The sequence below is a fragment of the Neoarius graeffei genome, chromosome 19, assembly GCF_027579695.1.
Source record: "Neoarius graeffei isolate fNeoGra1 chromosome 19, fNeoGra1.pri, whole genome shotgun sequence".
Lineage (NCBI taxonomy): Eukaryota > Metazoa > Chordata > Actinopteri > Siluriformes > Ariidae > Neoarius > Neoarius graeffei.
Window position 1 is genome coordinate 8,904,611 of NC_083587.1, and position 72,089 is coordinate 8,976,699.

The 72,089-nt window shown below is 42.4% G+C and overlaps 1 protein-coding gene across 7 annotated transcripts; it reads right to left on the bottom strand.

Moving 5' to 3' along the window:
* Positions 1-1,354: 1,354 nt before the first annotated feature.
* On the bottom strand, positions 1,355-41,258 carry LOC132867723 (uncharacterized). Of its 7 annotated transcripts, XR_009650756.1 has the most exons (11): positions 41,119-41,258; positions 40,851-40,989; positions 16,022-16,065; positions 14,747-14,991; positions 7,803-8,002; positions 5,516-5,658; positions 4,986-5,188; positions 4,494-4,708; positions 3,475-3,634; positions 3,136-3,262; positions 1,355-2,889 (listed from the first exon to the last, which is right to left on the bottom strand). XR_009650756.1 is itself a non-coding variant. In XM_060900739.1 (10 exons), the coding sequence occupies exons 5-10, from the start codon at positions 5,836-5,838 to the stop codon at positions 2,853-2,855; spliced, it is 756 nt and encodes a 251-aa protein (XP_060756722.1). In that variant the 5' UTR covers positions 5,839-8,002; positions 14,747-14,907; positions 16,022-16,065; positions 40,851-40,989; positions 41,119-41,258; the 3' UTR covers positions 1,355-2,852. The 7 variants fall into 7 exon arrangements, 5 of the variants coding, with proteins under 5 accessions (XP_060756722.1, XP_060756719.1, XP_060756724.1 ...); XR_009650755.1 differs by having other exon boundaries at positions 5,516-8,002; XM_060900739.1 differs by lacking the exon at positions 4,494-4,708 and having other exon boundaries at positions 5,753-8,002; positions 14,747-14,907.
* Positions 41,259-72,089: the final 30,831 nt, after the last annotated feature.

Here is a 72,089-nt window from a genome sequence, read left to right on the forward strand (position 1 = left end):
GGTGAAATTAGGCTCAGGTGTTTTCAGTCAATGGGATGACAATCAGGTGTGAGTGGGCACCCTGTTTTATTAAAAGAACAGGGATCTATCAAAGTCTGATCTTCACAACACATGCTTGTGGAAATGTATCATGGCACGAACAATGGAGATTTCTGAGGACCTCAGAAAAAGCGTTGGTGATGCTCATCAGGCTGGAAAAGGTTACAAAACCATCTCTAAAGAGTTTGGACTCCACCAATCCACAGTCAGACAGATTGTGTACAAATGGAGGAAATTCAAGACCATTGTTACCCTCCCCAGGAGTGGTCGACCAACAAAGATCACTCCAACAGCAAGGCATGTAATAGTCGGCAAGGTCCCCAAGGACCCCAGGGTAACTTCTAAGCAACTGAAGGCTTCTCTCACATTGGCTAATGTTAATGTTCATGAGTCCACCATCAGAAGAACACTGAACAACAATGGTGTGCATGGCAGGGTTGCAAGGAGAAAGCCACTGCTCTCCAAAAAGAACATTGCTGCTCATCTGCAGTTTGCTAAAGATCACGTGGACAAGCCAGAAGGCTATTGGAAAAAATTTTTGGATGGATGAGACCAAAATAGAACTTTTTGGTTTAAATGAGAAGCGTTATGTTTGGAGAAAGGAAAACAATGTATTTCAGCATAAGAACCTTATCCCATCTGTGAAACATGGTGGTGGTAGTATCATGGTTTGGGCCTGTTTTGCTGCATCTGGGCCAGGACGGCTTGCCATCATTGATGGAACAATGAATTCTGAATTATACCAGCAAATTCTAAAGGAAAATGTCAGGACATCTGTCCATGAACTGAATCTCAAGAGAAGGTGGGTCATGCAGCAAGACAACGACCCTAAGCACACAAGTCGTTCTACCAAAAACGGTTAAAGAAGAATAAAGTTAATGTTTTGGAATGGCCAAGTCAAAGTCCTGACCTTAATCCAATTGAAATGTTGTGGAAGGAACTGAAGTGAGCAGTTCATGTGAGGAAACCCACCAACATCCCAGAGTTGAAGCTGTTCTGTACGGAGGAATGGGCTAAAATTCCTCCAAGTCGGTGTGCAGGACTGATCAACAGTTACCGCAAATGTTTAGTTGCAGTTATTGCTGCACAAGGGGGTCACACCAGATACTGAAAGCAAAGGTTCACATACTTTTTCCACTCACAGATATGTAATATTGGATCATTTTCCTCAATAAATAAATGACCAAGTACAATATTTTTGTCTCATTTGTTTAACTGGGTTCTCTTTATCTACTTTTAGGACTTGTGTGAAAATTTGATGATGTTTTAGGTCATATTTATGCAGAAATATAGAAAATTCTAAAGGGTTCACAAACTTTCAAGCACCACTGTAAATGGCGATGAGCACATAGACAGTGTACACACACAGGCCTCTAACTTACTGTAAATGGCCACTGACACAGACAGGACGCGCACACACACACACACACACACACACACACACACACACACACACACACACACACACACAGGCCTCTAACTAAAACGGCCATGGACGTAGACGATGTACAGACACACACAGGCCTCTAACTAAAACGGCCATGAACGTAGACAATGTGCCCACACAGGCCTCTAACTGCCACTGACACAGACAGGACACACACACACACACACACACACACACGCCTCTAACTAAAACGGCCACGGACGCAGACGGTGTACACACACAGGCCTCTAATGCCGCTTTTCCACTACCAACGCGGCTGACTTGGGCTGAGCCGTGCCGTGCTGAGTTGGGCTGAGTCGAGCTGAGCGGGGCTGTTGGAGTTGTATTTCGACTACAACCGCGCTGAACCGTGCTGGCTGGAAGTGGGTGGACACATTGGGTGGAGTTAGCGAAAGTGGGTGGACGTCACGTGATGTCCTTAGGCAGCGCAAACAGTGACATCAGTGACCTTTTAAGCGGTAGTATCACAACCCAGATAGTAAACAATAAACATGGAGGACATGGAGTCGTTAGTGTTGCTGGTCTTGGTGCTGTGGCTTGTTGTCACCGACAACGCCAACAGATACTGGCAAGAGCGTATAGATGAGGCGCGGCGCATAAGGCTTCAGAAATTCTCATAATTCGTAATTCTTCTTCTTCCGGGTTTACGGTGTTTACAGATCCCAGCGTGCTCGCGGGGCATGTGTGGGCATGTGAGGACACTCCTCCTCACCAATCAGTGCACAGGGGAGTGTCTCCCCATGCCCCTAGCCCCACTCGGCTCGGTTTGGCTCGCTTCAGCCCTACTCCAAAACCGTGCGAGTTTTGGGTGCTAAGCAGGGCTGAAGCGAGCTGAGTCATGCTGTTCTGAGGTAGTCGAAACGCGAGCCGTGTCGGGCTGAAGTGAGCTGAAAAAAGGTAGTGGAAAAGGGCCATTACTCACTGTAAATGGCCACTGACACAGACAGGACACACACACACACACACACAGGCCTCTAACTAAAACGGCCATGGACGCAGACAGTGGACACACACAGGCTTCTAACTTAAACAGCCACTCACACAGACAGTGTACACACACACACACACACACACACACAGCTCCGTAACTTAAATGGCTATGGACACAGTGTACACACACACACAGGCCTCTAACTTAAACGGCCATAGACATAGAGACAGTAAACAAACACAAACACAGGCCTCTAACTTAAACGGCCATGGACACAGAGACAGTAAACACACAGGCCTCTAACTTAAACGGCCATGGACACAGAGACAGTAAACACACAGGCCTCTAACTTAAACAGCCATGGACACAGAGACAAGAAACACACAGGCCTCTAACTTAAACAAACACTGATGTATAGAAAGCCTCTGTCCATCCTCAGTCACTGCAAGCTGGCAGCCCTCTCTCCTCTCTTCTGCAAAACAGAAAGACAAAATGCCAATAAGGAAGCAAAAACATAAGAATTCATTAAATATCTTGGCTCCACCCATCTACCATCTTTAAAATCCCCAGCCCACCCACCTCAACCAACATTTTGTATGCTCCGACCATGCCCTATATGAATTTGAATGTTAACAATGAAAATGTTGTTTCCATCATGCCCATTGAAAGCAATTCATTCATACACACTTTTGGCTTAGTAGGTAATATATCTAACTACCTAGTTGTTTGGGTCCTCCGCTGTCGACGGCAGCCATCCAACCGGTCCCCGCTCAATTGGAGCCAGTTTTTTACCTCCTTCTCCACATCCGACTTGGTGACACTGTTATTGTTTTTGCGCACTGATGCTATAAGAGACAATATGACGCAAATTACCACATTGCATAGACCACCTTATTTTGGGAAATTGTTTCTTTGTAGTCAACCCATAGTTAGGCAATAAATACATACTATCAAAATATAGAAGTAAAATGGATGAGTAAATAACAGTATTTTATCTCAGACATAAGGTCTAAATTAAAGAAATGGAACTTCCCCTTAAACACTTAGTGTGACTTACATATTAGCATTTCAGCTACAGATCTGGATTTAATACTGGTTTTATTTCCTCTCCCACACCAATTTAGTTGTGTGGCAAGTTGGTTTGAGAACACTTTTTGGCATATCCTCCAAACCATCTTTTTTACAGTGGTTCCGCCAGTGACACCCAACTTGGAGATCTGCAACGCAATTATAACAAAATCAAACTCAACCAGTTATCATTAAGTGAATATCCGAATGACAACAAAGTGACTGGTCCCAGTGTTATCCAATTGCATGCTGGGATATTTTCAAATGCAAGCTTGACACAGATAGTGTACACACACACACACACACACACACACACACACACACACACACACACACACAGGCCAACTTGGAGATCTGCAACGCAATTATAACAAAATCAAACTCAACCAGTTACCATTAAGTGAATATCTAAATGACAACACAGAGACTGGTCCCAGTATTATCCAATTACATGCTGGGATATGGGCGGCACGGTGGTGTAGTGGTTAGCGCTGTCGCCTCACAACAAGAAGGTCCGGGTTCGAGCCCCGTGGCTGGCGAGGGCCTTTCTATGCGGAGTTTGCATGTTCTCCCTGTGTCCGCGTGGGTTTCCTCCGGGTACTCCGGTTTCCCCCACAGTCCAAAGACATGCAGGTTAGGTTAACTGGTGACTCTAAATTGACCGTAGGTGTGAATGTGAGTGTGAATGGTTGTCTGTGTCTATGTGTCAGCCCTGTGATGACCTGGCGACTTGTCCAGGGTGTACCCCGCCTTTCGCCCGTAGTCAGCTGGGATAGGCTCCAGCTTGCCTGCAACCCTGTAGAACAGGATAAAGTGGCTAGAGATAATGAGATGAGATGCTGGGATATTTTCAAATGCAAGCTTGACACATAGTGTACACACACACACACAGGCCTCTAACTTAAACGGCCATTGACACAGACAGTGTATACACACGGTTGTTAAAAATCCTGCGTGTCACTACTCTATACTCTTTCTTTATGCAATGACAATAAAACATTTTTATACCATGTATTTCTTAAAATTTGAGTCACTGTCTAGTAGCTCATCGAAATCGTCAAGGTCTTGTGCTGAGGTTAAGGGAATTTTCTGGTCGTATTCTTGCCGTTGTTCTTCACCCCTCTCTACATCACGGTTTTGCAAAAGTTGTTGAAGAAGGGCCATGATGTGATCAACCTTGAGGTGCAGCTCCCCTTGGTGCTCCAAAATCAATCTTTCGACAACTAATGGGGAAGTGCAAAATACAAAAGTGCAATATACCTTTAAAGTGGCATTCCAGGGTAAAGTAACACTGACAGGGAGGAAAGAAAATATTTTACATGCCCCCGTGGGTTAGTGATTGTATTTATGCATCACGCATGAAATGGCAAAATGTTTGCAATTTTGTTGTGTGCGCTGTGAGCTGTGTCACAATGACAAAAATGGGACTTTCACTTCAATCATACAGCACTCTGTGACCTTTAACAACAATATTAAAACAGATTTGTTCTCAAAACTTACCAGTACAGGTAGCTGGTGGGTTTGAGAAAGGCGGGTTTGGGGACACCGGGGGATTTCAGTCAGGCAGGTTTGGGGACGCCGGGGGATTTCAGTCAGACAGGTTTGGGGACGCCGAGGGATTTCAGTCAGGCAGGTTTGCTGTTGATCAGTGTGGTGCAGTGGTCCTTCAGCCTCCATATCACTGAGGTAAGTTACTGTTGAGACTTGGGGATGTGAAGGGGTGGCAAATGTTAATGAACATGGTAATGTTAAAGTTTTATAGTTAGGTTTTATAGTTTGTCTGCACAGAGGCTTGACGAAGAAGTTTTTGAATCCCATCTTTTGATCGGCTGTCAAAATGATCTAACAAGTTTATGAAACAACAAATGAAGTTGCATTGGAAGCTGGCTTGTGGTCACCACAGCGTGGCTTTCTATAGGATTTTTTGGGATGGAACCAGTTGCAGGATTTCAATCATGTTTTGATGAGGCCACTGTAGAGGTCTATTTCTAAGGACAGTCTAATGCTTGGAATCTATGAAAGATACTTACGTTCAGTGTAAGTTGGCTCTTCTCTTGGTCTTGCAATTTTCAAAGGTAAAGGGGGAGGTCTTCTTAGGTGTTCAGGATCATCTTCCTCCTCAGATAGTGATGATGATGATGATGATGATGACGACTCTCTGAGCCGTCTTGGTCTATACATTTACAAAAATTAGCACTTTCTTCACATACAAGTATTTGATATACAGACAATATCTAATTTAATTTAAATCAAAGAAATGGGCTCACCTTTTATGTTCTCTAACTGGATTCTCCTGCATTTCAACATTTTTCAGCACTTTATTATCAGGGGTTGGAGCCCCAAAAATAGACATAGACTACACAGCCGTTACAAAAATGTTCAAAAAATTAGATACAAACAAAGCAGCTGGCCCAGATGGCATCTCATCTTTTCTTTTAAAAACATTTGCAGAAGAACTGACGTCAGCTTGGGCTCCTGTTTATCAAAGATCAGTGGACTCACATATGGTTCCATCTCTGTGGAAGAGGGCGACTATCATCCCTCTTCCCAAAAAAGCAGTCCCTCAGGAAAACAATGATTACAGACCAGTAGCCTTGACCTCTATTGTTGTTAAGAGTTTTGAGAAGTTTTTGGTGGGGAAGCTGAAATCAAACTTACAAGGCTGCCTAGATCCATATCAATTTGCCTATAGAGACAACCGTGGCACAGATGATGCAATTTTGACCATAACACACTCTATTCTGCAACATCTTGAAAACCCTAAGGCTTATGCCAGATTATTGTTTGTTGATTTCAGCTCTGCGTTTAACACTGTGCAGCCACACATCCTTCTGAGTAAACTCAAGCAAATGTCTGTTAACCCATATATTATCAGGTGGTACCACTCCTTTCTAACAAATAGGACACAACAAGTCAGAGTGAACCAGACAATGTCTCAGTTAAAAACAATAAGCACGGGAGTTCCTCAAGGCTGCGTGAGTTCCCCCCCATTGTTTACAGCATACACAAACGACTGCATAAGCAGCCACCCTACTGTTTCATTTGTTAAGTTTTCTGATGATACTGCCATCCTGGGTTTGTTAGAGAAGGATTCAAATACCTCTGTTTATAAACAAGAGGTACATCGGTTCGTGCAGTGGTGTGAGGACCACCACCTCACTGTAAATGCCAAAAAGACTGAAGAAATGGTCTTTGACCCGGGCCATGTGGGGGACCATACTCCACTACTCATCAGTGATACCACTATTGCTCAGGTTGATTGTTACAAATATTTGGGTGTTTATATTGACAATAATTTGTCCTGGAGTGTTCATGTTAAAAATGTGTGTGCTAGGATTGAACAGAGACTACACTTTCTATGTAGGCTAAGGGTGTTTGGTGTACAACAGAGAATATTGTTACTTTTTTATCGTGCAGTTGTTGAGAGTGTACTACGCTATGGAATTACTGTTTGGTTTGGGAATTTAACTGTAGAACTAAAGTCCCAAATTAATAGACTGACTCGCTCAGCACTCAAGGTGGTGGGGGTGAGGGAGCACCCCACCACTCAAGAAATATATGAGGAGTCTGTACTCAAATTGGCAGGAAAAATAATTGAAGATCCCTCTCACGTATTACACTCAGAGTTTGAGCTGTTGCCCTCTGGCAGACGATACAGAGTCCCAGTTAAAAGTAGAAAAAGGTTTTTGAATAGGTACAAATTTTCTTTCATTCCAATATCGGTGAATCTTCTGAACTCAGGCCGTTAACTGGTGTTGCTGTCCTGTAATGGTGTGTGTGTGTGCATGTGTGCGTGCATGTGTGTGTGTGCATGTGTGTATGTAAGTTTGGAGAGGCACGTTGGATGCACCTTGGGTTTGCACTTTAGGTAGTGCACTTTATGTATTTTATGTATCTTTATGTGTATTGTCATCATTCGTATGAAATTGTCAATGTCGTGTTGGATGTTCTGTGGCAGCTATGTGTTTGTCCAAGACAAATTTCCTTCGGGACAAATAAATATATCTTGATCTTGAACATCTGTATTTAAGTCTGACGTGATGCATGCTTTGTCCCACATGGACTGGATAGTTTGAATGGAGTCTGTGAACTATAAGCCTATACCAGAGCAAAAAAAAAACCCTAACATTTAACAAAATTACTGTCTCTGTCATCATTTTCTCAAGCGTCACCTCTGACTAAAAGGCTTTTTACAATGACTGGATACACAATTCCACTGAGGTGCTGTTTACAGATATTTGGATATCTATAAAAATTGAACTTTATGCGGTTGAGTTTTAGCATTGAGATGTAACAGTCTTTTGGATGCTTTATTACCTGATTCATACAGTACACGAGCATGGAACTGCCTCCACCCTTTTGCTGGGTCTGGCATGACCCTCTTCTGAACTGCTCTTAGGATCTGAAATTGGTCCTTATATGGCGGCCACCATGCCAGGCCACCTGAAAACCATTCCTTGGCCACCGGGCAGGTTTGGTTGTCGTCCTCAAACACAACAATCAAGTACATGCTGCACCTACTAGGAAACAGGACAGTAAAATGGTGGTAGTCCATTCACGGACATATCGCTAGTGTGTATACACGTTGCATCATACTTTGCTAATTCTTAGGTGGCATATATTTGCCTATTGTTTCTTTTTACTGTGAGGGTTATTACACTGCAGGCCGTCTCATGCTACACTGTTTCATGGAATTACTGACAAACAGTACACACAGACACACAATCCTCTAACCTAAATGGCCATGGACACATACATAGTGTACACACTCACACAGACCTCTAACTTAAATGGCCATTCACATATACAGTGCACACACACACACAGGCCTTGAACTTGAACAGCCACTGACACAGACAGTACACGGACACACAGGCCTCTAACTTAGGCCAAGTTTACATTAGACCGTATCTGTCTCGTTTTCTTCGCGGATGCACTGTCCGTTCACATTAAAACGCCGGGAAACGCTAGGAAACGGTAATCCGCCAGAGCCCACGTATTCAACCCAGTTCGTATTTGATCCGGTGCTGTGTAAACATTGAGATACGTGGATACGCTGTGCTGAGCTCTAGCTGACGTCGTCACTGGACAACATCACTGTGACATCCACCTTCCTGATTCGCTGGTGTTGGTCATGTGACGCGACTGCTGAAAAACGGCGCGGACTTCCGCCTTGTATCACCTTTCATTAAAGAGTATAAAAGTATGAAAATACTGCAAATACTGATGCAAATACTGCCCATTGTGTAGTTATGATTGTCTTTAGGCTTGCCATCCTTCCACTTGCAAGTGGTAAGTGACGCGCATGCCCGATATGCACTGGGATCACACACACAGCGGCTCAGTCCCGAATCACTGCTCGTGCGCTTCACTCGCGCGCTCTCTGAGCTGCGCAGGGCCGGAGTGCGCACCCTCCAGAGGGCACTCGCTGTTCAGGGTGGAGTGATTTGGAGCGCAGCCGTTGAGGAGGAAGCGATGAGCCGCACTGACACATTTCAACTTAGTCATGTGATTAGCATATCCGTGTATTGGCGTTGCTGTGTGCACGTGAATCGTGTATTGGCGTTGCTGTGTGCACGCTAATCGTTTTTAAAAATGTTAATCTGATGATCCGCTGATACGGTCTAATGTAAACCCCAACTTAAACAGCCATGGACACAGAGACAGTAAACACACAGGCCTCTAACTTAAACGGCCATTGAAACATACAGTGCGCACACACACACACACACACACACACACACGCAGTGGCCTCAAACTTAAATGGCCATTGACACAGATACAGCAGAAACAAGCAGCCAATAGGTCAGTTAGTATGTAAGAGTGGAAGAGCAACAAATTGTCTGCTATGAGGCATCAGGAAAACCTTCCTTTGAACCAGTTCAACTCGGCAGTAGTGTGTTGTATCCATCAGTCCATGTACAACATATATGCCAAATGTGGAGGAAGATGTGGGGTATTGAAAGAAGGACTCCTGCTGGGCAAAGTTTGAGTAGACCAGATATACCTCTTCATTCTCAACAATTATATTCCTAATCTTTGCAACCTTTCCTTGAATGTAGGTATAACTGTTGGCTTGGTCCAATTTTAATGTAAAATGTTCAGTTCTGTATTGTAAGTACTGCTGTGCACAGCTAAAAGAGGCCGGCACAGGTCCGTCTGTGTGCTCTCTCTTAACACCTAAATGTGTCACTTTCTGTGGTCGAAGAGGTCCTCTCTCAGACAGCCTCATCACAACCTGTGAGCAGGGAAGCTCAAGCTTTCTCACTAGTTGCTTCAGGTATTGCATGAAATTTTCGAATTTGAATGCACTGAAGGAGTCCAGAGTACCATGAACTTCTGCATCTTGTGCAAGGTGTATAAGGTTATGCACATTGTATGACAGGTACATCTCCCCATACAATTCCCTGAAATGCTGGACAAAAAGCAACAAGGCATCATTTGCATACTCTCTGTAGGTATCCAACAGTTCCTCGCTAGACAGTATGAGCACTCCAAGAAACAGCAACAGGAAATGTTGATACACGGACATATGCAAAAAGTCCTTCAGAAGAACAGGACCAGTATAAAACAGGAACTGGCAAAATTCAGATGCTTTCCATCGGTCTACTTCTTTCAAGGACCTCAGCTTCCGTCAAACTCCACTGGCACACTTGCCCTGACCTTAACAAGTTTCTCAGACAGAACGTTAAATTGGGCCCCTGAGAGTCTGCAAGCCAGTGGACCCCTGAGCCACAGGTACAGCAGACGCCTCATTACACCCAGACAGACCAGATGCATGTAATCCAGGGGGAAACCACTGACCATGCCCAGAGAAGTGACTGCAAGAGGTGAAGTTCCAAGATGATGACCATCATCAACCATATCTGCAAATGATGTAATGCCCTCCTGGTTTTTTAAAGCAAACTTTGATACTATTGGTTATGATGTTCTGGCTATTATACAGTGGTGCTTGAAAGTTTGTGAACCCTTTAGAATTTTCTATATTTCTGCATAAATATGACCAAAAACCTCATCAGATTTTCACACAAGTCCTAAAAGTAGATAAAGAGAACCCAGTTAAACAAATGAGACAAAAATATTATACTTGGTTGTTTATTTATTGAGGAAAATGAGCCAATATTACATATTTGTGAGTGGCAAAAGTATGTGAACCTTTGTTTTCAGTATCTGGTGTGACCCCCTTGTGCAGCAATAACTGCAACTAAACATTTCCGGTAACTGTTGATCAGTCCTGCACACCGGCTTGGAGGAATTTTAGCCCATTCCTCCATACAGGACAGCTTCAACTCTGGGATGTTGGTGGGTTTCCTCACATGAACTGCTCGCTTCAGGTCCTTCCACAACATTTCCATTGGATTAAGGTCAGGACTTTGACTTGGCCATTCTAAAACATTAACTTTATTCTAATTTAACCATTCTCTGGTAGAACGACTTGTGTGCTTAGGGTCGTTGTCTTGCTGCATGACCCACCTTCTCTTAAGATTCAGTTCATGGACAGATGTCCTGACATTTTCCTTTAGAATTCACTGGTATAATTCAGAATTCATTGTTCCATCAATGATGGCAAGCCATCCTGGCCCAGATGCAGCAAAACAGACCCAAACCATGATACTACCACCACCATGTTTCACAGATGGGATAAGGGTCTTATGCTGGAATGCAGTGTTTTCCTTTATCCAAACATAATGCTTCTCATTTAAACCAAAAAGTTCTATTTTGGTCTCATCCGTCCACAAAATATTTTTCCAATAGCCTTCTGGCTTGTCCACGTGATCTTTAGCAAACTGCAGATGAGCAGCAATGTTCTTTTTGGAGAGCAGTGGCTTTCTCCTTGCAACCCTGCCATGCACATCATTGTTGTTCAGTGTTCTCCTGATGGTGGACTCATGAACATTAACATTAGCCAAAGTGAGAGAGGCCTTCAGTTGCTTAGAAGTTACCCTAGAGTCCTTTGTGACCTCACCGACTATTCCATGCCTTGCTCTTGGCATGATTTTTGTTGGTCGACCACTCCTGGGGAGGGTAACAATGGTCTTGAATTTCCTCCATTTGTACACAATCTGTCTGACTGTGGATTGGTGGAGTCCAAACTCTTTAGAGATGGTTTTGTAACCTTTTCCAGCCTGATGAGCATCAGCAACACTTTTTCTGAGGTCCTCAGAAATCTCCTTTGTTCGTGCCATGATACATTTCCACAAACATGTGTTGTGAAGATCAGACTTTGATAGATCCCTGTTCTTTAAATAAAACAGGGTGCCCACTCACACCTGATTGTCATCCCACTGATTGAAAACACTTGACTCTAATTTCACCTTCAAATTAACTGCTAATCCTAGAGGTTCACGTACTTTTGCCACTCACAAATATGTAATATTGGCTCATTTTCCTCAAAAAATAAATGACCAAGTATAATATTTTTATCTCATTTGTTTAACTGGGTTCTCTTTATCTACTTTTAGGACTTGTGTGAAAATCTGATGTTGTTTTAGATCATATTTCTGCATAAATATAGAAAATTCGAAAGGGTTCACAAACTTTCAAGCACCACTGTAAATTCTAGCCTTGTGCATGGTACAGTTCCTAACTGCTTCAAACAGGCCATAGTCCAGCCTCTTTTAAAGAAGCATAATTTGGATGTAAACAACTTAAGTAACTATAGGCCTATATCTAAACTACCATTTCTAAGTAAAGTTCTAGAAAAAGTTATCTCTGTCCAACTGACATCTTTTCTGCAGAGTAATAACATCTTTGAAACTTTTCAGTCAGGTTTCAGGGCATTCCACAGCACAGAGTCTGCTCTTGTTAAAGTTACAAATGACCTGTTAATGAATGTAGATTCTGGAAATTGTTCTATACTGGTTTTATTAGATCTGAGTGCTGCTTTTGATACAGTGGACCATGACATTCTCATTGAGCATCTAGAACATTGTGTGGGTATTAGAGGCATGGCTCTACAGTGGTTTATTTCCTACATTAAGCACAGATCTTACACAGTTAACATTGGGACCTTTTCATCCACACCAGCTACTTTGACCTCTGGAGTCCCACAAGGGTCCATTTTGGGCCCTCTTCTTTTCTCTCTTTATATGCTTCCTCTAGGTCAAATCCTGCGCAAGCACAACATTTCATTTCATTTTTATGCAGATGATCTGCAACTGTACCTTCCTCTGTCCATTGGAAGCCAGAGCTCCATGAAATTGCTCAGTGACTGCATCACAGAGGTCAAAACATGGATGACTCACAGTTTTTTGCAGTTAAATGCCAACAAAACCGAGGTAATACTATTTGGACCTCCTAACAAAACTGAGGCCCTGAAGAAAAATCTTGGCCCTCTAACTGCTTTTAGCAAACCCCTAGTCAGAAATCTTGGTGTACTATTTGACTCAGAGCTAAAATTTGATAAGCAGATAAATGCTGTTGTAAAGGGCAGCTTTTTCAGCTTAGGTCCATAGCCAAGTTAAAATCTTTTTTAACTGTACCAGATCTTGAGAAACTCACACATGCTTTTATTACCTCAAGACTGGACTATTGTAATGCACTTTACACTGGCATTTGTGAATCATCTCTTGCACGTTTACAGCTAGTCCAAAACGCAGCAGCCAGGCTACTTACTGGAGCCAGGAAAAGAGATCACATCACACCCATATTGGCGGACCTACATTGGCTCCCTGTGAAGTTTAGAATCCAGTACAAAGTAGCATTGACAGTTTTTAAAGCATTACATGGACGTGCTCCAACATATATAGTGGACATGTTAAGTCCATATGTCCCTTTATGGTCCCTGAGATCTGCATCCCAGGGACAGCTGATGGTCCCACGTGCACGGCTTTCCATGAAAGGGGACAGGGCCTTTAGTGTCTATGCCCCACGTCTCTGGAATAGTCTACCACAGGAACTGAGATCTGTATCTGAGGTGTCAGTGTTTAAAACCTCTCTCAAAACACACCTGTTTAGACTTGCCTTCAATGACCTTTGAAATTGTGGGATTCTGGGTTGGAGACCCTATTACTGTATGTATTGTTGTATTGTTGTGCTGTTGTTTCTTTCCTGTCTTGTTTGCTCTGTCTCATCTGTCAGTACTGGTACCTGTATATTCTGTATATTTTGTATTTATTTCTTTTAATTTATTTTATTTTATCTTATTTTCTTATTATTTTATTGTGAAGCACTTTGGTTTTAAATGTGCTATACAAATAAATTACTTACTTACTTACTTACTTATTTATATCTTTGAATCCCTGGTCTGTCCGCAGAGGTGCATCCATTTTGGGGAATGTCATCCAGTTGCTAGTATACTCCCCTCCTGAGTACATTTCTCACAACCTGAGTAGCCTGTGTGGCCTTTGATACACTTAAGAAAAGCTCGAGCTGGAACATCACATATCATGGAGGAGAGATGGAGCGTCATGCTGACTCCTTGGAATGTAAATCCCCTCTACAATTCCAGAACTTCTGCCACAAAATCCTCAAGATATTCATTGAGTAATGGCTTAAATCTAGGTTAAAGACCAAGCTGTTTTCAGATGCTTTCTGTTAAATAATTAATATTTTTACATTTTTTATAATCTTTACTTTCTCTGCATGTTTTAAATTTACTTTAATTTTATTCTATTTTATTCCGCTGGTTTCTTTTTCTTTTTCTCCTTTTTTCTTTTTGGCATTTTATTATTTTATTTCTACTATTGTTTAATTCTTATTATTTTCTTTTAATTCTTTTAATTAATTGTTTTAGATTAAAAATAAAATTATTTTATGTAATTTTATTTCTCTATTGTTTACTGTTTTTGTTTTTGCTTCTGTAAAGCACATTGAACTGCCATTGTGTATGAAATGTGCTATACAAATAAACTTGCCTTGCCTTGCCTTCTGACTGCCACAGAAAAGTGCAATTACAAAAGGGTCCTTATGAGGTATGTTCTTGAGGTATCCCAGAATTGGCCAGAATTGAGTGGAGGAACTTTTAAAAACTGGCAGCCCATCAACATTAGCTTGCAATTCAATGCATGCACCATTGACCTATTTGTGCTTGCATGCTTCTAAAATTGTTTTAATTGATTTCAGGATGCCAAAATAGTGATAATTCCCACAGGCTTTCTCCCTGACTACTAATGACTCTGACCGCGAGGTCCTTAACAATGTTCTTCCATCACTTGGGAGTGATGGATGATGGAGTTTAAGAATTTTTAGTAATTTAGTTAGTGCACTTTGTGTAATATACTCCTCTGTTGCCCAAGCTGCAAGACTTCCCTCTAAATCACCGTCTCCATTGTCCCAGCTACTGCCATCAGAATCAACCTCCTCTATCTCCATAGAGATGTCCTTGTCAGAGAAGCCATCCTCCAATTCACAAACATCAACGGGAATGTCAGGGACATCTTCTGCCATTTCTTCATCCTCAGCAATGCTGCTAGAAGCCAATCTACAATGAATGGACGCCAGTTGCTGATTAACGCGTGCCTTGGATTTTCGCTTCAGTGTCCAGTATGAGGGTGAACCTGCCATACTAGATAGATAAGCAAGACAAAGAAAACAAAAAAGCACAAGCTCATCAATTGTATTTTAACAGTGATGAGGAAAATACCAATAATGGATAAAGGCCTTTCATGAGCCAGTTGGATATAGAGGGGATTAGAGATGACCAATTATTATTTGGCCCCATATTTTTGCCTTTGTCTAACTAATTTCATGAATTTGCTCATAACTAAAACAAATCACTATGCACATTAGTTTACAGAAATGTTAGTAAGACTTACAGGGTCACTGGCTATACAGTGCAGATGATCAGCCAGTATGTGTTGTTTGCTCTGACTGTACCTGCCCCAAAGGCTACCATCAGACAAAATACAGGTGTATTAAGTATGAAGTAGGCCTGTGTCCTGTTCCTTACAATGAGAAGTACAATATGCTGAAAATCTAGTGCCACCTGGATATATTGTTACACTTTAGGCCTCTGCAGGCAAAAGTCTACCATTTACAAGCATTTGTCACTATATGGCACCATATTAACCATAAGGTACACTGTTGGTTTACGATGTATTGTTTTGGGATGGCGTGTGAATGTTATGAAATAAGTTTTTATCGAGTTATTTATCGAAAATACTCTGAATTTCATGAAAAAAATCCAAATTCAAGATGGACACCACCCTGTGAGATCACAATATGCAAATCTCAACATAAACTTTGGGTCATCCTCAATATTTTTCTCATTTACAGTTTACTCTATCTGTTATCACTTTCAAGGCACAGCCTTTTGAAATTTAGATGCCAACATTCAGCATTTTTTTAAAATACCTGCCACCTAAAGGGTTAAGACTCACCAAAAACCCTGTCTCAAGCCTGCAATGATTTTGGTAACCATGACCCAGCTGTAATTGCACTTAAGCCTTCAGAGTTATTGTATTCCTCACAAGCAGCCGTGGTTGAAACAGTCCCAGACAGGTGCTACATTTAGTCCTGTTACAATTGACACATCCATTATGGTAAAGAGTCCCTTCTACATTTGTCATTTTAAAAACCACATTATTTAAAATTACCTTGTTTCCCTGGACAATCAGGTCAATGCTTGTGGTACGATACACTGTTTAGGGACAAAAAAAAGGAAAGTTATGAGAATAAAGAAAACATCACTTTACATTAAACATAAACATCTTGGGAGACAATGCTGCTGTGCATACAGACAGAAGTAGTTTTATATTTAAGTTATTGCTTTTTGGAAATTGGCACAAACCTTCTGATTGAATTACGCTTTAATTGTTGTCATTACTAGCAGTATCTGAAAACTAGGCCAAATAGTAGGTAGTTTAGGGACAAAAAGGTTTAGGGACAAAAACGGCAAAGTCTAGCAGTATCTGAAAAAGTAAATATTTATTGGTGCATTTATACCATGGCACATTTCACCCTCCACAGATAACAGCATCCTGTGATATAATATTACCATTTTGCATAACATGAAACGACAATAAAATCAAACATTGTTCAATCGACCAATTTGGGCATGCGCACACACGTTTGAAAGTAGACTAAAGCCCACTGCACACTACGTCTGGTAATACGGCTGCGAGAACTAAGGGAAATCATTCATTGTCTATAGAGATCCGCAATCCATATGTGATTTGGGTCAGAACAGATAGAATGGTGTGGAAGAAATTCCGCATCCGAGGCTCTCCGAATGAGTTAAAAAAGAAATTGAACTCCTCTGAAAAATCCTGCATGGTAGAGTGGTGTTGCTATGGTGATGATAAACAAATGTCATGTTTCCCGCCGAAGGTAACAATGCAGTTAAGAAATATAACATATTTTAAATGTTATAAACTATACAACACGGCGATAATTTCCAAACGTGATCCATATTAATAATACAAACCAAAATATGTACAAAAGAAACAAACCATTACTGGTATGATGAAAACAAGTCACTACCAAACAGGGCGCTAATTTCTACACATGAGCAGGATTAATAACACACACCAATAAAGTGAAACGAAGTGTTATTAGTATGAAAATACATAAGTTTGGTAATCTACTCTGCCTGCCATGTTTCAATCTGGCCACAGACCATGGAGCAACCTGCTCTGACTAGACTTCCCGCCTTGTGGTGGATACCTTAGCTATCAACAAACTTAAGGCATGTTTACAAACATTTCCCAACAGAAAATAGCTGACTACTGCGTTAAGTTGCAGTATAAAAGTATAAAGTACTGATTTACTATCCATGTCATGTTAACCGACTGCTTATAGGAATAATTTTCCAGACGGAAATTAGCTAAATAGCTAACTGAACTAGCCATAGACTGTATTGTATACACAGTCATTGGAACTAGCCCTTTAACGAGGCCGGGCAAACATTAACATTTTAATGTATTGCACACCGACTCATAACTACCAGCATACTACTACATTTCTAAGTTTATTAATGCTACCTCCTTTCATTTAACACCAAAGTGATAAAACACCAAAGTGACTTACCTGAAAAAAAAAAATGGTTGGCTGAGTATGCTGCTCTCACTCAGTCAAATGTGCTGAAGGCTGCTGGCTACCAACCGCTTAGGGGTCATCCATAATTTTCATCATTATCATGAGTCTACAAAGAGTAGACTTTTGAGCAACCCCCCCTCCCTCCCCCCAAAAGTGTACATTAGCGGATAAAAAAAATGATGGATCTACATGGAATAGGAATTCAAAATAAAACCATGTCTTGTATTACTTTTTATTAAAATCGGATGACCGGACAATACAAAGATTCACAAGAGAAGAAAAGAAGACACAAGACGGGTTCAGAAGTTTTCATAGAAAGCAGGTGATTCATTTCTCAGTCCCCCCAGGATTCCGCGGACCTTTTTTGTGATTGTTGTGGGCTAAAATGTCTGATGTTGCGGGGGGTTTTCCAAAAAATTGCGATGAAAGTTGTGGTGTTTTTTAGATTTTTGTTGCGATTACATTGCGGGAGGAAGTGAAAGTTGCGAGAAATTGTTGCGATTTTCTCTTTTTGTGATTAAAATTGAGTGATATGTTAAATATTAAGTTATTACTGAAAAACTATTGATTAAAAAAACAAATACACTGAGAAATGGTCCTTGTGGCAGCGGGGTCGTGGTCAAGCGCCGGTCTGTGACAGGAGGGCGGAGCCAGGGAAGGTGAGTGGCAGAATCGCTACACCTGATGGTGATTAACCTGTGTTTTGTGTGTTTTCCCAGTAACCGCTCCCTATTTAAGGAGGCAGAGGGAGAGCAGAGGGAGCGCAACCTGGGACCAGAACACCGAGTGTGTGTGTTACGGCGCTTACTAGAAACCGGCGATCTAACTGAAAAGTTGCGAAATAAAAGCCTTGTCTATACCTAAAGCATTGTCCTGACGTCCTCTGTGCTCCACCCACATGCCGAAAGCGCTACAGTCCTATAAACAACTTTACCAATATAAAAGATTACCAGGACTACAAACATGCAGAAAAATAGGCTTTACTTATCCAAATGCACCTGTTGGTTCAAAAGTTAAAGTGCATAGAACCTCACAGCACAACATGAAGTTACCTTAAAATATAATATAAATGCCTCAGCTTTCATGTAAGAAAAAAAAAACTATTAATACAAGTACTGTGTGCAGGCAGTCTCTCCTGAAGACTAAATTAAACAATAATTATAAACTAATAAAATAAATGGCTCAGGCTTCATAGAAGAAAAAAAACAATTTGAACATAATCTCACAGTATGATGCTGAAGCTGCCTAAACAATGGAAAATAAAATACCATTTTGGCAAAAATGTTGGCATCCATTAATTTCTTGTATTAAGTAAAAAATAATGTAAAGTGCACACAGTCCTTCACTGTAAACACTACACACTTTCAGTAACAGAATTTAAGCCTACATAAACACTGACTTGCACATGCTGCTTCTCTTGAACGTATACACGGAAGTAAGCAGTGTTGCCAGATACTGCTGACGTTTTCCAGCCCAAAATATGTTCAAAACCCGCCAAAATGCACTTGAAATCCCCCAAATGGGCAGGAAACTGCCCAATCTGGCAACACTGGAAGTAAGGCGGAAGGTAGTTTGTCAATGTCACCTCAAGACGACGCCAACGATTGGTCAAATTTGTGGGAAAGTTTCGGTGATTGGATATAATTGCAACACCACCCTGAATTCGCAGGGATTGGTTGAATTTGTAAATCGCAACATCCTGGAGGGTCTGATTTTTGAAAATTAGGAACCATCTTTTTAAGGGGAGCTGTTGCCTTTTGGCTTTGAAACGTTTGTTTTTGATTCTTTCCAAGCAGCCTGTCTGCCCTAACTGCCTCCTGCTGCTTCTCAGATGAATGCAGGAAACAATAAATGTTTAAAAACTGCTCGTACTCATTTGAAGGAGTCTTGTGAATAGCGGTATTTCCGCTATTCACAAATTTATAAACGCGGTCAAAATCCGGGTCAGCCATTGTTGTTGTATTGAAGAAAGAAAGCATGTAGAGCTAGCTGGCAACACCGATGTGGCGCGAAATTTTTAACATGGCGGCCGCTGATTCGCACATTGACGGATCATCATTTTTAAAAAGTGTACGCCTGGTCATTAACCCCCTCCGCCCTGCATACAGTTTGTACACTCGTGATAATGATGAAAATTATGGATGACCCCTTAAGACCCGAAGAAGATCTCGCACATGCGTGCTGACACACAGAGGTAGAGAAGATGCATGGGGATGTTTAGAGTTTAGAGGATTTAGAGTTTAGAGGATGTTTAGAGGATGCGCACACGTTTAGGAATATGTTCTCTCGTTGTCGATTAGGGACCGGGAACATATGTAAATAAATAGGTTAGTCATTTGATACCCATGCAAAGATAATAACATGTTATGAGGTGTTTACGTTATATAGTGAAAGTCCCCAAGATGCGTGTGCATATTTCTGTGAATTGCGTTCCGAAGTGTCTAGAGTTCGTTTTGACGCCAGCAGCAGCGGGCAGGCAATGCACAGCACTAATAAATGGTTCAGCCATTTTGCCGCGGAAGACAGTGGGTATCTGCACAGTTATTTGAAATAAAAGTGCCCCCATTGAGATAGTTGGTATGTAAAAAATAACATCAGATGGCACATTTTTGTTAAACGGGAAATGGGAAGAATTTTTATGCCATATGACATTATACTTTAGTGTTTGGGGAACTACAATAGACAGTGCATTATTGGAAATGCCCCGGGGCCAATCAAAAACTGTTGTAGATGGGATTCAGGGATGAACACAAAAATTAAAAAAAGTATAATCTTCGCCCCATAGCCGATGTCATGATCTAATTATAGCTGATCTGAGGCCAACACTAACCTGATGAATGTGTAGGGTACTTCTCGATTTTGGGCCAATCAAAAGCCGACGTAGATGGGAGCAGGGGTGAAAAAAACTGGCTCCGCTCTCTGGCCAATCATTGTATGATCAAATTATTAAAGAGTGTTCCTATATGATCTTAAGCCAACATCGGCCCAATGCATGCGTGTTGTTGGAGCCTGAATAAAGTCGACAAGCTTTCCGCTCTGAACAACCAGCGGATTTACCAGGAGAGCAGCTTATTTATCTTTATGGAGACATGGCTAACACACTTCGTACCAGATGCTAAAGTGGACCTGCAGGGATTCACTGCTGTGAGAGCCGACAGAGACACACACATGTGGGAAAAGCAAAGGTGGGAGACTCATCATTTATGTTAACAACTGCTGGTGTAACCCAGGACATATCTCCATAAAGACAGTTTTAAGTTGCCCGGACTTGGAGCTGCTAGCCGTTAGCCTGCAGCCATATTCTCTGCCGAGGGAGTTCAATCACGTGATCACCATCTGTTTACATCCCTCCAAGGGCAGACGCAGCTGCTGCATGTGAGAGGATTTACTCTGTCACAGCAAGGCTGCAGACAAAGCACCCTTAGGCACTTATTATCATTTCTGGGGACTTTAATCATGCTACTTTGGACTCTACTTTGGCTGCTTTTTACCAGGCTGTGAATTGTCCAACAAGGAACAACAGGACAATTGACTTGCTGTATGCTAATGTGAGGGATGTATACAGAGTCACACCCCTCCCCCCATTAGGGAAATCTAACCACAACCTGGTTCTTCTACAGCCGAAGTACACCCCCCTGGTTCAAAGGCAGCCTGCAACAACTAGCTCCATCAGGAGGTGGTCCCCTGAAATGGACGATGCCCTCAGGGACTGCTATGACATCATGGACTGGGATGTGCTGCTTAGCCCACACTGTGAGGACATAGAGGGGCTGACACATTGTCTGACATATTACCTGAACTTCTGTGCAGATGTGGTCTCCCCCGCTAAGACTGTACGGTGTTACCCTAATAACAAGCCATGGGTAACACAGAAAGTCAAAGCTGTCCTCAACAGGAAGAAGGCCGCCTTCAGGAGCAGGGATAGGGAGGCAATGAAAGCAGCACAGCAGGATGTGAAACGCTGCATGAGGGAAGCTAAGGACAACTACAGGAGAAAGGTAGAGCAGATGCTGAAGGAGAACAGCATGAGGGAGGTCTGGGAAGGTGTGAAAACCATCACAGGCCACAATACAAAGACCAGAGTCATTGAGGGGACAGTGGAGAGGGCAAACGAGCTGAATCAAGTCAAGTCAACTTTATTGTCAACAGCACAGATGAAATTTCAGTCCTCTCTGACCCACGGTGCAAACAGGCAATGCAATAAATAAAAAATAGAATAATTGAAATAAACAATATAAACAGTATAAACACTCTAGATAAGAAATAGACATAGACGAAACACTCATACACACACACACACACACACATATATAAATTGGAGCAAAAGGACATAAAATAAACAGTCATGGGCACTTGAGGTATAGCAGGTAAACATGAAATAACCAGTATAAACAATAAACTAATAGCTGTTAAGGTGAGGTAGTGTGGAATAGTGCAAATGAGCACGGTAAAGTGAAATGTGCAGTCCCTGAGTTCAGTGTGCGAATGAATGTTGAGAGTATGTGTGTGTGAGTGTGTGTGTTGGGGGGGAGACTGTGAGGGTGACATGATGTCAGATGCTGAAGGGGGTGCAGGGGGGTGTGCGGGCAGAATCTGTGGCAGGGGGCAGAGGGGAGAGTAGGGGCAGAACAGGGAGGAAGTTGAGCCTCCTGACCACCTGGTGAAAGAAACTGTCCTTGAGCCAGCTGGTTTTGGCCTGGAGACTCCGCTCCGAATGACTTCTTCAACCAGCCCGCATCCCCCCCACCCTCCCCCTCACTGCAGCCATCTCTCCTTCTCTCAACACACCTCCCCCCAGTCATCGCAGCAGCCCCCTCCTCCCCCACCTCAACACAGACTCCTCCATGCATTACTGCAGATGAGGTCAGAGGTCAACTGAGGAAGCTTCACCCTAGGAAAGCAGCAGGCCCGAACAAGGTGTGTCCCCGACTACTGAAGACCTGCGCTGCTGAACTGGGTGAACCACTCCAATGCATCTTCAACCTCAGCCTGCAGCTGGGGAGAGTGCTCACCCTCTGGAAGACATCACGTATCGTTCCAGTTCCCAAAAAGAATTGGCCCAGCGAGCTGAACGACTTCAGACTGGTGGCACTCACTTCACATCTGATGAAGAAATTGGAGCGGCTCTTACTCAGCCTCCTCAGACCCCGGGTACAGCATGCCCAGGACTGTCTGCAGTTTGCGTACCGGGCAGGTGTTGGTGTGGAAGACGCTATCCTCTACCTGCTACACCGAGCCCACTCTCATCTGGATAAGGGAAATGGCACAGTGAGGATCCTCTTCTTGGACTTCTTGAGTGCCTTCAACACCATCCAGCCCCTTTTGCTTCAGGACAAACTGAACAGGATGCAAGTGGACCCCTGCCTGGTCACCTGGATCTCCAGCTACCTCACCGACAGGCTGCAGTATGTCAGGCTGAAGGACATCACATCTGACACTGTGATTAGCAGCACTGGAGCACCTCAGGGCATGGTGCTGGTGCTTCTTCTCTTCACCCTGTACACCATGGACTTCTGCTACAACTCGGAGCTGTGTCACATTGAGAAGTTCGCCGATGACACAGCCATCGTTGGATGTATCAGTGATGACAGAGAGGAGGAGTAAAGGAGCCTGGTGAGGGACTTTGCTGTGTGGTGCAACAGAAACCATCTGCAGCTCAACACCTCAAAGACCAAGGAGCTGGTCATTGACTTTGGGAGGTCCAGACCAAAGTCATAACCAGTTCTGATCGAGGGAGTCAAGGTGGAGGCTGTGGATTCCTACAAGTACCTCAGGCTGTGGCTGGACAGCAAACTGGATGGAGCTTGCAACACCAAACACTTATACAAGAAGGGACAGAGCAGGCTATACTTCCTTAGGAGGCTGCGGTCCTTTAATATCTGCAGGAAACTCCTGTGGATGTTCTATCAGTCTGTGGTGGCCAGTGTCCTGTTTTACACTGTGGTGCTGGGGGGGCAGCACGTCCAAGGAGGACACATCCAGGCTGGATAAACTGATCAGGTGGGCCGGCTTTGTGGTCGGCATGAAGCTGGACTGTCTGGTGATGGTGGCAGAGAAGAGGACTATGGACAAACTATTGAACATCATGGACGATGCCAGTCACCCTCTGCACACCATCATCAGCAACCAGAGGAGCTTGTTCAATGACAGAATGCTTTTTCCCAAGTGCAGGACGAACAGACTTAAAAACTCCTTTGTCCCTCACACCATCAGACTGTACAACTCCTCTCTGGGGGGGAGGAAGGGTAACAGGAGGACAGAGGATGGGAAGTCAAGTCAAGTCACGTTTATTTATAAAGCACTTTAAAAACAACAGCTGACCAAAGTGCTGGACAGGCAAAGTTGTACGACTTGATAGACAACAGAAAAGACAACAAAAAGTGAGCATAACAATATACACATACATACAGATAAATAATTCATGCTGTATTGAACACCAGGGCATAAAAATGGGTTTTTAGATGAGATTTTAAAACAGCCAAGGAAGGAGCCAGGTGTATGTGCAGTGGCAGCTCGTTCCAGAGCTTTGGTGCAATCACTGCAAAAGCCCAGTCACCTCTGCTTTTTAGCCTAGAATGAGGACCAAGAAGACGGAGTTAGTCAGCTGACCTACATGCCCTAGATGTTGTCTGAACCTTTTGAAGATCTGATATATAAAGTGGAGCCAGACCATGTAAAGATTTGAAAACAAATAAAAGAATTTTAAAATTTATTCTCTAAAAGAAAATAGGTCTGCACACTGCTGGATATGCTCCAAAAAAATAAACTTTATTTAATTAAAACAAGCAACGTTTCGATCACCCTGGATCTTCATCAGGCATATCATCATCAATGACATTTTTGTCTGGCACCTGCAAAGAGTTTTTGGATGTGCGCACCCTACTCAAACGATTATAAAATTTATTCTCTAACCGACAGGGAGCCAGTGATGGGCTGCAAGCACAGGTGTAATATGCTCCCACCTTCGTGTTCTCGTTAGAAGGCAGGCTGCAGCATTCTGAACTAGTTGAAGATGGAATAAGGAGGAACAGCTAATGCCCACATATAGGGCATTGCAGTAGTCTAGGCGGGAAGAGACAAAGGCATGAATAGCCATCTTAAAGTTTTTGAGGGATAAGAAGGGCTTAACCTTGGATAAAAGCCTTAACTGGAAAAACTAGATTTTACAACTGTATTTCTTTGTTTCTCCAATTTAAAATTACAGTCTAAAGTTACACCAAGGTTTTTTACAGTGTCTTTGACATATGCTTCAAGCGGGCCTAAGTCTCCATGTGTATCACAAGCAGCACTGGGACGAAAGACTAAGACCTCAGTTTTATTTTCATTAAAGTTTAAAAAATTTAGAGCAGCAGCCTAGCCTAACAATAAGCAATACCGGACAATGTGCAATATAAAGTGCAATATCTTCCTCTCTTCCCCATATCTTATTCTTTTTATATTTGTATTAGGGCTTTGACTTCGAACTTCGATATTCGAATACAATTCGAATGTTGTGAAAAAAAGAGATGTTCGAACGAATATTAGGCAGCTCTAAATATTCGAACCTGTATATGGTATCATTAGGCATAATTCTTTTATTTTTGTGAATGTGGTTGTAAACGTTTTCAGTTCAGGTGGCAGTTTTTTTTTTTTTTTTTAACGTCTGTGGAATTTATGTGAATCGCGAAGGTCATTGTCTTTTGTCTTATCTGGGCACCTGTAGACGTTAGCGTCAAGCTGACTATGCGACACTGCGCAGTAATGCTTTCATGCGCTGTTATTTTTGTCAACTTGGGATAGTTGCTAAAAAAAATATATATATATTAGCTTACTTGCGCAAGTAGCCTATAGGCCTAAATTAATTTAGCCTACACATGGTGGAATTTACATACCATGAAGTTCATAAGTTAACGAAGTGAGCACGTAAAACTAATCTGTGATCTTATAACATATCGTGTCCGTGCTTGTTTGAATTGTGAATCAGAGACGCGAGCAGGAAGCAGTGACATGACATCTGACACCGGTCTCATTCAAAACAAACATTCTCAAAAGCCAACACGAATGGGCTCGGAACGGCAGTGTTATAAACTCACAGATTAGGTGTAGGCCTAGCAGTACCTGCTCATTTTGTAAACGTTCCCCTTTGATTGTCAGTGAGGCTACAGTTTAGAGGCTTTCATCAGTACAAGCAACCAGGAAACCGAAGGAACAGCGTTTCACACAAAAAAGGCAACGGACAAACGACGAAGTTTGTGGATTATGTAACGTTAAAAGTGTCAGCCGGTATAATGCCAATTACTACGACACTGCACGTTTCATTAGTAGTGGTTGTAAAAACACACCTGAATATTTCGTATTTCCTGCACGTAATCTTATTGACATTGACTGAACACTGCCCCCTGGTGGACTGAATATCATATTTAATTTTGATGCCGAGGTGTTAGTGAGGCATTTAAGAATAATATAATTAATAAAAGTTCGAATACTATTCGAATGTCTAGATTAATTTCCAAACGAACTTCGAATATGATTTTTGGGCCAAGGTCAAAGCCTTAATTTGTATATGTAAATACTTAATTTAATTTATCTAGAAGTTTTTTCTCTATTTTCTATTCTCTGTTTATGCTGTAATGATGCTGCTGGAATCTTAATTTCACCGAGGGAACCCTCCCAAAGGTATCAGTAAAGTTCTATCTAATCTAATCTAATCTAATCTAATCTAATCTAATCTAATCTAATCTAATCTAATCTAATCTAATCTAATCTAATCTAATCTAATCTAATCTATTGGGCACTATATGCCTGTATTGATCTTCTGAAAAGCACAAGTACCAAATCCTTTGGCTCCACGGTGTCATGGTTAGCACTCTGGATGGTGAATCCAGTCATCTGACTTCAAATGTTTGTGGAATCTTGAAAAGCTTGTGCCCATATTGAATGATGGATAAACAAGACACTTTTGTTAAAGATGAAAATGGGCCTTGGCTGTCAATTTTAATTCATGCAGTTAAGCAAATGTGTGCTTTGGGTGCAGTATCATGGCTCGGGGACCATTGGGATGGAGTTCTCATGGTGGTAGTGCAGATCTTGTTCTACAGAGGTGGTAGTAGGCTAAAATTGGATTCCCTCTGCCCATCAACCAAGCTTCTGATTCTTGTCTCAGACATTCATAATTTTTTGGGCAAAGCAGCTCAGTTATGAGAGCATGGGAGCACAATATGGAAGAAATATCAGTGGAAGCTGCAAAGTCTTTCCACAAGGTTCTTAATTATTGTCAGAAGAAGGCAAATTATCTTCACATCTGTGCATTTTATGCAACTAACTTATGTGAGTGCTTCAATATATCTCTGGACACTACCCAAATTTTAACACATTTACTGTCATTTTAATGTGAGTGGTCACACGTTGGGGCAACTTTCAGGGAATTTTGACATCACCAACCTGGAGTCTGAATCTATAATCTCAGTGACTGCTTGAATTTCTAATGTAATTGTATGTTTATGAACATTTATTCAAAATGTTGCACATCTATTCAGTGCAAAACATGCTGGACCTTCTGAAAGTGATAAAACAGTACCTTGCAAATACAACAGTGAAACCGTAATTGGCTGTGCCCCTACAACCAATCCAGAGTGATAAATGCCCATCAATGTGTAAATCACCTTGTTCTTTACCATGGAGTGCTGGACCATCCATTGTAACTTCTATTGTCACATTGGATTTTGTGGGTTGGGCTGTGAATGATCTCAAGTTCTGATCAGATTCTGTGCACTTTAAATGAAAAACACCTGAGTCAGGTGCCTCAGAATAAAATAGTGGTCAACTGGTGAATTCTCAGTACAGACTTTCTAGAATAGCAGTCATGTAATGGTTATATTACTTAGTGATGAATAAGGGAGGAGAAGACACAAAGAAGAAGACCATCTATCTGTATTTTAGTCACAAATGATACCCTCATAGTGGCTCCTACTTTCCTGAATCATTTAGTAAGTGCTAGTTTTTGGAGTCATTTTGAGTGATTTAAGCAACTAAAGATGCATTTTACAGTTTATTAAATCTATGTGATGTGGAAAAAATAACCTTACTTTCAAAATGAAGCACAATTAGATTACTTCGAATAGGAGCACTGATTTTTCCTCATTTTTTTATTCATAAGTGCTTCATTCTGAGGCAATCTCATTTGTGTATTTGACTTTCCTGTCTCCTGTGAGCACTGCAATGTTTCTCTAGCTATGAGGCTAATTGTAACACATTTACTGTAGATTTAATGTAAGTGCTTGCAAGTTCTTTTCTAGAAGCTCAACACTTCTTGTACCTGACTTTTGCACTTCTCTGGATAAGAGCATCTGCTAAATGCCTGTAATGTAATGTAATCTCGAAACTAAATTTCTGCTTGCTGCACATATTTGACAAGGGACAAAGTTTGCATCCAGTTGCTGGAATAGAGCTGTGATGGTGATACAGCAGGGTTTGCTGAAATAGCTCAGTAGGCTGCATTTTAGACTGAAGGTCTAAAAGTCCCTGGTTTTTGGCACTGAGGAGCATAGCTTGTGCATGTCTTAGTCTGTAGGCAGTGTGAGGTTTGCTTTTTTGCCAGGTCGATGTCAGTATATGCCAGTAATTTGGTGCTTAAAACAATCACACTCCATGACTTTGGTTCCATGGTGTCATGGTTAGCACTCTGGATGGTGAATCCAGTCATCTGAGTTCAAATGTCGGTGGAACCTGTAAAAGCTTGTGCCCACATTGAATGAGGGATAAACAAGACACTTCTGTTTCAGTGAGGAAAATCCCACTTTTTGTGCAACGCATGATCAAAATACATGAAAAACAGAAACATCCCCCCTTTTTACTACAAAGATTAAAACATTTTTGTTTCGCCCTTCTTGCCATGTGGCTTTTCTTTTTTTCTTCCCATGTTGTCCTGAGAGAATCCAAACAGAAGCCCCCAAGAAGGGTGAAACAAAAAGCTTACAGCACCTGGCATTCTCAGGCAGTCTCCCAACCAAGGACATCATGGCAGTGTGACCAATGCTTGCAGCAGCCTCTGCTGACGTTAGTGAAAGTTTTTTTCAGTGCAAGGAGCAGTTTCATCCCTGTCTTGTAAAGTGGTGGGGCGAAAATATATTTATAATCACGCCTTTCTTCTGGATATTAGAAAGCACTGTGGGAACTGCAGACAGATTGCTAAACTGGCTTAGTAAGTTAGGACTGTTATGCTGAGACTGCACAGAGGCAACCCTGGAAATCTCTTTGTAACCATGAATTTAATTTCTTTTGTGTTTAAAGGATAATGGAGTTGAAATTCAATGAACACCTTGTATTTTGATCTTTGGAGATGATGATTCCCAAATAAGTAACCTGATCCGTCACAGAGATGTCTTGTAAAGAGGGTACAGAACAATCTTTTATGGCCATGAGATCACATTTTCTTTTTAAGTTCGAGTGGAGGCCAGAAGCATCAGAGAAACTTTTAATCAACTCTATTGCGAGAGGAATTTGAGAAGCATCCTTCAGGAAAAGCGTGGTGTCATCAGCAAGTTGACTAATTTTAATCTGTCTATCAGCAATTGACATTCCTTGTAACGCACTACTTGAGATATGATGAGCTAAGAGTTAAGAGTCAATTCAGAATATTTCGGGTGAGAGAGGGCAACCTTGTTTAATTCCATGAGAACCGTTAAATCTAGGGGATGTACCATATTTTAATTTGACCGAACTACTGCCATTCTTGTATAGGGTTCTAATACTTTTATAAAATAAATTTCCAAAGCCAATTTTGTTAAGAGCTTTCAAAATAAAGCCATGTTCAAGTGAATCAAAAGCTTTATAGAAGTCAATAAACAAAATGAAACTATTGTCTTTAGTTATGTCATTGTAATCCAATAGATCGAGTACAATATTATTAGTGTAACCCAGAGGTTACTTAGTATTTGTTTTCCTTTTTTATTTTTATTATCAGCATATTTTAGTGTTTTGACTCAATAATATTTTATTAAGTCTTACGATAAAATAGTACTACATGCCACAAAGTTCCCTAGTGTTGACTTAAATCTACATTTAGTTTAAAATTTTAAGATGTAGACATCACACCAACTTATGTTTTATTTATTTTCTAGCTAACCGCTGGATCATTGGTTTAATAGTGAAGTTGCTGACAATGAGTACCTTTGATGCAGGGGGGAAGTGGGGAATGAGAGAGGAAGGAATTGGGCAGTTCTAGAGAGAGAGGGAGAAGGCCATATGGCGAGAGGGAGATTGAATGTTGGGTCAACGAGTAGGCCAACAATTCATACAGCGCTGTAGCTTAAGTCATGTTTTAGTTAATTATAGAAGAAGGAAAACTCCGGACGAGTAGTCTGTAGTAAGTGGGAGAACACCGCTGTTTTGTTTAACCTACGATTAGGTGGGCTATTCATAAAGTTATCCGCGTACGGAGTGGGTAGCCGACTCTAGTTTTAATGTTATAGTCTATCTCCGGACTGCAATACTGCTGGTATTAAGCAGTTGTTTACTGGACGGTCTTCGCATTCAGAAATTCACAGGAGCTATTTGTTGCACTTGTATTTGCTGCTCAGTTAGCACCACTGGCTTTTGGGACGCTAGTGGTTCCACTGAGTAGGCTGACATGGGAGCTACGCTACCCAGATAGCGCCACTGGTGACCCGGGAAAGTCAGTGGTTCCTCCGGCTACAAGGGAGCACCAGTAATAATTGTGGGAGCGGCCATTTTGTGCAGTACACTGATTTATATTTTCCATCATTTTTTTCTGGCTCGACTGAAAGACTATTGACAATGGAGTCATGAGTAGTAACCAGAACTTTGAACAGGCCTGCAACTTTTTATTTGTTTTGGTTTTTTTGGGTTTTCATTTATTATTATGCCGGCTGTTGTATATTTAAGTGGGGTATGCCATGGCAAGTAAACTAAGTTCAGGATTCTGAGTGTGGCCACAAAGGTAATATTAGTGGGGTATATTGATCATTGTTGAATCATTACTGTCCAGCTATTATTAACCATGGTCTGAGTGTTGCCTATTTTGATCTTTTTGGAAAATATTGAACTTTTTCACAATATTCTAATTTTTTGAGATGCACTAGTGTGTGTGTATATATATATATATATATATATATATATATATATATATATATATACACACACACACACACTAGTGCATCTCAAAAAATTAGAATATTGTGAAAAAGTTCAATATTTTCCATCAGTTATTTAAGAAAGTGAAAATGTTATATATTATAGACTCATTACACATAAACTAAAATGTTTCAAGCATTTTTCTATTTTAATTTTAATCAGTATGGCATACAGTACAAAAACATAAAAAAAATCTCAAAATATTAGAATATTTCATTTCCAGTTTGAGTAAAACAGTATGAACACAGTGTATCTCTCAGTCTAGTTCAGTACACACAACCACAATCATGGGGAAGACTGCTGACTTGACTATTATCCAGAAGATGATCACTGATGCCCTCCACAAGGAGGGTAAGCCACAAAAGGTAATTGCTGAAAAGGGTGGCTGGAAAAGGTGCACAAGCAACAGGGATGGCCGCAGTCTTGAGAGGATTGTCAAGAAAAGTTTATTCAACTTGGGAGAGCTTCACAAGGAGTGGACTGAGGCTGGTGTCAGTGTATCAAGACCCATCACGAACAGACATCTTCAAGAAAGGGGATACAACTTTTGCATTCCTAATATCAAGCTACTCCTGAGCCAGAGACAATGTCAGAAGTGTCTTATCTGGGCTAAGGAGAGAAAGAAATGGACTGTTGCTCAGTGGCCCAAAGTCCTCTTTTCAGATGAAAGTACATTTTGCATTTAATTTGGAAATCACAGTTCTAGAGTCTGGAGGAAGAGTGGAGAGGCACAGAATCCAAGGTGTTTGAAGCCCAGTGTGAAGTTTCCACAATCTGTGATGATTTGGGGTGCCATGTCATCTGCTGGTGTTGGTCCACTGTATTTTATCAAGTCCAAAGTCAACACTTAGCCATCTACCAGGAGATTTTAGAGCACTTCATGCTTCCATCTGCTGACGAGCTTTTTGGAGATGCTGATTTCCTTTTCCAGCAGGACTTAGCACCTACCCACAATGCCAAAACTACTTCCAAATGGTTTGCTGACCATGATATTACTGTGTTTGATTGGCCAGCCAACTTGCCTGACCTGAACCCCATAGAGAATCTATGGGGTATTGTCAAGAGGAAGATGAGAAACACCTGACCCAAAAATACAGATACTCTGAAGGCCACTATCAAAGCAACCTGGGCTTCAATAACACCTCAGCAGTGCCACAGACTGATCACCTCCATGCCACACTGCATTGATACAGTAATTCATGGTAAAGGAGCCCCAACCAAGTATTGAGTGTATAAATGAATATACTTTTCAGAAGTTGGACATTTCTGTATTGTAAATCCTTTTTTGATTGATCTTAGGGAATATTCTAATAATCTGAGATACTGGATTTCTGATTTTCATGAGCTATAAGCCATGATCATCAAAATTAAAACAAAAAAGGCTTTAAATATTTCACTTTACATGTAATGAATATAGAATATATGAAAATTTACCTTTTTGAATTAAATTATGAAAAAAAGGAACTTTTTCATGGTATTCTAATTTTTTGAGATGCACTAATATATATAATAGTTTGTTTGTTTATTAGTTTAAAATTCATGGTACTAGGCACTTCTTAGTTAATTTTTTGGGACAGCATCAATATTTTGGGTATTGTCAATAAATACTTTACTGGGATATATTTTCTGCTTGATATTTTCCACTCACTGCTAGGATAGAAGCTATTAGGATTCAGATACAGTTTATATTTATTTATTAGTCTAGGTTGCTGAACCCAACACCAGTCCACTTATCATTTACCACATGATGGGAAGGGCTGCATTAGCAATGTGTCTTCCTCATGAATCCAGATTGTGACTCACCTATGATCAAGTCCAAAACGTCCTTCAGCCTTTTAGCAAATATGGTAGCCAACACTTTGTAGTCTTTGTTTAGGAGTGTGATTGGATGCCAGCTATCTAAATTTTCTTTATCTTTATTTGGTTTCGGGATCAGCGTGATGATACCTTGAGTCATGGTTGTTGGAAGAGCTTCACTGTCAATGCTTTATGAGAAGACCTTCATGAAAAAGGGAGACAGTTCATCAAACCTTTTATAAAACTCTGAGGTTAAACCATCACATCCTGGGCTTTTATTTTTAAAGATTATGAATTGCTTTTATCACCTCATCAAGGGAGATGCTACAGTCACAGGTATCCCTATCTTCTGAGGAAATCATTTTATACTGGCTGATTGAATCTATAAATGAGTTGGTAGCTGCTTCAGAATATTTAGACATGTATACGTTGCTATAAAAACTGTGGCAAATGGAAGCTATATCTTTAGCATCATCAAATATTTGTTTATCCCTTTTAAGTTTATCAACTGTAGTGAGCGCAGCCCTATTTCTTTCCAGTCTAAAAAAATAGGCTGAGTTTTGTTCACTCTCCTCTAACCACTTGGTTCTAGATCGAATATATACTCCTTTAGCTCTTTCTTTATATAAATCATCTAGTTTTTTAATTATTATTTTATGTATTCAGATCTCTCCCTATCAGTTAGGTCCTCCCTTTGAGAAAGAGAAGCTAGCTGCACAATAACATCATCTTCAAATGCTCTTTTTTGCTTGGCTAAATTAGCACTAAACTTCCTGAAAACATCCCCAATTCATATTTAAGAAGTTCCCAATTCCTCCCATAAGATTTCTGTGTTTTTGCATTGGGTCAATGAATTTTGATTAAATCTTTGACATGCTCTTTGACTTGTGTTAAGTTCAGGAAAGAACTATTCAATTTCCAAAATGAAGCTTTCGGACTTGCTGAGTGACCTCCAGACAATCATACTGATAAATGGATTGCTCTGTGATCAGTCAGAGGAGTGCTATAAATATGATCTGAAATGTTATAATTTAGCAGACACTGAGAAAGTAACCAGTAGTCAATTCTAGACTGCCTTCAGCAGCCAGGGACCAGGTATACAGCCTAACATTTGGAAACAATTACCTCCAAACATCAGTTAGATTTAATTTTTCCATAAAACATTTTAAGGTGGGGTTGAGAGATACTGATTTCCTCAGAGGCCATCTATCTATGATATTGTTTAATGCGATGTTAAAATCCCCCCCTAAGATTAAAGAGGCATTAGGATATTTGGTTAACTAATCAGAAATTTTTTCTTCTAAGGTATCAAAGAGGGTGGTATTCTCCATGAAAGAGTAGTATCCATAGATATTAATTATAATAATGTTAATATTATTTAGGGCTATTATCATAATAATAAAGTGACCTGAGGAATCTATATTGGTCTCAATAAAATTTCCATTAAAGTTATATGTAAAAATTCCTACTCCAGCTGAATGCTCAGATCCGTGAGCTAACCATATATCGTTTCCCCACTGTGACCTCCAAAAGCTTAAATCACTGGGTGTTGAGTGACATTCTTGAAAGAAAGAAAAATCTGCCTTGTACTTCTTTGCAAACAAAAATAATGCCTTATGTTTCGTATTATTTTTAAGACCCCTAGCATTGATAGACAACAAAGATAAAGACATTAAATAATAATATGAAAAAAATTCTGAAAACTGGGGCGGCACGGTGGTGTAGTGGTTAGCGCTGTCGCCTCACAGCAAGAAGGTCCTGGGTTCGAGCCCCGGGGCCGGCAAGGGCCTTTCTGTGTGGAGTTTGCATGTTCTCCCCGTGTCCGCGTGGGTTTCCTCCGGGTGCTCCGGTTTCTCCCACAGTCCAAAGACATGCAGGTTAGGTTAACTGGTGACTCTAAATTGACCGTAGGTGTGAATGTGAGTGTGAATAGTTGTCTGTGTCTATGTGTCAGCCCTGTGATGACCTGGCGACTTGTCCAGGGTGTACCCCGCCTTTCGCCCGTAGTCAGCTGGGATAGGCTCCAGCTTGCCTGCGACCCTGTAGAAGGATAAAGCGGCTAGAGATAATGAGATGAGATGAGATGAAATTCTGAAAACTAGAGAATTTCAACTTTTTCTCACAACACTTGATGCAAATGAACTCTACAACAGATCAATGAACCTATAGCCTGAGCAGTAAGGGCAAGTAGGTCAATGCATATACTTTAACTTATCTTCAATAAGTAAAAATTCAACCATTTGGTAGAAATCCAAACACTATTTAACCCTCTCAGAAAAAAAGATGACCATATAACTTGAATATAAAAGTAACACTGTAGTATTGGACCAGGTGGGTGGAGCACATAAGCACGGCAGGCCAGAACTGAGTTCTCAATGAACTATTTATTGTTAGCTTTTCAGCCTTTTATCACTTCCCAGCCACGCACGCACGCACGCACGCACAAAAGTGTTCTGGTTGGGGAGAGCTCCCTTTCTCTGCTCTCCTCTCCTTTTAAAGGGCGCGGTCACCAGGGATGACACACAAACACAGGTTAATCCCCATCAGGCACAATGATTCCGCCACTTACCTTCCCTGACTCCGCCCTCCATTCACAGACTGACGTTTGGCCACGCCCCCACCGCCACATACCCCCACCGCCCAACTCAGGCTGGGGAGCCGTCCGGCCTGTAGCCGACTCCCCCCCCCCCTTGACGGGAGAGGAAATCCGCCACCACCATCTGTGTCCCTGGCCTGTGGACCACCTTGAACTTAAACAGCTGGAGTGCCAGATACCAATCCGCGCATTGGCATCCTTCATGTGGTGGAGCCACTGGAGGAGTGCGTGGTCCGAACAGAGGGTGAAAGGGCGCCCCAGCAGGTAGTAGCAGAGGGCGAGGACCGCCCACTTGATGGCGAAGCACTTCTTTTCGATCGTGCTGTGCCTGCCCTCACGGACCGACAGCTTCCGGCTGATGTACAGCACTGGGTGGTCCTCCCCCCCACATCCTGGGACAGAACAGCCCCCAGCCCTCTGTCTGACGTGTCTGTCTGCAAAATAAAGGGGAGAGAAAAGTCAGGGGAGTGTAACAGTGCCCCCCCCCACACACAGTGCAGCCTTTACCTCCGAGAAAGCCCGCTGGCATTGCTCTGTCCACTGGAGCGGATCTGGTGCTCCCTTTTTAGTGAGATCAGTCAGCAGGCTGGTGACGTCCGAATAATTAGGTATAAACCTTTGATAGTAGCCAGCCAGCCCTAGGAACTGTCTCACCCCCTTTTTGGTCTTGGGCCGGCCGCAATCGCTGCTGTCTTATTAATTTGTTTATTTGCATTTATTAATTTGTTAATTTGTCTTATTAATTTAAGCTGTGGGTGGCACGGTGGTGTAGTGGTTAGTGCTGTCGCCCCACAGCAAGAAGATCCGGGTTCAAGCCCCGTGGCTGGCGAGGGCCTTTCTGTGCGGAGTTTGCATGTCCTGTCCGCGTGGGTTTCCTCCGGGTGCTCCGGTTTCCCCCACAGTCCAAAGACATGCAGGTTAGGTTAACTCAAAAAAAAAAAAGTCAAAGTCCTTCCCATGCCCAGTACCTGGTATTCCTAGGCAGTCTCCCACTCAAGTACTAACCAGGCCCAACTCTGATGGTGGCGCATCGGGCGGCGCCGATCTCCGTTTCCATAGCCCTCGGCCTCTCGCCTATTACATAGCTAGGGTTACAGTGGGGGGCTAGTCCTCTGGTAACCACGAGAGTTTAACTCCCCATGCACATCTGTATTGCAGCGTGCCTTGCCAGATGGTAATGGGTACCATTTTTATGATGGTCTTTGGTATGACCCGACCGTGAATAGAACTCACGATCTCCCGATCGAGAGGCGGACACGCTACCACTAGGCCACTAGTCGGTGGTTAGGTTAACTGGTGACTCTAAATTGTCCGTAGGTGTGAATGATTGTTTGTCTCTATTGCCGCTTTTCCACTACAAACGCGGCTGAGTTGGGCTGAGCCGTGCCGTGCTGAGTCGGGCTGAGCGGGGCTGTTGGAGTTGCATTTCGACTACAACCGCGCTGAATTGTGCTGGCTGGAAGTGGGTGGACACATTGGGTGGAGTTAGCGAAAGTGGGTGGACGTCAGGTGATGTCGTTAAGCAGCGCAAACAGTGACATCAGTGATCTTTTAAGCGGTAGTCTCACGACCCGAATAGTAAACAATAAACATGGAGGACATGGAGTCGTTAGTGTTGCTGGTCTTGGTTCTGTGGCTTGTTTTCACCGACAACGCGGACAGATACTGGCAAGAGCGTATAGATGATTCGAGGCGCATAAGGCTTCAGAAATTCTCGTAATTCGTAATTCTTCTCCTTCCGGGTTTGTGGTGTTTACAGATCCCAGCGCGCTCGCGGGGCATGTGAGGACACTCCTCCTCACCAATCAGTGCACAGGGGAGTGTCTGCTCACGCCCCCAGCCTCACTTGGCTCGCTTTGGCTCGCTTCAGCCCTACTCCAAAACAGTGCGAGTTTTAGGGGCTAAGCAGGGCTGAAGCGAGCTGAGTCGTGCTGGTTTTTGGTAGTCGAAACGCGAGCCGTGTCGAGCTGAAAAAGGGTAGTGGAAAAGGGCCATATGTGTCAGCCCTGTGATGACCTGGCGACTTGTCCAGGGTGTACCCTGCCTTTCGCCCTTAGTCAGCTGGGATAGGCTCCAGCTTGCCTGTGACCCTGTAGAACAGGATAAAGTGGCTAGAGATAATGAGATGAGATGAATTTAAGCTGTTCACAAGCCACAGTCCTTGATACTGAAACCTGGGATTGAACCACAGGTTTTAGATTTTTTACTCTAACACTCTCCCTACTGAGCTATTTCAGCAACTCCTGGGGCAAGTACATCATGGCTCTAGCCAAACAGTTGGATACAAAATTTGTCCCTTGTCAAATGCATACAGCAAGCTGAAATTTTGTTTTGAGATTACATTACAGGCAGTTAGCAGACACTCTTATTATGGGGCTGTGGTTACAGCACTGCTTTTTCCAGGTCGCTCTTGAATGCTGGATCAGTGGAAAAAAAAAAATCGATGGAGAAAGCGTGCTTGGCCATCAATTGGGCAGTCCTCACTCTCCGGTACTACCTTCTTGGACACCCGTTCACCCTCTGTTCCAACCAGTGGGACCACCGTGTGAATCACTCTGGGTATCGCCCATCAGCACTTTAAATTTGATTTGGCCCACAGGCTGGGGGCTGCATATGGTGGTGGTGGATTACCTCTCCTGCCAGGAGTGGGGAGTTTTATAGATAAAATTAGGGCTGTTGAAGTTAATGCAAATTCCTTTTAACGCCACCATTTTTTCCCCACGTGTGATTCACGCGTGCATTTTCTGTGCCCCTCCCCTGTTGTTTTAGAAATCAGGAAGTGACGTACGGTAGAGAGAGCAAGCAATGTAGCGAGTGGCTGGTCGGCATAAGTCGTGATAAAGTGCACTTATGTACAGAATCGTTGCGTTCTGACTGTTTATATAAAAAGGTGTGTATTTTTATATGCTTTTGATGGTCCAATGGGGAGAAAAGATGATGTGTTAAGGTGTGTATGTGTGTGTAAGTGCACAGGCTGCACACTGGAGTGAGAGTGTTGTAGGTGTAATTAATGATTTTGTGTATTTAAGATTGGATAAGTGATCACTCTTTAATAATTAAATGAAATCAGTCTCATGAAATTTGAAGGTTAATCGTTAAAATGAATCACTCCTATTGAATCGTATAATTTGACTCATTTGAATTGAATCATACCATAGAATCAGTCTAATTTGAATCGTTTGAAGTGAATCATTCAATGAATCGAGTCAGTGAATCGAATCAGTGAATCGTTTGGTGAATCATTTAGTGAATCATTCAATGAATCATTTAAAGAATCAAGTGAAGAATCGTTTAAAATTTGATAATTCAAAGTTTATCACTTACCAAACTGCATCTAATTAATTATTCATACACCTTCAGAATTCTTTGACAATGTGGGTGACTTCAAATATTTAGAACAACAGACAATGACAATTTCGATAATAATGGAGTTTATTACAACCCCGATTCCAAAAAAGTTGGGACAAAGTACAAATTGTAAATAAAAACGGAATGCAATGATGTGGAAGTTTCAAAATTCCATATTTTATTCAGAATAGAACATAGATGACATATCAAATGTTTAAACTGAGAAAATGTATCATTTAAAGAGAAAAATTAGGTGATTTTAAATTTCATGACAACAACACATCTCAAAAAAGTTGGGACAAGGCCATGTTTACCACTGTGAGACAGCCCCTTTTCTCTTTACAACAGTCTGTAAACGTCTGGGGACTGAGGAGACAAGTTGCTCAAGTTTAGGGATAGGAATGTTAACCCATTCTTGTCTAATGTAGGATTCTAGTTGCTCAACTGTCTTAGGTCTTTTTTGTCGTATCTTCCATTTTATGATGCACCAAATGTTTTCTATAGGTGAAAGATCTGGACTGCAGGCTGGCCAGCTCAGTACCCGGACCCTTCTTTTACGCAGCCATGATGCTGTAATTGATGCAGTATGTGGTTTGGCATTGTCATGTTGGAAAATGCAAGGTCTTCCCTGAAAGAGACGTCGTCTGGATGGGAGCATATGTTGCTCTAGAACCTGGATATACCTTTCAGCATTGATGGTGTCTTTCCAGATGTGTAAGCTGCCCATGCCACACGCACTAATGCAACCCCATACCATCAGAAATGCAGGCTTCTGAACTGAGCGCTGATAACAACTTGGGTCGTCCTTCTCCTCTTTAGTCCGAATGACACAGCGTCCCTGATTTCCATAAAGAACTTCAAATTTTGATTCGTCTGACCACAGAACAGTTTTCCACTTTGCTACAGTCCATTTTAAATGAGCCTTGGCCCAGAGAAGACGTCTGCGCTTCTGGATCATGTTTAGATACGGCTTCTTCTTTGAACTATAGAGTTTTAGCTGGCAACGGCGGATGGCACGGTGAATTGTGTTCACAGATAATGTTCTCTGGAAATATTCCTGAGCCCATTTTGTGATTTCCAATACAGAAGCATGCCTGTATGTGATGCAGTGCTGTCTAAGGCCCCGAAGATCACAGGCACCCAGTATGGTTTTCCGGCCTTGACCCTTACGCACAGAGATTCTTCCAGATTCTCTGAATCTTTTGATGATATCATGCACTGTAGATGATGATATGTTCAAACTCTGCAATTTTACACTGTCGAACTCTTTTCTGATATTGCTCCACTATTTGTCGGCGCAGAATTAGGGGGATTGGTGATCCTCTTCCCATCTTTACTTCTGAGAGCCGCTGCCACTCCAAGATGCTCTTTTTATACCCAGTCATGTTAATGACCTATTGCCAATTGACCTAATGAGTTGCAATTTGGTCCTCCAGCTGTTCCTTTTTTGTACCTTTAACTTTTCCAGCCCCTGTCCCAACTTTTTTGAGATGTGTTGCTGTCATGAAATTTCAAATGAGCCAATATTTGGCATGAAATTTCAAAATGTCTCACTTTTGACATTTGATATGTTGTCTATGTTCTATTGTGAATACAATATCAGTTTTTGAAATTTGTAAATTATTGCATTCCGTTTTTATTTACAATTTGTACTTTGTCCCAACTTTTTTGGAATCGGGGTTGTATTAAAAGATAATAAAAATTTTAATAAAAAGAAAAGGAAAAATTTGAACAATCTAATAGTAGCAGAATTGAAATCTTCTGTAAACAGGGTGTGTGTGTGTATGAGAAAAGAGAGAGAGACCTTGGCTCTCTCTCGAAGTTGGAATGTGTCCGTACCAGGACGTGCTTTCTGCAATCTTGGAGGAGGGGAATCCTCAAACTTTAGTGAGCACGTATGTGTAAAAGCAGTTTTAGCTTGTGAGCTAACTGAACAAAAGAATTTCTAACTAGCCATGTGCTTCCAGGCCTAGTGTGTAAAAGCTGAAGGCTTTAATTAAAATTAAACATTCAAACAGTCATCTGTAGTTTATATGGCTTTAAATGTAAACAGGAGAATTACTATCAAGGTTGAATTAAACTCAGGACTTATGATGTTTATCTAATACTGAGATACAGGACCACGTGTTCAAAACTTAGTATGTGGAGGCAGGGCCCACATCTGCTCCTTGGAGAACAAAGGAGCTGGCTCTGCTTTGCTATCTAAAACACGTGTGAGGCCCAGTGGAAGGAAAACTTTTCCAGCCAGCCAACTCTCTTAACTTCCTAGTATTACCCGAGTTACTGAAATCTTAATGAGATCAGGATATGAGTGAGTAATGAATTTAGGATGTTAAAAGGAGAGAGAGAGAGAGAGAGAGAGAGAGCATGCAACTTACGGATTAACCAATTTTTAAATCAACAAACAAATGATAGAGAACCAAGATTCAGTGTATACACTTCATTTAACTTCATACAACTTCACTTCTTACTAATTCCTAAGACTTAAACTTCTGTTTGCCCAATGCCTTTCTTACTGCAGAGGAAGTTTGTCTCCTGTCTGAAGTTGGAGGCTCGAGGAAGTTGTGCGCGCTTCCTGAGGTCAGAAGTCTCCGGTGAGGGAGAGAGAAGTTCTGAAGCTTTCTTTGGTGATCTTCATAGTTGATAAGACAAAGTCTTTGTTCAACACCGTGCACAGATTTAAAAGAAAGAAAAGAGAAGAGCTCTTTAGAAAACTGCCTTTGCTCGCAGCTGCGTATGCGTTAAAAGACAAGTAATACTTGCAAAAACCGGTTAATAACTCACTTGAGTTGATGATCACATGTTTCCGATATCTACTTTCATCAGGAGCAGATTAAAGAAGGAAACGCGCTGTTTAGACGTCTGATGATGAGTTCTCTTTTTAGGTCAGTCTCGGTTAGAGTCCGACGCGAAAGAGCCAAGATGGCTGGGTTCCAAGTCCTTTTGTTGAAACCTGAGGAATGTGTACGTGATCCCGCCCAGGCATGACGTAGTCAACGCGGAAGTTGCCTGGGAGTTGTAGTTCTGACACAAGATGGCGGCATGATACCTACAGTGTGTTTTATTCTGAGAAATTTGTGAGTTATTTAAAAGTGTTTATAAATGCAGTTTTTGCTCATGAATTTTCTGTATGTTTACCAGTTATTGCATTTTACTAGAAAACATCTTTATGAGCTGTGTGGTTTAACAAATGCATTTATTTGGGTTTTGTATTTTTATTTTCTTTATTTAAAGATTTCCAATATTGTTGTCCAGAGTCCACATCACATAGTTTCTTTAGTTTATTTTATTGCATAGTTTGAGGTTGGAAGCTAAATAGAGAACTCCAGGAAAATACTATGTTGTTTAGTTCACACTGAATTGTTCTAAACCCTCAAAATTAAGGCTACATCCACACGACAATGGCAACGAGATTTTATTAAAAAAAAATATCGCGTCCACATGGGCAACGGATCAGTAAAATATCAGGTACATATGGCAATGCAACGCTTGCTGAAAACAATGCAATACACATGCCACACCTCTAGGGGGCGCTGTAAGACGGTCCCATCAGAGACACCAGAACAATAGAAGAAGTAGACGCATGTGCATAAACCCCTTCTTCTACCCGGTGTGAAGCACTGTCAGGAACAAACACACAACAAGAAGAAAATGGCTGCCACTACGCAAGGAAATCGTGCCTTCTGTGTGTACAAATTAGTTTTATTAGTGTGCATAGTTTTATATAACTTAATTTTCTTATTGTGTGTGAACATTTTGAAAAGCATTTTTATATAATTTATATAACTTTTTATATTGTGTGTGAACATTTTGAAATCTTATCCAATATGAAGTCTTATCCAATAAAAAAATGAAATTCAAGAAATGGTTCAGTTACTTGTTTATTTAAAAGAAAAGCTGTATACAAAAGTGAATGCAATGCAGTGGTTCATACAAAACAGCGAGAGTGCTGCTTGTTCTAGTCATGTGGTTGTGACCTCATCGTAAACAAATCCGTTCTACTCATCCAGACGACTTTGTAACGGCGCCGTTGCCAGATTTTTCCACTCTGGAACCCGTTCTCAAAAAATATCGTTGTGGGGCACCCAAAACGCCAGTGCCGTGTGGATGCCAGGCCGAAACGATAAACAATTTTATCAGATTCACCTGAATCCTTTGCCGTGTGGACAGGGCCTAAGTTAACACGGCTTTTTTTTTTTTTTTAAATGCAGTGGGGGAATAAAATACCCACAAAAATAATTTTTGATGTGTCCAGCCTTATCCTTCCTGACCTGGCCACATACATTTGCATAAAGCAAACATATTTGTCCACTCCCACTTCCCAAAACTTGTATCCCTTTAAGTATCCCTTTAAGGTTGTTGTACTTAGAGTGGGTGGGCGGAGCACAGAAGTATGGCAGGCCAGAACTGAGTTACAAAAGCTCTTTATTGTGACACTTTTCAGTTGTCCACAAACTTCCAGTCACACAGACATGCACACACACATCAGTTGTCTGGTTGCGGAGAGAGCTCCCTTCCTCTGCTCTCTCTCTCCTTATATAGGGCACGGTCACTGGGCAGACACACAAACACAGGTTAATTGACATCAGGTGAGGTGATTCTACCACTTACCTTCCCTGACTCCGCCCTCCGTTCACAGACCGACGCTTGACCACGCCCCTGCTGCCACATACCCCCACCGCCCGACTCAAGCCGGGGAACCATCCGGCCTGCAGCCAACCCCCCCCCCCCCCCCCCCTTGATGGGAGAGGAAGTCCGCCATGACCATCTGCGCCCCCAGCCTGTGGATCACCTTGAACTTAAATGGCTGGAGTGCCAGATACCAACGGGTGATCCGCACGTTGGCATCCTTCATGCAGTGGAGGCACTGGAGGAGCGCGTGGTCTGAACAGAGGGTGAAAGGGCGTCCCAATAGGTAGTAGCAGAGGGCGAGGACCGTCCACTTGATGGCAAGGCACTCTTTCTCTATAGTGCTATAGCGACCCTCACGCACCAACAGCTTTCTGCTGATGTACAGCATGGGGCGATCCTCCCCCTTCACCTCCTGGGACAAAACAGCCCCCAGCCTCCTGTCCAACGCGTCTGTCTGCAAAACAAAGGGGAGAGCAAAGTCAGGGGAGTGTAACAGTGGCCCCCCGCACAGTGCAGCCTTTACCTCCGAGAAAGCCTGCTGGCATTGCTCCGTCCACTGGACCGGATCCGGTGCCCCCTTTTTAGTGAGATCAGTCAGCGGGCTGGTGATGTCCAAATAATTAGGTATAAACCTACGATAGTAGCCAGCCAGCCCCAGGAACTGCCTCACCCCATTTTTGGTCTTGGGCCTCGGGCAGGCTGCAATTGCTGCTGTCTTATTAATTTGGGGATGCACCTGCCCATTGCCCAAGTGGAAGCCCAGATACCGTACTTCCACCTGCCCAATCGCGCACTTCTTCGGGTTGGCCGTGAGACCCACTCGCCTCAGCGACCTAAGGACGGCCCTTAGATGTTGCAAATGCCGCTGCCAGTCATTACTATAGATTATAATGTCATCCAGGTATGCGGCCACGTAGGTGGCATGGGGGCGAAGGACCCTATCCATAAGCCACTGGAACGTAGCGGGTGCCCCAAACAGCCCAAAAGGAAGTGTCACAAACTGTTGTAAGCCAAACGTTGTGGAAAAGGCCGTTTTCTCTCGGGATAATGGAGTCAAGGGGATCTGCCAATATCCCTTTGTCAAATCCAGTGTCGAATAAAAACGAGCTGTGCCTAGTCGATCAAGCAACTCATCAATACGAGGCATTGGGTACACATCGAATTTAGACACCGCGTTGACTTTTCTAAAGTCCACACAGAACTGGACCGACCCGTAAGGCCTTGGGGGCAAAGACCACCGGGCTGCTCCAGTCACTGTGGGACTCCTCGACAATGCCCATGTCGAGCATGGCCTCGAGTTCTTCCCGAACCACCTTTTTCTTGTGTTCGGGTAGCCTGTAAGGGCAGCTGCACATTACCACCGCTGGGTGCATCTCAATGTGGTGTTCTATGAGGCGGGTTCGGCCGGGCAGGGGTGAGAACACGTCCGAAAATTCGGCTTGCAACTGGGCAACCTCCATGAGTTGGGTCGAGGAGAGGTGGTCTCCACACAGGACCAGAGTGGTAGTCAGTGTTCTCATTCGAACCTCAGGCCCCAGCTCCGCCTTCTCTGGAACCGGCGACACCAACACCACGGGGACCAACTCGTTCCAAAGTTTTAGCAGATTGAGGTGGTAAATCTGTAGTGCCCCACCCTTGTCCATTCATCTCACCTCATAGTCGATGTACCCGACTTGCCGTGTGACCTCAAAGGGTCCTTGCCACTTGGCGATCAATTTGGAGCTCAACGTAGGCAACAGCATGAGTACTTTATCTCCATGTGCGAACTCCCTAAGGCGCGTACCCCTGTCATACAGGCAGACTTGCCGTTCTTGGGCCTGCCGCAAATTCTCCTGGGTTAGGTGTGAGAGTGTGTGGAGTTTTGCACACAGGTCAATAACATATTGGATTTCGTTTTTGCTCATTGAAGGTCCCTCCTCCCAATTTTCCCGCAGTACATCTAAAATGCCCCGTGGTTTATGCCCATATAATAATTAGAACGGGGAGAACCCCGTGGAGGCTTGTGGGACCTCTCACACTGCGAATAATAGGGGTTCGAGCCATTTATCCCAGTTGCGTGTGTCCTTGCTTACGAATTTTTTAATTATATTTTTGAGTGTACGATTAAACCTTTCGACTAAGCCGTCCGTTTGTGGGTGATAAACACTGGTGTGGATCGGCTTAATTCCCAGCAACCCATACAGTTCACGTAGTGTGTGTGACATAAATGTAGTGCCTTGATCAGTCAGAATCTCTTTGGGGATTCCGACTTGGGAGATGATGTGGAAGAGCACTTCCGCAATACTACGTGCTGAGATATTGCGAAGAGGCACTGCTTCTGGGTATCACGTTGCATAGTCCACCAGAATTAAAATAAAGCGATACCCTCGTGTTGACCGATCTAATGGCCTGATGAGATCCATCCCAATTCTTTCGAACGGGGTCTCGATAAATGGCAGAGGGTGCAAAGGCGCTTTTGGAATGGCTGCTGGATTTACTAACTGGCATTTGCGGCACGCCATACACCACCTACGGACATCGCCGCGAATCCCTGGCAAATAGAACCGGGCCATTATTCGGGCTAGTGTGTTATCCTGCCCCAAGTGTCCAGCCATGGGATTAAAGTGAGCCATCTGGAATACCAATTCCTGGCGGCTCTTTGGGATCAAAAGTTGTGTAATTGTTTCCTTAGTCTGAGTGTCCTGCGTCACTCGGTATAATCTATCCTTCATAATGGAGAAATAGGGGAAGGACGGGGTGGCGGTTGGCTGGAGCATTTGACCATCGATTACTCTCACTTGGTCAAACGCATGCCGCAGAGTCTCGTCTTGTGACTGTTCTAACAGGAAATCCGCAAGGGATTCCCCGAGAGAGGGAGGAGGAGCCTGCTGCTCCTCACTCTGATGCAGAAATGACGTAGATGGCTCTGTGACAGCTGCTCCTGCCAATGCCACACCGGGACCTCCCCATGCTGAACTACGGGAGGACCCACTCTTCACTAAATGACTCATTAACTCCCGAAATCCCAGCCAATCAGTCCCCAAAATTATCGAGTGGGTAAGGCGAGGATTAACCGCCGCCTTTACACTAAATTTTTCCCCTCGAAATAAAATGTGGACTGACACTAAAGGGTAGTTGTGAACATCCTGTGCACACACAACACCTTCACCAATTGTGCTCCCCCCAATGCCTCGTCTTGCACCAGGCTTTGGTGGATTGAGGTCTGATTACAACCAGAGTCCACCAAAGCCTGATATGTATCCCCTTGGACACTCACCGGTATGCGATACGCTCCGGCCCAATCGAGGGCGGTTCCTGGTGCGTCAGGGATCCGGACCACCGCACCCACCTCCCTTGCCGAGCACTGATGCTGGAGGTGCCCCGGCTCCCCACAGCGCCAGCAAACCAGCCCGGGCTCTCTCTCTGCACCGGCGCTCTGGGGCTCACTCACCTGAGGGGGGGGGAGAGACAGACACGGAAGCGGGAAACTGGAGGGCACCGCAGGTGCGGCGGGCCGGCTGGGGTGGAGCTGGCCCCTGCCTCCGCGGTGGGGGAATGAGGTGAGGACGAGACACAGAAGGGGAGGGGGAGAGAGAGAGAGAGAGGAAAAGAGGAGATCTGTGATCCTGCCATGGGAACAGCCACCAGGTGTTAGCTTTATTTGTGATAAGTGCAGATTAGTTAGCTCTCTGACAGAGAAGATTACACTGCTAGAAGCGTGTGTCCAGGCTTTAGAGAAGGTCAGTGCGTGTGAGAACAGTGTAGTTTCTGGAGGGGAAAGTCTGGATGCCCTAGTTCGAGTTAGTAATCCCCCAACTCCGGCATTAGAGCCCTAACAGCGGGGGCGAATGGGTGACGACTCAGCAGCATAAGCGTAGAGCCAAAGCTACCGGTACCACTGAGGCTCGCCCATGGGAGCACCACTCCTCTCCGCGTCACGTGTCGAACAGGTTTGCTCTCCTTAGTGACGCACCCACTGAGAAACCTGAAAGAGCTCTGGTTATAGGGGACTCTATCATACGGCACGTGAAATTAGCTCAGCCTTTAGGGGCACCAGCAACTTTAGTCAGGTGTATACCAGGAGCCAGGGTGCTGGACATAGCAGGTAATCTTAGGGTCCTAGGCAAGCACAGGTTCTCAAAGATAGTTATCCATGCAGGAGCTAATGATATATGCCTTCATCAGTCTGAGGTTACTAAGACTAACTTTGTAGAGGTGTTTAAATTAGTGAAGGCGATGTCCGATGCTGTAGTATGTTCTGGCCCCATCCCAATGCGGCGTAGCGATATAGCTTACAGCAGGTTATGGTCGCTGAACTGCTGGCTGTCCAGGTGGTGCTCTGAAGACAGTGTGGGCTTTATAGATAATTGGGCTAACTTTGAGGTCACTGCTGGCCTGTTAGGGCGGGACGGTATCCATCCCACTCGGGAAGGTGCTGCTCTCATTTCCTGCAGCATAGTTCATAGTCTCAGGACAGGCCTAGTTAATTCCTGACAATCCAGAGCCAAGGCCAGGGAGCAGATGAACAGGCTAAACCGACTGTCTGCTAGTCGTCACTCAGGGTCCACTACATTGAGACTGTGTCTGTTCCCCGGGCTAAACAAAAAGGTAGAAATTTTCAGAGCGTTTGCTCCAATAACCTAATCAATATAAAATTAGATCATACTGACTGTACAGCTGCTGCCAGCACCTTTGATCTAAAGGTGGGACTATTAAATATTAGATCTCTTACATCTAAAGCGCTAATGGTTAATGAACTCATTACTGATCAGGAGTTTAATGTACTTTGTTTAACTGAAACATGGATTAAGACAAATGAATATATAACATTAAATGAAGTGAGTCCTCCTGGATACAGTTATATACACCAGTCTCGTCTAACTGGCAGAGGAGGAGGCGTTGCGGTTATTTTAATGATTATCTAGATGTAACACAAAAACCTGGTTATAAATTTAATACATTTGAAGTTCTTCATACTCATATAATGTATGTAGCCTCGAAAAAAAAAAGTCTTCCCATTTAATTCCATTGCTTATTATTTACAGGCCCCCGGGCCATATTCTGAGTTTCTTTCTGAATTTGCAGATTTTATCTCAGATCTGGTTATTTCCTTAGACAAAGCTTTAGTTGTCGGAGATTTTAATATTCACTTCGATAACCCAGAAGACCCTTTAAAAACAGCGTTTGTGTCCATTTTAGATTCAGTAGGGATTAATCAGAATATCATAGGACCGACCCATAATGGTGGTCACACCCTTGATCTAATACTAACATTCAGGTTAAACATAGACAATATAGTCATACTTCCACAGTCTGAAGTTATCTCAGATCATTATCTCATCTCATTCAAACTATGTCTGAGTAATAATACAGTATATGCACCTCACCACTCCACTGTATTAAACGTACATTTGCGTCAACTACTGCACAGAGCTTTATAAATGATCTCCCAGAGTTATCAACTTTGATTGCATCACTGTCAGCCCCTGCGGAACTTGATCAGGCAACTGAATGCTTAGAGTTAACATTCTGCCATACCTTAGATAATGTAGCTCCTCTTAAAAAGAAAATGGTCAGAGCAGACCCAGCGGCAGAAGCGGTCTAGTAGCCGGGCATTGCACTGGCTGGGGGTGGGCATGCATCGGCGAACCCAATTTTACTAGGGGGGTCCAGGAGCATGCTCCCCCGGAATAAATTTTTGAAAAAAAAAAACACTCTAAAATGGTGTATTTTGAGCTCTTCAGACACCCTGTTCCACTGCTATATATTGTCCGTCACTGAGCGCATTTGCAGGGAATATTCCGTTTCATACGGAATATTGGCAGTATTCCGTTTGCGCACGAGTCATGTTGTAAACTCGTTCCGAATACCCAACACTGAATGCGCAAACGGATGATTGTGATCAATGTTGACAGCAAATTAAGATTGATATTTACAATTAAGAGTGCGCAACAGAAGATTACATCACACTCATACCCCCGTGCCACACTCATCCTCCCTGCACAAAGCCTAACTGCAGTCACTGAATCCCTTCTAAGTAAAACCATGCGCATTAAAAGTTTTATGTCTCAAATCTTTTTTTGTGAAGCATGACAACATTAATCTTTAATACAGATGTGTTTTGTAGGTTAACTGAAACGTCAAAACCAGTTTCTTACCTCCAGTGCTTAGTTTGCAAATCAAACGCCAAGTGCATGACAGCGCAGGGCTGACGAGATGGGTGCAGGCCAAAACGTTAAGAAAACAGTGACTACGTTTACATGCACATCCAAATCGAGCTGCTGTTGGTAATCGAGCAAAGGGTCCCAGCAGGGGTGCCAGAGAAATCCAATCCTACATGCACAAGTGAAATCGGGCTATTGTGCAAGGTGCATTGTGCACCCGAGCCACACGTGGCGCTACACGCCCCATCGTGTTGGTACACTTCCGGTTGTCGTCATGAAGAAGAGCTATAGTGTTGCCAGATACTGCTGACGTATCCCAGCCCAAAACATGTTCAAATCCGCTACAATGCACTTAAAACACCCAATCTGGCAACACTAGTAGTTCCGTGTTCAAGCTGTTAGGCTTGCTCTAACAGACTATGGCTACAAACTGTCCGGCGCAGACCACTGTTTTGTAAGACAACTTATTTTGCACAATAATATTTTTCTAAAGTCCATTTTTTGCTTACAAAAAAATATTTTTTTTTGCTTACAATTTAACTTATGTCTTAATAAACACACAAAAAGTTCAGTTGTTTTGTTTTTATTGACATTCTTCAGATGTTGGACATATATACACACACACACACACAAATACAATGACTTGTTTATGTACACAATTCACAGCTATGCAACAGCTGTACAGATGTATTTGGTGATACAGTAAGTGAGCTAAATTTTAACAGTGCAAACAATGCCACAAAAAGAAAAGATTCATGCCGTTGTCATGATTCGTTGTCATGCCGACCGAGGCTGTTGTGTTTCCCGCTTGTGGTCTCGTCACTCGTCACTTCCGGAAGTAGCTCGACAACTAGCTCGATAGGGTATACATGCGCAAAATAGCTCGGCAGAAATCGCATAAACTAGGTCGTGTAGCTCGATTCCGAGAAATCAAGTTCGGTTCAATTTCAGCCGAATTAAGGTGTATACATGGCATTTTGAACTTCGATTTCAGTCGAGCAACGGCAGAAATTCGATTCTCTCTATGTGCATGTAAACGTAGTGACTGTGTCATGTATAACTATTTTGTAGCCCATACAGTAGGCTTACTATAATCAACAACTCAAGTATAACTATTATGTAGTGATTAAAAATTCAAGCTCATCCTCAGTAAAGCGGTAGGCGACGATGTGCAGCTGCGTGGAATCTTCGCAAGACAGCGTCACTCCATTCCTCCCTGAACTTTTTTGTTAAGTCCTTCTCAAATGCCAATTTGATCAAATTGGCCTTGCATGTGTGCAGCATGCTTTGTCTGTGGTCGGTGAAAATGTTCTTCAGAGTGGAAAAGGAGTTCTCGCAGAGAGCAGTGCTTGCACCAAAAGTCAGAGTGTGTTTCCATTTCAGTTTAACCAAACCATTTCCGTTTAACCCGGATCATTACGAAATAACCAATCAGATGATTACAAATAGTTTTAACACATTTTAAATTTAGGACTTTTTCTTTAATATTATGCCCTTTTTTAAAAAAAAAAAAAAAGAAAAGCGTTAAATTGTAGTAGCCTGCGATTTATTTATATATTTATTTATTTTAAATATTGTGTTAAGCTGGTGGCCCTAGCCTATGACAGGGCGGGCGGCCCCGGCCCCCAAAGGCACGCCCATCGCGCAGGGCCCAGGTCAGAGACAAAAAATTAGCACCCTGGTATAATGATGACACTCGCACATTAAAACAGACCACTCGAAAATTGGAACGTAAATGGCATCAAATAAAATTGGTAGTGTTCAAATTAGCGTGGAAGGAGAGCTTCCTGAAGTATAGAAAAGCTCTTAGTGCTGCGAGATTAACATATCTCTCCTCCCTAATAGTAGATAATAAAAATAATCCTAGATTCCTATTTAATACTGTTGCAAAATTAACCAGGGATAAGTCCACTATAGACACATGCACACCTGCAGTATATAATAGTAACGATTTCATTATTTTTTTGAATGACAAAATTGAGAATATCTGACAAAAAATTCAAACTACTAATTTAAGGTCAGACAATGAAAGTGACCTTGTAGTTAACCATATAACTCTATCAGATCATCAGTTAGAATGTTTTACTCCCCTTAAAGAAACGGAATTACTTTCATTAATCTCGGCATCAAAAGCCTCAGCTTGTGTACTAGATCCATTACCTACACGTCTATTCAAACAGATAATACCTGAAGTAATTGAACCGCTTCTAAAAATAATAAATTATTCTCTCATGATTGGCTATGTACCCAAATCCTTTAAACTAGCAGTTATCAAACCCCTGATTAAAAAACCTGACCTTGATCCCTGTTAGCTGTCCAATTATAGGCCAATATCAAACCTCCCCTTTATCTCCAAGATCCAATCCTTGCAAAAGCTGTGGCACAGCAGTTATGCTCATATTTACATAGGAATAACATCCATGAAATGTATCAGTCAGGATTTAGACCTAATCATAGCACAGAGACAGCTTTGGTTAAAGTAGTAAATTACCTACTGTTGGCGTCTGATCAGGGCTGTGTCTCGCTGCTTGTGTTGCTTGACCTGAGTGCAGCATTTGATACCATTGATCATTCCATTCTTCTGGATAGACTAGAAAACGTTGTGGGAGTTAAGGGAATGGCCCTCTCCTGGCTCAGCTCTTATTTAATTGATCATTATCAGTATGTTGATATAAATGGTGATAATTCTAGATGTACTGAGGTAAACTTCGGTGTTCCACAAGGTTCTGTCTTGGGTTCACTGCTTTTTTTCTTTATATATGTTACCTCTGGGTGATATTATTCATAAACATTGTATTAGTTTCCACTGTTATGCTGATGACACACAGTTGTATGTTTCTGCAAAACCTGATGAGAGACATCAGATTAATAGAATTATAATAGAATAGAATAGTCTTTATTGTCCCAAAGGGATATTTGTTTTCACATCAGACAAGTCAATGTTATCAGGTTCAGCATTAATCAGATCTTTGTGACTCACATCTCATAAACAAGTACATACATACATAAACACCATTTACATATACACCTCCACATACTTCCACATACATATACACATATACTCCTAGCTCCTACATACACCCCCATACTTTCACCAACCCTTCTCATTTACCCAGCTATGCCACCATACATACATTCATTCATTGCCCCACATACAACACATATCTTCACTCATACTCCACCTCCACATTCCCTAATGTCACCATATTCAAGCATTTTTTATAACAAGTATTTTCCCTTCCAGCCCCCTGAGTATATAGCCCCACACTCAGCACCCCCACCCTCCCTCCACAGTTCAACTCCCTTCCTTTTCCGCATGAGGGGTGTATATTTGTCACAAAACTTTGTTTAATGCAGTGATCGCTGAGGAAACAAAACTTTTCTTGAAATGTGCTTTTTTCCAGTCCAGGGCTCTATATCTGCGGCCAGATGGAAGAATGATGAAGAACCAGTTCAGAGGGTGGTCAGGGCTGCTCACTATTGTGCGGGCTAGACGTGTGATGGCTGTGTCATTTGCTTCAGTGAGGCTGGGGGTGGGGAGATGTATTATCTTGGATGCTAAATTGGAGATTTTAATAAGCTTGTTCTTGCTGGTGACAGTTAATATATTAAAGAAACAGGGGGAGCAATATAGTAGAAGGGGTTGGATGATGCTCTTGTATAGTAGCAGAAGAAGATGGGGGGCAACAGACAGTGATTTTAGTTTGCGTATGATATACAGTCTCTGGTGTGCACGTTTCTGTGTGATGGTAACATGTTCATTGAAGTTTAATTTATTGTCAATTGTGAGACCAAGGTATTTGAAAGTACTGACCTGTTCGACTAGTTGACCGTGAATGGAAATATGAGTAAATCCAGAGGGTGGTGTTGATGCATAGATGACCAGTTCTTTTGTTTTGTCGACATTGAGTTGGAGGTAATTGTCAGAGCACCACTGTGCAAAGTCTGTGATGGACTGGTGGTAAGCTGTGATGGAGTTATTTTCTGACAATAATCCGACAATGGCTGTGTCATCTGCATATTTATAGTAAGTGGTGTTGGGTATTGAGCTTTGGCAGTCATTTGTGTAAAGTGTGAACAGAAATGGACTGAGAACGCAACCTTGTGGAGCACCCGTGTTGGTAATAATGGTAGATGATGTTGTTGTCCCAATTTTCACTGTCTGTGGCCTGTTGCTGAGAAAGTTGTAAATCCAATGGATAAGGGGAGGGATGATGTTCAGATGCTGTAATTTCTTGATTAGTTGATGGCGCTGAATTGTATTGAATGCGGAACTGAAGTCAACAAACAGAACTGAGGCAAAATTATGAGGAGTCTGAAGGTGATGAAGGAGAGAGTGGAGAAGGCATGCCACTGCATCCTCTGTCCCCCTTTTTGCCCTGTATGCAAATTGATATGGATCCAGTTGTATGCTAACGGTTGGTAAGATGAGGTGCAATATGATTTTTTCCATGCATTTCATAACTATTGATGTCAATGCAACTGGGCGGAAGTGATTGGGTTCTGAGGGATGTGGTTTCTTGGGAACAGGTATAATGGTTGAAGTTTTCCAAAGAGTGGGTATTATTGCTGTCCTGTAGGATTCCCAGAAGATGGAGTGAAAGATGGGGGCAAGTTCCATTGCACAGCTTTTTAACACCTTTGCTGAGATGCCATCCGGCCCTGGTGCCTTACCCAGTTTGCACCTGGCCAGCTCTCGCTGCACATACTCTTCTGTGAATAACGGATAATGGGGTTCATGAGGGGGGAGAGAGCTGAGTAGTTCCTCACAGATGGCGGTGTGATCATGAATGTCAAACCGGTTGAAGAAACTGTTCAGGAAATTAGCAAGATGAAGGGAATCTGGGCTCGGTAGGTGATAATGGCTATTGCCTTGACCTGTAAGTTTTTTGATCTTTTGAAATGCCTGTTTTGTGTTCATGTTGCTGAATTCATGTTCCAGTTTATTTTTATATTCCATTTTGGCTCTGATAATGTCATTCTTTATCTGTCTATTGAGTAATTTGAGAGTGGCCCAGTCCTTATTCCTAAATGCTATTCTTTTTTCTCTGAGTGAGTGTTTAATGTGGGGACTAATCCAGGTTTGGAGTTTGGGTATTTCTTGACAGTTCTTGTAGAAATAGTCGTGTGAATGCAGAAGTTAATGTAATCTGTAACAGTAGACACCCTCTCATCCAGAGTACCTTGGAAAACATCCCAGTCTGTACAGGCCAGGGAGCCCTGAAGTTGTTGTATGGAGTCCTCCGACCAGAGGGTGACACTGTACGTTATGGGCTTGATCCGTTTCAGTTCCGGTCTGTACTGCGGGAGGAGGAAGATGACATTGTGGTCTGAAAACCCGAGTGGTGGGAAGGCGCGTGATGTAAAAGCGCCGGCGATGTTGCCATAACACAGGTCCAAGGTGTTTTCCTTCCTCGTTGGAACATCCACGTACTGGTAGAATGATGGCAAGACGTCACTGAGTCTGCAGTTGTTAAAATCACCCAGTTCAAATACTGGGGCCTCCGAATAGGCGGCTAGCATGGTGTTAGCGCTGTCAGCTACTAGCTCTGCTGCTACCTTAGCATTAGCGCTCGGCGCGATGTAAATACAGATGACAACTACCGTCGGGAATTCCCTCGGAAGATGAAAGGGACGCAGGCTCACGGTCAACATCTCTACGTCCGGTGTGCAAATCTTATTGTGGATCTTGATGCTGTCACACCATCTGTTGTTGACGTAGATGCAGATACCACCGCCTCTCACCTTGCCCGTCTGGTGGGTCCTGTCAGCTCGAAGGATAGTAAAGTGATCGAGACTGACCTCAGACTCCGGGACCTCCTCGTTAAGCCAGGTTTCCATGAGTGCGATGAGGCAGGCATGCCTGTAGCCTCTCTCCGTTGTACACTTAGCGTGTAGTAGGTCCATCTTGTTCCTAAGGGAACAGACGTTGGCAAGTATGATGGAAGGGAGAGGGGGCCTGAAGGGACGCCATCGAAGTTTTGTTCTTACACCTCCTCGTCTGCCTCTTCGCCTCGGCTTGATCTCCGGTGGAAGAACAACAGTTGGTTTCTGGTGACAAAGTACAGAAGACCGGAGCTGAAGAAGATCCGCCCAACTGTAAGTGAGTCTCTGGCTAATGCCAGCACCAGGTTGTTGTATATAATCCATGTTATCATAAGTCCGATTACAACGAGTTTATAAAAGTCATTCATACTTGTCAAAGAAGTAATGGGTTAAAACGCGAACACTGGTAACTCACAAGACAGACGCTAAACACTATAACAAACCGACAATAGACAGAGACGTGAAGCCGCCATGAAACATTGACAGGCTGTGTGTCGTCGCAGCAGAGCATGCACCGGAATTGAGGAATGTGTTAAGGACGTTAGACACTGGATGCTTATTAATTTCATTCTGCTTAACTCTGATAAAACTGAAGTACTTGTACTCGGACCACATACAGCTAGAAGTAAGTTTTCTGATTACACAGTGACTCTGGATGGCCTTTCTGTTTCTTCGCGTGCAGCAGTAAAAGACCTCGGAGTGATTATTGACCCCAGTCATTCATTCAAAACTCACATTGATAACATTACCCAGATAGCTTTCTTTCAGAAATATTGCTAAGATAAGAAATTTAATGTCACTACATGACGCGGAAAAACTAGTTCATGCTTTTGTTACCTCCAGGTTGGATGATTGTAATGCCTTACTGTCTGGATGTTCCAATAAGTGCATAATCAAGCTCCAGTGAGTTCAAAATGCAGCTGCAAGAGTCCTTACTAGAACTAGAAAATATGACCACATCACGCCTGTCTTATCCACACTGTATTAGCTCCCAATCAAATTCCGTATTGATTATAAAATACTACTATTGACCTTTAAAGCACTAAATGGTCTCCCACCACAGTACCTAAGTGAACTTCTGCTCCTTTATGACCTGCCACGCCTACTTACATCAAAAGGTGCAGGCTATCTGCTGGTACCTCGTATAGTGAAGGCAACATTAGGGGGCAGAGCCTTTTCTTACAAAGCCCCACGGTTATGGAACAGCCTTCCAAGTAATGTTCGGGAATCAGACACAGTCTCAGCATTTAAGTCTAGGCTGAAAACATGTCTGTTTAGTCAAGCCTTTAGTTAATGGTGTTTATGAGGTAAAAGTGTAGATCTGGAGGGTCCTCAGACTTAGAGTGTTTTGGTAAACTGGGATGTATGGATGCTGTCAGTCCCCACTCGCTTGCTCACTCGAGTTTGTTGATGGTGTAGTGGCTGCTGCTTTATGTCCCGGGGCGCCCTCATGCCTGTGTTACCTTCTGGCTCTCCCCTTTTAGTTATGCTGTTATAGTTAGTTGCCGGAGTCCCTGTTTGTACTCAGTGCAATATGTATACTGTTCCTATTTATTCAGGTGACATTGGGCATACCTAACAACCTGTGTTCTCTCCCTCTCGCTCTCTTTCCCCCTCCCCCCAAATCTGTCCCTCTGAGTTACATGGAGTCAACAGGAAATCTTTTGGTGGAGAGGGTGGAGACCTCGACTGGGTCTCATAGCCTGCAGGGAATCGGCCGTCAGACATTCTGTCGCATGTCCCAGACCCGGTGAAATGTAACTGAATTGTCTTGGCCAGCCCTAAGGGCCCCATCTGCATCTGCCTGCACTCACTCTGATCTATAATTCCAACTGTCTCATTTCTGAGAAGTGTGCACCCTTCACCCAATCAAGCATCCAGCCAGAGCAGGTCATAATATTTTTTAACCATATTAACATGCCATTGTTATATTAGGCCTGATGTCAGGACTCTCGTCTCTGTGAGCCTACCACACAGACTTAATACTTGTGTTATTTTTAGACATAGACGCCTGTTGCCTACACTTATTCAGGTGACATTGGGCATACCTAACAACCTGTGTTTTCTCTCACTCTCTCTCTCACCCTCCCCCCAAATCTGTCCCTCTGAGTTACATGTCGGTCCTGGGATCGAGATGCTGAACCTCTTCTGCTCCTCTGACCTGCTTGATCCATCCTGGTACCCTGGGTCTGGTTGGAGTCTCATCACATCGCTCCTGTGGAGGATGGCCCCATGAGGACAGTTGAAAGTCACACTTGGAGGATGCTCTGGACTCTTACAGTAATGCTTTTATGGCTGAGGACTACAGTTGACTTGCTAACTTTAGGACTGCAGTTGTCATGAACAGTTTTGCACTCAAGTTTCCATCAATGAAGAGTTTATAACATCAACGAAACTGACGTCATGTTAAAACTGTTAATATTATAGTTATGCTGTCTGTTGTTGCCCAAATGAGGATGGGTTCCCTTTTGAATCTGGTTCCTCTCGAGGTTTCTTCCTCATGTCATCTGAGGGAGTTTTTCCTTGCCACCGTCGCCACAGGCTTGTTCACTGGGGATAGATTAGGGATAAAATTAGCTCATGTTTTAAGTCATTCAAATTCTGTAAAGCTGCTTTGCGACAATGTTTATTGTTAAAAGCGCTATAGAAATAAACTTGACTTGACTATTATGATGTAAACAATTCCAATTTTGTTTATTTATTAATGAACAACACATTGCACTTTTTTTGTCTAATTAACTTACATTTGAGGCATTTAGCAGACACTCGTCTGCCACTCTGGATACAACATACCCAGAGCAGCCTGGTGTTAGGTGCCTTACTCAAGAGCACTTCCTGTTGGTGCAGGAAACTGAACCACCAACCTTTTGATCCCAAAGCTGCTTCTCTAATCATTCGGCCACAGCTTCCCCCATGGCCTAAAGATTCAAGAGAAATGGTTACTTCAGGAGAAAGAGAAAAATGAGAAGCTGGTAAGGGAATGATTGAAGCTACAGCTGAAATATTTCAAAAGGTGTAGCCTAAACTATGGTGCCCACTATCCAGAATGCAAGGTGCCATGAAGTAGTTGCCCATTCTCTATTGTTAACATCCATTGCCCAACATGATTACAAATGTCCTGTTAGCTCGTAAGGTATAATATAACATCCATAACTTGAAAATGTCACATTCTGAAGACCAGTTTTCCAAAAATAACAAATATTTTCAAATTGTTACTTTGGGTGTTCAGTCAAGTCTCTTAAATGGTATGCATGTAATTCTTTCTGCACGTGTCTTTGAAATTCACAGAGTTTGTAGAAAACCTGTAATCTCCCATAGAATTATATCTGTTTGATGTTACATCTATAATGCAAAAAAAAGTGATGTATTTTTAGGATGTCCATAATGATATGAATTTTGAGGATTTATCTGTATTCAACTGCAGAGGTTTCATTCAAAGTTATGGAGATTAATCCACTAATGCTGAACTTGTCTAAGCTCTGAAGCATTTTGTTTTCCAATATGAGTGGAAATGTCACATCTACGACACTGAAAACACCCCAGAATGTAAAACTGGAAAACTTTCAATTGTGAAACTGACATGTTACCAACTGTACAACATCCAAATGTCATTGCTTGTTGATTTTTTTCTCGACATTTATATGACTAAATATGTACAGAGCCCGTCAAGGGACATGTGAAAAAAGTGGAAAGTTTCTCATGTTCACGGTATACAGGGTGAATTATTTACAATTGTATTTAAAGTTGCATTTTCTCACACACCAGTCTGCATATTCCAAAAGGAACCTCTTGTCTTGTAAAGGCTCAAAGGTCAAACAAATGCTCAAAATGTTCAGTAAATCACACAGTAAATAACAGACAGGACATCTATAACCAATTACTGAACAGAATCTGAAAATGGTCATTGATGGAACTCCTGAATTGTTGGTGTTGCCTGTATTTCACATTATTGCCCAAGGCAGAATATAAATAAAATTAAATGAAAGTGAACTATTGAAAGATGGACACATCACCAGGTCATTGCAGGGCTGACACAGAGACAAACAACCATTCACATTCACAGGCAATTTAGAGCCACGAATTAATGTAACCTACATTTCTTTGGACTGTGGGGGAAACAAGAGCACCCTGAGAAAACCCACACAGACACTGGGAGAACATGCAAACTCCACACAGAAAGACCCTTACCAGGCTTGAACCCAGGACCTTCTTGCTGTGAAGCAACAGGACTAACCACTACACCACCATAGCAAATGCAATCATGACTAAAAAAAAAATTCACTTTTCTCATGACACCAGGCCAAACGTGGTCCTGTTCGTCCCACGCCACATCTAGCAGCTGAGTTTCTGTCAGAGTGAGGGTGTACTCTGCCCGTGGAGTGTCGTGATCATTGTGGTCACAACAGCCCCAGTTTGAATCTATATCACAGCACTGCTTCTTCCATGTCACTCTTGAATAATGGATCAGTGGAAAATGTGGGTGGAGAAAGAGTGTTCGCCCATCAAGTGGGCAGTCCTCACTCTCCCATACTATCTGCTCAGACACCTGTTCACCCTCTGTTTGGACCAGTGGGACCAACGTGTGGATCCCTCTGGGTATTGCCCTTAAGCACTTTAAATCTGAGGTGGTCCACAGGCCAGGGGCTGCATATGGTGGTGGCGGATTACCTCTCCTGCCAGAAGGGGCGAGTGAGAAGTTTATATATAAAATTGTGGCTGTTGAAGTTAACGCAATAATGTGTTAATACAAATTCCTTTTAACACCACAAATTTTTTCCACGTGATTAATGCATGCATGTTCTGTGCCCCTCCCTCATAGTTTAGGAAATCAGGAAGTGACATAGGCTACATCCACACGACAATGGCAACGAGATTTAAAAAAAAAAATATCGCGTCCACATGGGCAACGGATCAGTAAAATATCAGGTACATATGGCAACGCAATGCTTGCTGAAAACGATGCAATACACATGCCACACCTCTAGGTGCGCTGTAAGATGGTCCCATCAGAGACACCAGAACAATAGAAGAAGTAAGGATGCATGCACATAAACTATTATGCGCGAGACTTCATATTAGCCACAAAGTCAGAAAAATCTGTTCGTAAAATTACGTTATAATGACCAAATACAATGAAAAGTATTTTTCCAGTCTCACTTGTGAAAGGTAATCCCATGTGATCTCATTTGGACGGCAAAGCTGTTGGTACAGTTAAACGCAGCACATGAATGAGGCAGTGGGCGGCACAGTGGTGTAGTGGTTAGCGCTGTCGCCTCACAGCAAGAAGGTCCTGGGTTCGAGCCCCGGGGCCGGCGAGGGCCTTTCTGTGTGGAGTTTGCATGTTCTCCCCGTGTCCGCGTGGGTTTCCTCCGGGTGCTCCGGTTTCCCCCACAGTCCAAAGACATGCAGGTTAGGTTAACCGGTGACTCTAAATTGACCGTAGGTGTGAATGTGAGTGTGAATGGTTGTCTGTGTCTATGTGTCAGCCCTGTGATGACCTGGCGACTTGTCCAGGGTGTACCCTGCCTTTCACCTGTAGTCAGCTGGGATAGGCTCCAGCTTGCCTGCGACCCTGTAGAAGGATAAAGTGGCTAGAGATAATGAGATGAGATGAATGAGGCATCTTTATTCTCCACTTTGCCTCATCCAATATGGCGGCGAGGATGACGTATGATTGTATGTGGAAGGCGGCGTCTTTAATGGTCCGGAATAAATTGAATGCTACACGTTGATGGATTAATTTGTTCTTCTGCGCCCTTTTTGAGGAATGTATTGTAGGACTTAAACCAACATCTGAAGAGGTGAGATCGCTCCTTTTTTTCCCTATTTTTGCTGGCGGGATTGACTCTGCCCTAAGGGCTATTCTCTCTCTCTCTCTCTCTCTCTCTCTCTCTCACTTTGCACCATTACACAATAAATATTCGCAGTGAAAATATTTTGTAAGCGCATTTCATGAACCAAGTTATAGGATTTGTTGACAACTCGCATCGAGTTCGTTACACTTCTACCCGGCGTGAAGCACATGTGGTTGTGACATCATCGTAAACAAATCCGTTCTACTCATCCAGACGACTTCGCAACGGCGCCGTTGCCAGATCTTTCCACTCTGGAACCCGTTCTCAAAAGATTTCGTTTTGGGGCACCCAAAACGCCGGTGCCGTGTGGACGCCAGGCCGAAACGATAAACAATTTTATCAGATTCACCTGAATCCATTGCCGTGTGGACAGGGCCATAGAGAGAGTGAGCAATGTAGTGAGTGGCTGGTCAGCGTAAGTCGTGATAAAGTGCACTTATGTACAGAATCAACTTATATTGTTGTATTCTGAAAGTTTACATAAAATGTGTGTATTTTTTAATATGCTTTTGATGGCCCAGAGGGGAGAAAAGATGTGTTAAGGCCCAGGTGTGTGTGTGTGTGTCTAAGTGTGCATGATACATGCTGTAGTGAGTGTGTTTTATTCTGAGAAATTTGTGAGTTTTGTAAAAGTGTTTATAAATGCAGTTTTTGCTCATGAATGTTCCATATATTTACCAGTGAGTGATTGCATTTTGCTTGAAACCATCTTTATGAGCTTTGTGGCTTAACTAATGTTATGGGTTTTGGATATGAATATGGGTTTTGTATTTTTATTTTCTTGATTTAAAGATTGCCAATACTTTTTTCCAGAGTCCATATTACATAGTTTGTTTAGTTTATTTTATTGCATATTTTGAGGCTGGAAGATAAGGACAGAACTCGAGGAAAATATGAGATTGTTTTGTTCACAATGAATTGTGCTAAACTCTCAGAATTATAAAGTTAACCCCAATATCTGTGGGAGAGGTGGCTGAGAGGTTAAGGTGATGGACTGCTAATCAATTGTGCTTTGCGTGTGTGTGCTTGAATCCCACCCTTGTTGCAAGGTGAATCCTGAAGAGGCTGTGCATGACTCCTCATGTTTGAACAACACAATAGAACACTCAAGCAAATCTGTCTATTTAACAATAGGAGCATTTGTTTGATTTTTTTTTTTTTAATTTGAGTCCAGTACTTGAGTGCACTTGAATTTCATTGTATGTTTTCTGTACAATGACAATAAAGAATCTTATTTTGTATACACAGGATGTCAATCTTTCTCTTCTCCATCAAATCAGCCAGTTCTCTTCCAATACCAGTCATTGTGCCAACATTTCAATTTCCAATTCCACTCTCCTGCCTTTTCTATTCTCACATTTTTTTTCCAAATTCGCCTTCCACCTCTCTTTCTCCTCCTTTCCCCACCAGAAGCATCATTTCCACTGGTACCCTGCTGGGAAACAGTTTCAGTGGCAGTCTTGTTAAACCAGGCCTCGACCGATCCAGGATGAAAGCCCTTGTCATCTTCCGCATAGTTGATTTGGCATGAGTTTTATGCCAGATATCCTTCCTGACACAACCCTCCTCATTTCTCTGGGCTTGGGACCAGCACTAAGAATACACTGGTTTGTGCACCTCAGTGGCTGGATTGATTGCTGCTTGAACATAAATTGAACTTAATGTCATTCTTTGATATTAATTTGAATTACTTTGAGAATAATGACAAAAATTTGAATTACTTCCTGATTCTACCACACTTGTTTGAATTACTTCCTGGTTATTTGACACTAATTTGAATTACAATTATTCAGTGACTTGAATTCAAATTATGTTCTTCATGGATGACTTCAGAGCCTTCATGGATGACATGACTATTACAACAAAGTCTGCTCCTGAAGGAAGATGGATGCTGGAGGACATTGACAGACTGATGACATGGTCGAAGATGAAGTTTAAGCCATCCAAGTCTAGAAGCCTGGTTTTCAAGAAAGGCAAAGTTCAGGACAGCTTCAAATTCAGGATAGATGGTGAAGACATTCCGACAGTTTCTGAGAAGCCAGTCAAGAGCCTTGGCAAGTGGTTCAACAGCACACTGACAGACAAGGAGAGTATCTTTCAGATGAGACAACAAGTTGAAGAATGGATGTGCACTGTTGATAAGAGCAGTCTACCCAGGAAGTACAAGGCTTGGTGTTACCAGGACGGGGTGCTTCCAAGACTCCCCTGGCCATTACTGGTGTATAACAACTTCACATCTTCTGTAGAAACTATGGAGAGGATGGTCAACAGATACATCAGACGATGGCTGGGACTTCCCAGAAGTTTTTCCATCATTGGGCTTTACAGTATCAGTAGTAAGCTTCAATTACCACTATCATCACAGAGGAATTCAAGGTGACCAAGGTACACCAGGTGATGATGCTGAGGGAAAGCACAGATGAGAAAGTTAGGAAAGCAGGAATAGAGGTGCCCACCGGTCATAAGTGGCGAGCAGACCAAGATGTGAAGGATGCCGAAGAACGTCTCTGATATAGCAACATCATTGGTACAGTCAGGACAGGACAGCTTGGGCTTGGATGTGTTACTAGGCCAAGCTGGAAGACAGCAACACCAACCCAGAGCAGAGAGATGGTCCAAAAAGAGGTTCGCCAAGTAAAAGAGGAGGCACGCCAGACAAGACCCAGATAGCAGAGGGTCGTTGATTCGACGTGGAATCATCGGCATGTTCTTCGACCTATACGCCGTCGAATCACCGTCGATCACCGACGTTGATTCAACACCGCTTTGCTCATACGAGTTTCCGTTGAAACGACGTTGAAAAGTGGCTGGTGGTCGACAGAGAATAGACCCCATTTCATCCTTTATTCAACTACGTATTTCGGTCGATTTATAGTTGAATTTTCGGCGATGATTCATCCAACTTTACTTCCTGTTTTATGTACAACAGGAAGGCTACAAATTAAGCAAAACAGGCTAAATTAAACTAGCTAACAATAAAGCATCGGGGCTCTTGCCTAGGATGAACACACACATGCATACTTCAACCATGAAAGTGAAACTTAATTTATATCAATGTGCGTAGGCTACGTCCTGTTTAATGTACAACAGGATATAAAAATGCATGCAACAATGCACCTCTCCTAATGTTTGTCAAGCTATCTAATGAGGCATAACTTTTAACATTTATAAGGAACAGAACACACTTGAACAAGAACAAGCAGACCTGTACATGGAAACAGAAAAACATAACCAAAATTAATTTGATGCAGCATTGATAAAGAAAGTCAGCAGTAGGCTATGGGTTTCTAAATGCCACCCTACCTCATTATTTGGACATGGGGAAAAACTATATTTAAAATCCAAAGAGGGATGGAGGGAGGAAAATTAAAAAGAAATAAATGAAATATAGAGTAGAGAATATTTGATAAAATTAAGGATGTTTTTATCCAGTAAACATTTAAAAAAATGTTCTACAACACTCTAGCCTAGTGACTTACCAGTAACAAAATAGACTTGAAGTATTCAGATCCGCTCTGCATAAAGCAGCTAAATCCTCTCTCTGTCTCCCGGCAGAAAGCTCCTTGGTTTGCTTGTTGTCTCAATCACAGCTGGTATTCTGTAGAAAGACTTCTTTTCACCTTTCCCATCAGCTTTGTTAGAACCCTAACACAGCACAAAAGTTTACCATTGTAGGTTTATGATGAACCAAGTGCCTCGTGGGTTCACATACCGCGCGCTGCCTTTATTTCCCCCAAATCACGAGTTTGTTGGTCTTCCAATGTGGCGCAGGGTTTGTTTACTTCCGGTTTCGGGTGACGTCAGTGAAAGGGGTCTAATGGGGGCATTACCGCCACCCACTGGATTGGGGTGTAAAGCAGTCTGAACAAAACGTGTAAACATAAACATAGGAGAAATGAACCCGTTTTTCTAACTCGTCCTCACTTAGTCTACTTTTCTTTTTTGATTAGTCTGGATTTGATATTGTAAATTTAAATGTGAATCAATGTATATTCATCGGACATGAACAAATGAATAAATCTTGAGTAATCTTGAGGGGCGTGTGTGTCCGGGGCGCGGTGTCGCGGGGGGGGGGGTCGAACGAACCCTCCGATCCCCCCTGGCTACGGGCCAAATTAGTTGCTCATCCTACCAATGTTGAAAACTGGCCGGCAAAAGTGACGATGGTTCAACGTCGTATATTCAACCTTCTCTGACGGTCGACAGATCAACCTTTACCCACGTTGATTCAACGGTGATAAATCGACCCTCTCAGACGGCAGAGAAATCGACGTTTCACGGCGCCGTTTCAACGTTGATTTTCTGACGTACGACGGAAACCGACCATTCTGACCAAAACTCTACGTCATTTCAACGACCCTCTGCTATCGGGGGAGCAGTTGCAATGAAGAAACAGGGAGGTTGGTTATGTTGGAAGGTACACATAATCAGATGCTTTCATGGAGCATCCTTTGGCATATGGAAGACAGTTGTATAGCCTTCTTGTTGAGGTCCACTTATGACACGCTTCCAACTCCAACTAACTTGAACACATGGGGTCTGACAGATAACCCCACCTGCAAGTTATGTGGTGAACCTGCAAGCCTGGAACATATCCTGTGCTCCTGCAACACAGCACTACTGAGTGAAATAGTCACAGTCATTGATATAGACAGAAGGAAGGTCCACCACAGAACCAAGGGGCCCACCTTAATTAAGTTTATAAAAGAGGGGGCTAATCCAGTGACTAGTGCCACCAAAGGAACTGGGATCCTTCCAACAGCACAAGACTGGGAGTTGAAGGTGGATCTGAAAGAACAACTGAAGTTTCCTTTAGACATCGCCACAACAAGGCAAAGACCAGATGCGCTGCTGTTTTCAAGGTCAACAAAGCAGCTTATGGTGCTTGAACTGACAGTACCATGGGAAGAAAGCACTGAAGAGGTGCACGAGAGGAAGTGGGGTAAATACCAGCTGCTACTAGAAGAGTGCCAGCAGAAAGGATGGAAGATGTGGAACCTGCCGGTAGAAGTAGGGTGCAGAGGATTTGTTGGTCAATCCTTGTGGAAAGCACTCAGCATCCTGGGCATCACAGGATCAACCCGCAGGAAAGCCATATCTGACATCAGTAGACAGACTGAGTCAGCCTCTCACTGGTTGTGGGTTAAGAGAAAACAGTGATGGGAGAGTTCATAGTTCCAGGTTGAGTAAACTAACTCAGTTGGTGCACCTCTGGAGGACGTAGTGAGTAGCACCAAAACGTCTGATGAAGTAGATACCCACCTGATGACGGAACTGACTGCAGTGCCTCACCACTGTTTGGCTATTTTCTGATTATACACATTAATTTGAATTACTTTTTGTTCCTTTCAGATTAATTTGAATTAATTGTGATCCTAAGATATTTATTTGAATTACTTCCTGGGTTTCTAATATTTATTTGAATTTATGATTGCTGCTGTAACATAAATTTGAATTAATAGTCATTTTATTATTTCAATTTGAATAATTTCCAGATTAATGACACTAATTTGAATCACTTCCTGATTCTGTCACATTCATTTGAATTCCTTCTTGGTCATTTGACATGGATTTGAATTACTGGACTTAAACAGAAAACTCTATGGTTCAAACAGGACTTAAACAGAAAACCCTATGGTTCAAACATTCTGAATCAAGGACATTATTCAAGAAGCCCACTGAAATAGTCTTCTTGAATAATGCCTGATCTAATACTAACATTCGGGATAAACGTAGAAAATATAGTCACACTTCCACAGTCTGAAGTTATCTCAGATCATAATCTCATCTCATTCAAACTATGTCTGAGTAATAATATATGCACCTCACCACGCCACTGTATTAAACATACATTCACTTCAACGACTGCACAGAGCTTTATAAACGATCTCCCAGAGTTATCAACTTTGATTCGGTCACTGTCAGCCCCTGCAGAACTTCATCAGGCAACTGAATGCTTAGAGTCAACATTCCGCCATACCTTAGATAATGTAGCTCCTCTTAAAAGGAAAATAGTCAGAGACAAAAAATTAGCACCTGGTATAATGACGGCACTCGCACATTAAAACAGACCACTCGAAAATTGGAACGTAAATGGCATCAAATAAAATTGGTAGTGTTCAAATTAGCGTGGAAGGAGAGCTTCCTGAAGTATAGAAAAGCTCTTAGTGCTGCGAGATTAACATATCTCTCCTCCCTAATAGTAGATAATAAAAATAATCCTAGATTCCTATTTAATACTGTTGCAAAATTAACCAGGGATAAGTCCACTATAGACACATGCACACCTGCAGTATATAATAGTAACGATTTCATTATTTTTTTGAATGACAAAATTGAGAATATCTGACAAAAAATTCAAACTACTAATTTAAGGTCAGACAATGAAAGTGACCTTGTAGTTAACCATATAACTCTATCAGATCATCAATTAGAATGTTTTACTCCCCTTAAATAAACTGAATTACTTTCATTAATCTCGGCATCAAAAGCCTCAACTTGTGTACTAGATCCCTTACCTACACGTCTATTCAAACAGATAATACCTGAAGTAATTGAACCGCTTCTAAAAATAATAAATTCTTCTCCCATGATTGGCTATGTACCCAAATCCTTTAAACTAGCAGTTTTCAAACCCCTGATTAAAAAACCTGACCTTGATCCCTGTCAGCTGTCCAATTATAGGCCAATATCAAACCTCCCCTTTATCTCCAAGATCCTTGAAAAAGCTGTGGCACAGCAGTTATGCTCATGTTTACATAGGAATAACATCCATGAAATGTATCAGTCAGGATTTAGACCTAATCACAGCACAGAAACAGCTTTGGTTAAAGTAGTAAACAACCTACTGTTGGCATCTGATCAGGGCTGTGTCTTGCTGCTTGTGTTGCTTGACCTTAATGCAGCATTTGATACCATTGATCATTCCATTCTTCTGGATAGACTAGAAAATGTTGTGGGAGTTAGAGGAATGGCCCTCTCCTGGCTCAGCTCTTATTTAACTGATTGTTATCAGTATGTTGAGATAAATGGTGATATTTCTAGATGTACTGAGGTAAAGTTTGGTATTCCACAAGGTTCTATCTTGGGTCCACTGCTTTTTTCTTTATATATGTTACCTCTGGGTGATATTATTTGTACACATTGTATTAGTTTCCACTGTTATGCTGATGACACACAGTTGTATGTTTCTGCAAAACCTGATGAGAGACACCAGCTTTATAGAATTGAGGAATGTGTTAAGGACATTAGACACGGGATGCTTATTAACTTCCTTCTGCAACCCGCTGGAAATGCACAATGGGCTCTGCACTCGGCACTTGACTTTTACGGACTGTCCACTGAAGATGGTGTCTGAGGAAGACCAAATTCAGGTAAGGTCACTGCCTTTATATTTACTATTCTACACACTCTATTCGTGCACTTTTAGAGTTAGACACACCTCATTTTGTTTGTAGGAACCCTCTACTCACTTCCACAGAACTGTCATGTTGTTTTGAGCTTTGCAATGGTTTTAAAACTAGCATTTTGTATTGGCAAAAAGACATGCCCCGGCCACTGCCATGTTAGCACTTTCCGGTTGAAATCACAAAAAACTAATTTTCTCAAAACACATCCGATTAATGTGATTGTGATCGCAATTCAATGTATGCACTCCCAATAATGCAAGAATAGACCTAAAAAGCATTTCACTCCGGAGTTTTCCTTTAAAGTAGTAAATGACCTACTGTTGGTGTCTGATCAGGGCTGTGTCTCGCTGCTTGTGTTGCTTGACCTCAGTGCAGCATTTGATACCACTGACCATTCCATTCTTCTGGACAGACTAGAAAATGTTGTGGGAATTAAGGGAACAGCCGTCTCCTGGCTCAGGTCTTATTTACCTGAGCGCTATCAGTATGTTGATATAAATGGTGATATTTCTAGATGTACTGTGGTAAAGTTTGGTATTCCACAAGGTTCTGTCTTGGGTCCACTGCTTTTTTCTTTATATATGTTACCTCTGGGTAATATTATTCATGAACATTGTATTAGTTTCCATTGTTATGCTGATGACACACAGTTGTATGTTTCTGCAAAACCTGATGAGAGACACCAGCTTTATAGAATTGAGGAATGTGTTAAGGACATTAGACATGGGATGCTTATTAACTTCCTTCTGCAACCCGCTGGAAATGCACAATGGGCTCTGCACTCGGCACTTGACTTTTACGGACTGTCCACTGAAGATGGTGTCTGAGGAAGACCAAATTCAGGTAAGGTCACTGCCTTTATATTTACTATTCTACACACTCTATTCGTGCACTTTTAGAGTTAGACACACCTCGTTTTGTTTGTAGGAACCCTCTACTCACTTCCACAGAACTGTCATGTTGTATTGAGCTTTGCAATGGTTTTAAAACTAGCATTTTGTATTGGCAAAAAGACATGCCCCGGCCACTGCCGTGTTAGCACTTTCCGGTTGAAATCACAAAAAACTAATTTTCTCAAAACACATCTGATTGATGTGATTGTGATAGCAATTCAATGTATGCACTCCCAATAATGCAAGAATAGACCTAAAAAGCATTTCACTCTGGAGTTTTCCTTTAAAGTAGTAAATGACCTACTGTTGGCATCTGATCAGGGCTGTGTCTCGCTGCTTGTGTTGCTTGACCTCAGTGCAGCATTTGATACCACTGACCATTCCATTCTTCTGGATAGACTAGAAAATGTTGTGGGAATTAAGGGAACAGCCGTCTCCTGGCTCAGGTCTTATTTATGTACCTGATCGCTATCAGTATGTTAATATAAATGGTGATATTTCTAGACATACTTAGGTAAAGTTTGGTATTCCACAAGGTTCTGTCTTGGGTCCACTGCTTTTTTCTTTATATATGTTACCTCTGGGTTATATTATTCATGAACATTGTATTAGTTTCCACTGTTATGCTGATGACACACAGTTGTATGCTTCTGCAAAACCTGATGAGAGACACCAGCTTAATAGAACTGAGGAATGTGTGAAAGACATTAGACACTGGTTGCTTATTAACTTCCTTCTGCTTAACTCTGACAAGACTGAAGTACTTGTACTAGGACCACATGCAGCTAGAAGTAAGTTTTCTGATTACACAGTAACTCTGGATGGCCTTTCTGTTTCTTCATGTGCAGCAGTAAAAGACCTCGGAGTTATTGACCCCAGTCTTTCATTTGAAACTCACATTGATAACATTAACCAGATAGCTTTCTTTCATCTCAGAAATACTGCTAAGATAAAAATTTAATGTTACTACATGACGCGGAAAAAACTAGTTCATGTTTTTGTTACCTCCAGGTTGGATTATTGTAATGCCTTACTGTCTGGATGTTCCAAGAAGTGCATAAACAATTTCCAGTTAGTTCAAAATGCAGAAGCAAGAGTCCTTACTAGAACTAGAAAATATGACCACATCACCCCTGTCTTATCCACACTACATTGGCTCCCAATCAAATTTCGTATTGATTATTAAGTACTACTATTGACCTTTAAAGCACTGAATGGTCTCACATCACAGTACCTGAGTGAACTTCTGCTCCTCTATGACCCGCCACACCTACTTAGATCAAAAGGTTCAGGCTATCTGCTGGTACCTCCCATAGTGAAGGCTACATCAGGGGGCAGAGTTTTTTTCTTACAAAGCCCCACAGTTATGGAACAGCCTTCCAAGTAGTGTTCAGGAATCAGACAGAGTCTCAGTGTTTAAGTCTAGGCTGAAAACATGTCTGTTTAGTCAAGCCTTTTGTTAATGGTGTTTATGAGGTAAAGGTGTAGATCTGGAGGGTCCTCAGACATGGTATTTTGGTAAACTGGGATGTATGGATGCTGTCAGTCCCCACTCGCTTGCTCACTCGAGTTTGTTGACAGTGTAGTGGCTGGCTGCTTTATGTTCTGGGACTTCCTCATGCCTGTGTTACCTTCTGGCTCTCCCCTTTTAGTTATGCTGTCATAGTTAGTTGCCGGAGTCCCTGCTTGTACTCAGTGCAATATGTATACTGTTCCTACTTATTCAGGTGACATTGGGCATACCCAACAACCTGTGTTTTTCTTTCAGTCCCCCCCCCAAATCTGTCCCTCTGAGTTACATGTCAGTCCTGGGATCGAGATGCTGAACCGCTTCTGCTCCTCGGACCTGCCTGATCCATCCTGGTGCCCTGTGTCTGGTTAGAGTCTCATCGCATCGCTCCTGTGGAGGGTGAGCCCCATGTGGACAGTTGGGGGTCGCGCCTAGAGGATGCTCTGGACTCTTACAGTGGTGCTTTTGTGGCTGGGGACTGCAGTTGACTTGCTTACTTTAGGACTGCAGTTGACTTGTTGACTTTGGGACTGTGGTTGTTGTGAACTTTTTGCACTCAGGTCTCCATCAGTGGGGGTTTTATAGCATCAACAAAGCTGACTTTATGTTAGGACTGTTAATGTTATAGTCATGTTGTCTGTTGTTGCCCGGATGGGGATGGGTTCCCTTTTGAATCTGGTTCCTCTCGAGGTTTCTTCCTCATGTTGTCTGAGGGAGTTTTTCCTTGCCATCGTCACCACAGGCGTGCTCGTTGGGGATAGATTAGGGATAAAACTAGCTCATATTTTAAGTCATTCAAATTCTGTAAAGCTGCTTTGTGACACTGTTTATTGTTAAAAGCGCTATACAAATAAACTTGACTTGACTTTCAGGAAATGCACCTTCCAAGAGCAATCCTATTCAGCCATGTACCAGAAGAGGGAAATTGGAGGGTCTTGGATGCAGATCACGAATGCAAAATTCCAAGTTCCTTCTACTTAATTCTGGCTTCCTTTGCATTCTTTGACTCATCCTGGGACTTGACCATGTCTCAGTAAAATAAACAAACAAACAAATTAATAAATAAGTAAATAAATGAATGACTGATAAACAAAGTCTTCTGGACAAATGCTGATATTTTTTGAATATTTCCTTTTATTGTGAAGGATAATTGTAGCAGCCCTCGGAAGAAAAGGCAGATGGAGTCTCGAAACGGGTGCATTCACATTTATTTCGTCGTTCCTTCAGCACCGTGAAACTAAAATTTAATAACAAAATGTACATATTTCACAAACAAGAAGACTAGTCCAATAATAAAGATAAAAGAATCCGTGTACAAGCATAATTCCTACACCTTACACCTTCACAATTCACATCTCCATAATTACACATTTACCAATAAGCACAGCCTACATACAGTCGTGTTCAAAATAATAGCAGTGTGTTTAAAAACGTGAGTAAAGCTCAAAATCCTTATAATAGTTTTTATTTCCATGCATTGGGAACAC

Excerpts from the sequence above, each read along its gene's own strand:
- LOC132867723 (XM_060900739.1), bottom strand. The coding sequence starts at position 5,838 with ATGTCTATTTTTGGGGCTCCAACCCCTGATAATAAAGTGCTGAAAAAT. Across the intron at positions 5,659-5,752 it reads CCAGTTAGAGAACATAAAAG|ACCAAGACGGCTCAGAGAGT; the intron begins GTGAGCCCATTT and ends GTAAATGTATAG. Across the intron at positions 3,263-3,474 it reads TGTAGCTGAAATGCTAATAT|CATCAGTGCGCAAAAACAAT; the intron begins GTAAGTCACACT and ends TGTCTCTTATAG.